The sequence below is a fragment of the Salvelinus namaycush genome, chromosome 8 (genome assembly GCF_016432855.1).
Source record: "Salvelinus namaycush isolate Seneca chromosome 8, SaNama_1.0, whole genome shotgun sequence".
NCBI lineage: Eukaryota > Metazoa > Chordata > Actinopteri > Salmoniformes > Salmonidae > Salvelinus > Salvelinus namaycush.
Window position 1 is genome coordinate 47,752,772 of NC_052314.1, and position 72,089 is coordinate 47,824,860.

Genomic DNA, 72,089 nt, shown 5'->3' on the forward strand with positions numbered 1-72,089 from the left:
AACTAGTCTTAAATACATCAAATACTAAAATAATTTTATTTGCTTCAAAACAGTAAGACCTAAACCTCAACTGGAGTTGTGCTTCTTCAACCTGAGTAGGTTGAAGAAGCGTGCTCCTAGGTATAACATTGGATGGTCAATTATTAAGTCATATTGACAAAGTTGTGAAGATGGGGAAATGGTGTATGTTATAAAAAAAATGTTTATACAAAAATCAACTGTACAAGTTGTTAAGGCTTGTCCCACCTTGATTACTGTCCGTCCGGTAATATGGTGAAGTGCGGCAAAGAAAGACCTAGCAAAGCTGCAGCTGGCTCAAAACAGAGCAGCACATACATAAGATGCACGCCAGTCTATCCTGGTTGAGGGTTCATGATAGATGAACTTCTTCTCTTCTAGTTTGAGAAATATTACTGCAAATGAAAATTCCAGGATTGTATGCATTATCAATAACATTCAGCTTAGACACCAATACATATCCCACAAGACATGCCACCAGGGGTCTCTTCACAGTCCCGAAGTCCAAAACGAATTCACAGCAACGCACATTATACAGAGCCATGATTGCATGGAACACCCAATTACAATTACTCAAGCAAATATCAAAATGACCTTTAGGAAATGGATTAAAGATCTCATGGAACAGAGGGGACTATGAGGCGACAACATTTTTTAGATGTATTGTTTGTATATACAGTGGGGAGAAGAAGTATTTGATACACTGCCGATTTTCCTACTTACAAAGCATGTAGAGGTCTGTAAATGTTTTACCATAGGTACACTTCAACTGTGAGAGACGGAATCTAAAACAAAAATCCAGAAAATCACATTGTATGATTTTTAAGTAATTAATTTGCATTTTATTGCATGACATAAGTATTTGATCACCTACCAACCAGTAAGAATTCCAGCTCTCACAGACCTGTTAGTTTTTCTTTAAGAAGCCCTCCTGTTCTCCACTCATTACCTGTATTAACTGCACCTGTTTGAACTCGTTACCTGTATAAAAGACACCTGTCCACACACTCAAACAGACTCCAACCTCTCCACAATGGCCAAGACCAGAGAGCTGTGTAAGGACATCAGGGGTAAAATTGTAGACCTGCACAAGGCTGGGATGAGCTACAGGACAATAGGCAAGCAGCTTGGTGAGAAGGCAACAACTGTTGGCACAATTATTAGAAAATGGAAGAAGTTCACGATGATGGTCAATCACCCTCGGTCTGGGGCTCCATGCAAGATCTCACCTCGTGGGGCATCAATGATCATGAGGAAGGTGAGGGATCAGCCCAGAACTACACGGCAGGACCTGGTCAATGACCTGAAGAGAGCTGGGACCACAGTCTCAAAGAAAACCATTAGTAACACACTACGCTGTCATGGATTAAAATACTGCAGCGCACGCAAGGTCCCCCTGCTCAAGCCAGCCCATGTCCAGGCCCATCTGAAGTTTGCCAATGACCATCTGGATGATCCAGACGAGGAATGGGAGGTCATGTGGTCTGATGAGACAAAAATAGAGCTTTTTGGTGTTTGGAGGAAGAAGAAGGATGAGTACAACCCCAAGAACACCATCCCAACCGTGAAGCATGGAGGGGGAAACATCATTCTTTGGGGATGCTTTTCTGCAAAGGGGACAGGACGACTGCACCGTATTGAGGGGAGGATGGATGGGGCCATTTATCGCGAGATCTTGGCCAACAACCTCCTTCCCTCAGTAAGAGCATTGAAGATGGGTCGTGGCTGGATCTTCCAGCATGACAACGACCCTAAACACACAGCCAGTGCAACTAAGGAGTGGCTCCGTAAGAAGCATCTCAAGGTCCTGGAGTGGCCTAGCCAGTCTCCAGACCTGAACCCAATAGAAAATCTTTGGAGGGAGCTGAAAGTCCGTATTGCCCAGCGACAGCCCCGAAACCTGAAGGATCTGGAGAAGGTCTGTATGGAGGAGTGGGCCAAAATCCCTGCTGCAGTGTGAGCAAACCTGGTCAAGAACTACAGGAAACGTATTATCTCTGTAATTGCAAACAAAAGTTTCTGTACTAAATATTAAGTTCTGCTTTTCTGATGTATCAAATACTTATGTCATGCAATAAAATGCAAATTAATTACTTTTTAAAAAATCATACAATGTGATTTTCTGGATTTTTGTTTTAGATTCCGTCTCTCACAGTTGAAGTGTACCTATGATAAAAATTACAGACCTCTACATGCTTTGTAAGTAGGAAAACCTGCAGAATCGGCAGTGTCTCAAATACTTCTCCCCACTGTATATATTTATATTTTTTGTGACTGTCCTTTATCAGTGCTTTGTTACTTGTCATGTTGTGTTTTTTGTGGACCCCAGGAAGAGTAGCAGATGCTTCTGAAAAAAGCTAATGGGAATCTAAATAAACCAATAATGAATAAAGTTTAAAGTTTTTTGTGATGACTGAAATCAGTTTCATCATAGTGTACAGCTCAAAGAATGTCTGTATACAACAAAAAAAGTACAATGAAGCAAAGAGCTACAGTAGGACAAACAGGTTTATTTGGTACAGTGGAGTAAATGAAAGGTATGAATTTTACTCCTGTACAAAACACATTGAAACCGAACACTGTCGATTTAAGGAGAGCTCAAGTTCCTAGTATTGGCCATCTGTGATGGTGTCTCGAAACATCAAGCAGATAAACCCAATCATGTACAGAACAATGTTAACAAACAGGTCAATGTGCATCATGAGTACTTAATTCATTGTTAAATAACCTGAATTCATAAAGGACCCTTTTTTTCTTTGTTAGATCTCAAAGTAGACTGAAATGTCTATAATGTGGTTCCTTATATAGAGGTAAATGATGGTTAGGCCTAACACAAATAAGTCACTATTTTTGTCCAAAAAAAGCAAACTCAAGGGGCCAGCGAGCCATGGCTTGGTACTGGCCAGCTTACCCTGGAGAATGATCAGGTTATCTTTCATTAGGCATCAAATGGGAGAAAACATCTTCAAAACAGATGGTGAACGTGCATTCCAATTGGACAAAAGTCAGTTTCGCCACCTCCTTTTGAACATTTAAAAAAAGCATTGGATTTGTGTAAGCATGGGCTATCTAGAAAGACCTTGCACCATTTTACACCCAATTATTTATTTTACATCCATGGGGGGGGGGGGGAAAGCGCACATTTCAGTGAGAGAATTGGAAAGCTAGGCTCCTGATTGTTGCCTGCTGAATATGACCCAGGTATCCCTTGGCCGACAGGACTATGTTTTCTATGGATAGGACAGGTCCCAGCGTGTGCATTTTGGCACATTGAGGCCACTAGTTTTAAAAGGACACTTGCGCAATAAATGTTTCTGTGTGAGAGCAGAGACATTGGTGGCACTTTAGGTTGTGTGTTTTCGTTCTGGTATTGCACATGCAGTCTTTTATCCCTGCTGTGTGGGAGGCTTATTTCCTTTGCCAGGCTTTTGTGCCAATCATAAGATAACACCTTTCTGAATGGACATTTTCCTACTTGTCTTGTGCTAAAATAGTTATGGAAGGTTCATAAAGGTTTAGACAAGGCCTTCTGACAGTACAACATTGAAAAACAAGGAAATGCAGCAAAAAGAAAACTGTATCAACCGTGACCCATTGAAGTCCGTGACTTTTTTCTACAGATACACTATTTACAGTAACATTCATCAATTATATTAAATATCAACTTAAATTAAAAGAAACAAACATTAGACTTCTATAAATAGCTACTGTATTTCTCAAGACAGTACTAATATGTTGCGTATGGTGATTTGTCTCATTTCAGTTGTTGAAAGACTGTCTGCATGGGTGTGGTCTTGAAACATAAAAAAGCAGATATACAAACAAAAAGAGAATAAAACTAAAGTTTGTCAGAACTTAGATGATTAGTAAAAACTGGTTAATTGAAACTGACAATTGAGGGATTACCGACTGAGATAGTCGAGAAACTCCTAACAGGCGACTCGAAATGAAATGGCTGACAGGAATAGTTAACAGAGAGTCACATGGACAATAAGGCATGAACCTCTCCCCCTTTCACTATGGCCTAGATATAAACAAATGTAGATAAACGACCTGTGCACTGCAATCTACTTCTAAAAGTGATTGCGCTGACATGCGCTGCGTTTATGGCAAACGTGATCTCTGGGAAATCACCTTTAAAAAAAGTCTAATCACAGTGCATGGGTCTACCTACGTTTGTTTGAATCCCGGTCTCTAACATAACAGACTCACTCTCTCACACACTCCATCTCTTCTACAGCGCAAGGGGACCAAAGACACTGTCACAGTAGACAAGAGAGGGCCACAACCGTCACCGCCGATGAGAATTACAGTCAAGGGGAGCGGGCTATGGTTTCCAGATTGTCACCCTCTGCTTCCCTTTCCCCTCTACCTGGGGTTCACATCTTGATCTTGGCATAGAGCAGGTCAATCTGCTCTCGGAAGTGGCTACGGAGGTCGGTCCTCTTGGCCTTTAGCGTGGGCGTCAGGAGGCCGTTCTGGACGGAGAACATCTCCGCGTGCAGCGAGATATCTCTCACCTGCACGAGACAGAATGTTATTCATTGTTCAGCTTATTATGTGTTTAGCTTTTATTTAACAAGCCGAGTCCCATTGAGATGCAAATGTTGTTTCGTTTTTTTCTCCAAGAGTACTCTGGGCTAGAGGCAGCATTATAATCATGCACAATTTGGAACCAACATCACTTGTGAGTGTTATCGTGTCTAAATGGTGCCTAAGGAATGTGTGGAGCGTTAGGAAGGATTCCTCACCTGCTCAAAAGACTTCAGCCCCCCTTCTTTCCCCAGCCTCAGAATGTCCTCCAGAATGGCATTTTTCAACTCCTGGAAAGATAGGCACTTCAGACAAGGCAGTGTAGACAATACATCTTAATGGCTGTACTTAAAAAGGGATAGTTCACTCAAACTATCTTTCAGTATTTTGTTCATTAGTCTAATGTCTATCAGAAGTCACATTTTCTATATGGAGCACTTTCAGTACAAACAAAAACTGTGATGAGTGTTTGAGATGAGATTGGCTCTGTTCCGATATCCACACTAGCATGCCCAATACATTGCTTCATTCTAAGGCTTTACACGCAAATCTTATTTGTCACATGCGCCAAATACAACAGGTGCAGACCTTACTGTGAAATGCTTACATACAAGCTCTTAACCAACAACGCAGTTCAATAAATAGAGTTAAGAAAATATTTACTAAATAAACTGAAGAAATAAAATAAAAATAAAAAGTAACAATAACAAGGCTATATACAGGGGATATTGGTACCGCGTCAATCTGCAGGGGTACATGTTAGTCAAGGTAATTTGTTCATGTAGGTAGGCGTAAAGTGACTATGCATAGATAAGAAGAGAGTAACAGCAGTGTAAAAACAAGGGGGGGGGTGGCCATTTGATTAATTGGTCAGCAGACTTATGGCTTGGGGGTAGAAGCTGTTAAGGAGCCTTTTGGACCTAGACAACAGTCTTTGACTTGGGTGACTGGAGTCTGACAATTCATTTTTTGGGCGTTCCTCTGACACAGTCTAGTATATACAGTAGGTCCTGGATGGCAGGAAGCTTGGCCCCAGTGATGTACTGGGCCATACGCACTACCCTCTGTAAGGCCTTATGGTCGGATACCGAAAAGTTGCCATACCAAGTGGTGATGCAACCGGTCAGAATGCTCTTAATGGTGCAGCTGTAGAACTTTCAGAATCTGGGGACCCATGCCATATTTTTTCAGTCTCCTGAGGGGGAAAAGGCGTCGTCATGCCCTCTTCACGACTGTCTTGTTGTGTTTGGACCATGAGTTACTGTAGAGGCTCTGCAAGCTTCAGTGACATTTTGCTGAGGAAAACACTTGTTGAAGTGTAAGAGGTATGCTAGCATGGACTGTGGAAATCAGCCACTGAATACACTGTCAGGTAAATCTGCCATACCATTGAAGCTAGCTAACCTTGCTTGCACACATCTCCAAATAAGAACCCTCGATGCCCTTCTTCTTTGCCCATCCTGGTAAGAAGTCTGGATCAGGCACCACAATGCCCACCAGGCATGCCTGTGTCAAACAAGACATTTTTAAAACATTATTTAGCTTTTTACAATTCCATAAGCATTTATACTAATTTACAAATGTATCAACATTTACAAGCAGTGGCTTATATATGAAAGTCATAAGTGTCACCCAAACAAGTTTCAATTAGATGGTGCACATATCCACAACCAACATTATGCATGTACATACCCAACCACAAACAAAGTGCTTCAATAGAAACACGCACAGCAGAAGACTTGGCACACATGCGGGCGCGCACACACACGATTTGGTTTGTCACAAACCTGCAAGCTATCGCCATGGACAAAGATCTGGGCCACCGGGTCGCTCCGGATGTAGATGTTCTCGACCTTCTCCGGGGCAATGTACTCTCCTTGAGCCAGCTTGAAGATGTGCTTCTTCCTGTCCACGATCTTCAGAATGCCATTCTGAAAGTAGAGTAAACAAACTTAATCACTACTTAGTTAACTACATCAGATTTTGCCCCATTACTTCTTTCCCACTCTTAAGTCAGTCATAGATTGAGGCCCATGTCTGCTGATCTCTTTTGCCTGGTACTTATTTCATCATAATCATCATCAGTTAAGCAGGGTCGGTCCTGGTTGCTCCCTGGATGGGATACCAGATGATGCTGGCAGTGGTGTTGGAGGGCTAAGGAGATCCCAATGCCCCAGGGCAGTGAAGGGGACATTGCCCTGCGTAGTGTGCCATCTTTTGGATGGGACAATAAACGGGTGTCCTCACCCTCTGTGGTCATTAAAAATCCCATTGCAATTATCATAAGAGTAGGGGTGTTAGCCCCATTGTCATGGCTAAACTCCCAACCTGGCCCCATTTCATCATGGCCACCTAATCATCCCCCTTATTCCTAACTGACATATTTCACTCCTCACCTCTCCACCCGATGTGTGGTGAGTATTCTTGGGCATTCTGGGGCGGCAGGTAGCCTAGTGGTTAGAGTGTTGGACTAGTAACCGAAAGGTTGCATGATCAAATCCCTGAGCTGACGAGGTAAAAAATCTGTCATTCTGCCCCTGAAAAAGGCAGTTAACCCACTGTTCCTAGGCCGTCATTGAAAATAACAATTTGTTCTTAACTGACTTGCCTAGTTAAACAAAAATAAATACAAATTCTGGCACAAAAATGGTCACCGTGCAAGCCCCACCAGCGGACAATTTTCCATCCCCGCCTTATAGGCTAGCTCAATGTTTCCCAAACTTGGTCCTGGGGACCCAAAGGGGTGCACATTTTTGTTTTTGCCATAGCACTAACAGTTGATTCAACTAATCAAGTCATCATCATGCCAAAAGAAGGTGGAACCCTTTGGGTCTCCAGGATCAGAATTGGGAAACACAGAGCTAGCTGAATGTAGAGTTGACAGTACTTACAGGCAGCCACTTCCCAATGTCTCCGGTGTGGAGCCAGCCATCCTGATCCAAGGCCTCCTTTGTCTTCTCCGGGTCATTCAGGTAGCCCTTGAATACGTTTGGTCCTTTCACACACACCTGCGAAGAAGCAGAATTATATATACACATCAAATACAAACATGGGACCAGGATAAACACCCACCTCCTCAAAGGCTAATGAGTCAATTGTGAAGTATCAAAGCAAGCTGGGAAAACCCCCACCCCAGTCGGTCCCAATACACGCGGTAAAGAGATCAATGGAAGGGAGACCAAGGACACAGTCATTGGCGCCCATTCAAAAAATCTTATCTAACAACGTGGATATTCGTCGAATCGGTCATGATTTCTATGTTCTAGCAGGCCCATAATGTGGTTACTAAAATCTGATTTGTCTGTTTTCGCTGCATAATGTTTAGAAGTTGTCTCTTTAGGGTTTAGAAAATCCACTACATGACCAAAAGTATATGGACACCTGCTAGTCAAACATCTCATTCCAAAATCATGTGCATTAATATGGAGTTGATCCCCATTTGCTGCTATAACAGCCTTCAATCTTCTGGGAAGGCTTTCCACTAGATGTTGGAACATTGCTGCGGAGTATTGCTTCCATTCAGCCACAAGAGCATTCGTGAGGTCGGGCACTGATGTTGAGCGATTAGGCCTGGTTGCAGTGGGCCTTCCAATTCATCCCAAACGTGTTTGATGGGGTTGAGGTCAGGGCTCTGTGCAGGCCAGTCAAGTTTCCACACCGATCACGACAAACCATTTCTGTATGGACCTTGCTTTGTGCACGGGGGCATTGTCATGCTGAAACAGGAAAAGGCCTTCCCCAAACTGTTGATACAAAGTTGGAAGCACAGCATCATCTAGAATGTCATTGTATGCTGTAGCATTAAGATTTTCCTTCACTGGAACTAAGGGGCTTAGCCCAAACCTTAACAAACAGCCCCATTATTCCTCCTCCACCAAATGCATTGGGGCAGGTAGCGTTCTCCTGGCATCCGCCAAACCCAGATACATCCGTCGGACTGCTAGATGGTGAATCGTGATTCATCACTCCAGAGAATGAGTTTCCACTGCTCCAGAGTCTAATGGCAGTGAGCTTTACACCACTCCAGCCGACGCTTGGCATTGAGCATGGTTACCCTAGTCATATGTGCGGCTGCTCGGCCATAGGGAAACCCATTTCAAGAAGCTCCCGACGAACAGTTCTTGTGCTGATGTTGCTTCCGGAGGCATCTTGGAACTCGGTAGTGAGTGTTGCAACCAACAGACAATTTTACACACTGCATGCTTCGGCACTCCCAATATGTGAGCTTGTGTGGCCTACCACTTCGCGGCTGAGCCGTTGTTGCTCCTAGACGTTTCCATTTCACAATAACAGCACTTACAGTTGACTGGGGCAGCTTTAGCAGAGCAGAAGCTTTACAAACTGACTTGTTGGAAAGGTGGCATCCTATCACGGTGCCATGTTGAAAGTCACGGAGCCCTTCAGTAAGGCCATTGTCCTGCCAATGTTTGGCTGTGGAGATTGCATGGCTGTGTGCTCGATTTTATACACCCGTCAGCAACAGGTGTGACTGAAATAGCTGAATCCACTAATTTGAAGGCGTGTCCACATACTATATATACAAAAGTGTCTGTCTGCTAAATGAAAACTCCTGTTCAGATAAGCTGGTAGCATAGTTAGCCATATAGAGATCGATGGTGGTATATGAAGTCGTTTTTAAGTGTAATGCAGTTGATTGGTGACGATGACATGAACATGTATTGGAGTTGACAGGCTAATTTTGATGGGTGTTAATGAGGAGATTCTGCTCTATCAACAACACGGGGGCCCCATGTGTGGAATTTCCATGGTGTTTACATTGTTTTGTCAAACAGCAAACATCTCTTTACCGCATGTATTAAAACCCTACCACTGGGCTTGGCCCTTATTCTTCAATGTTTGCAGATCCGTATGGTGGAAGCTTTACCACTGTAGTGCTTATACCTATCCAGACCCTTCAGATATGCTAACATCGACTAGTTAGGGCCAAGGGGGAGGGACAGTGAGCAATTTGAAACCGAGGTGGGACTTCCATTGGTCTAAAGACCTCACCTCTCCTTCCCCATTGGCAGCAAAGTAGTTCATCTCAGTCACGTCCACCAGCTTTACATAGTTGCAGGGCAGTGGAGCCCCCACATGACCTGGGCAAAAAGAGATGAGTTGTCACATTCCAGTAACACTTTATATGGCTGTTCTTTCATAATGCCAACATGGTCTCATAAGGTTTCATGAAGGTTCCAGTGAGCCACACAAGACACAGAAGTAAAACTGTTCTTGTTCATTGTAGAATCAGTGTAGAGCCATTTGTGTGACTTGTTTGTTGGATTAAACATGTGGTGGTATGCATTGTGGTAGCAATTGAATGCGTCGGTAACGATTGAATGTGTGTATTACCTGCTGTCCAGTCCCCAGGCATGGACATGGTGCACCCGGCTGTGCACTCAGTCTGACCATAGCCTTCATAAAACTGTCAAGTAGAAGCAGCAGACATTTATTTGAAAGCGTTGTAATTAAGTAACTTGTGTTTCTCATGCTAGTATCACCTATCTTTCGGCACCACAGCAGCCTGGTTGGGTGTGAGGTTGATTCTCAAGCATGAAGTGATTGTTTTGACTGATAGAAAGAGAACATTATTGCCAATCTTTAATGCAAATCCTGTTGAACAAACAGGAAAGGTCAAAGAGGGACCTGCTTCTCTAGGGTATGAGATGGGCTATACTCCGATTCTCTACCTATGAGACGGGCTAGATTCCAATTCTCTACCTATGAGACGGGCTAGATTCCAATTCTCTACCTGTAAACTCCCCCTGAAAGATTTAAAAAGAAAGTTGTGATGAATATGGGGGAAACTCCTTCCAGCCATGCTTGCACCAATCCAAACAATGCTTTTAAAGGCATGAGGGAGTGAATGAGTGCACATACCTCTTTAGAAGGTTAGAGAATTGGAACGCAACCAGGCTCTGCATCCAAATTCTCTGAGAAAGGTTGCATTTGTGCACTCTTCCCCACGCATTTATAAGCATTGGATTGGTAGAAGCATGGATTAGAGGGAGTTGATCCTTTCTTGCACCTGTCGTTTAATTTGTGAATTCATGAAGGGAAGTCTCACCTGGCAGCCAAGAGCGGCCCGAATGAAGGTCAGGACGGTTGGAGACACCGGGGCCGCTCCTGTGATCATCAGCCTCACACGACCCCCGAGACTGTTCTGGAGAACACAAAGGAGGAAAGGCGTTATTGACATCCATGGTTGTACCTCACACAATAGAACAGCGATTCTCAAATTTGGGTCGCACGTGTCTGAGTAATTATATTTATTTTGGGGGGGTGATTAATGGAGAGAAAAAAATACTCCAGTCTGAACTTAAACCAGGTGTAGAAATAATGAAATTACAATTTTAAATAATTTAATCTCTGAACAATTTTTTCAATAACAATTTAATATAGAGCTATAAGCAGTGCCATTTTTGGTTGATTTTCTGGTCTCAAACCAGTGAGTTTATTAACCTTCAACGACAGTGACGACCAGTTTTGAAGCCTACCAGTTATTTTATTGTTGCCTGTATTACATGTTATTTTGGCATTAATGTGTGTCAGCATTACTTCCATGCTCGCGATAAGGCAAGTAACACTGAAACATGCATGAGAACATCAGATGTTCCGGACGACTGTGTGATCACACTCTCCGCAGCCGATGTAAGACTTTTAAACAGGTCGACATTCACAAGGCCGCAGGGCCAGACGGATTACCAGAACGTGTAGTCAGAGCATGCGCTGACCAACTGGCAAGTGCTTTCACTGACATTTTCAACCAGTCCCTGATTGAATCTGTAATACCAACATGTTTCAAGCAGACCACCGTAGTCCTTGTGCCAAAGAACACTAAGGTAACCTGCCTAAATGACTACCAACCTGTAGCACTCACATCTGTAGCATGAAGTGCTTTGAAATGCTGGTACATGGCTCACATCAAAACCATTATCCCAGAAACCATCCCTAGTTTTGGGGTGGCAGGTAGCCGTGGTTAGACATTTGGCCAGTAACCGAAAGGTTGCTGGATCGAATCCCCAGGCTGACAAGATAAAAATCTGTCGTTCTGCCCCTGAACAAGGCAGTTAACCCACTGTTCCCCGGTAGGCTGTCATTGTAAATAAGAATTTGTTAAGTGTTAAAACATTTTTTTTAAACTTTAATACCTCTACCTACATGTACAGTCGTGGACAAAAGTTGAGAATGACACAAATATTAATTTCCACAAGGTTTGCTGCTTTCATGTCTTTAGATATTTTTGTCAGATGTTCCTATGGAATACTGAAGTATAATTACAAGCATTTCATAAGTGTCAAAGGCTTTTATTGACAATTACATGGAGTTGAGTCAATATTTGCAGTTTTGACCCTTCTTTTTCAAGACCTCTGCAATCCGCCCTGGCATGCTGTCAATTAACTTCTGGGCCACATCTTGACTGATGGCAGCCCATTCTTGCATAATCAATGCTTGGAGTGTCAGAATTTGTGGGTTTTTGTTTGTCCACCAGCCTCTTGAGGATTGACCACAAGTTCTCAATGGGATTAAGGTCTGGGGAGTTTCCTGGCCATGGAACCAAAATATGTTCCCAGAGCCACTTAGTTATCACTTTTGCCTTATGGCAAGGTGCTCCATCATGCTGGAAAAGGCATTGTTCGTCACCAAACTGTTCCTGGATGGTTGGGAGAATGTGTTGGTACCATTCTTTATTCATGGCTGTGTTCTTAGGCAAAATTGTGAGTGAGCCCACTCCATTGGCTGAGAAGCAACACCACACATGAATGGTCTCAGGATGCTTTACTGTTGGCATGACACAGGACTGATGGTAGCGCTCACCTTGTCTTCTCCGGACAAGATTTTTTCCAGATGCCCCAAACAATCGGAAAGGGGATTCAGAGAAAATGACTTTACCTCAGTCCTCAGCAGTCCAATCCCTGTACCTTTTGCAGAATATCAGTCTGTCCCTGATGTTTTTCCTGGAGAGAAGTGGCTTCTTTGCTGCCCTTCTTGACACCAGGCCATCCTCCAAAAGTCTTCGCCTCACTGTGCGTGCAGATGCACTCACACCTGCCTGCTGCCATTCCTGAGCAAGCTCTGTACTGGTGGTGCCCTGATCCCGCAGCTGAATCAACTTTAGGAGACGGTCCTGGCGCTTGCTGGACTTTCTTGGGCGCCCTGAAGCCTTCTTCACAACAATTGAACCGCTCTCCTTGAAGTTCTTGATGATCTGATAAATGGTTGATTTAGGTGCAATCTTACTGGCAGCAATATCCTTGCCGGTGAAGCCCTTTTTGTGCAAAGCAATGATGACGGCACGTGTTTCCTTGCAGGTAACCATGGCTGACAGGAAGAACAATGATTCCAAGCACCACCCTTCCTTTTGAAGCTTCCAGTCTGTTATTCGAACTCAATCAGCGTGAGTTATCTCCAGCCCTGTCCTCGTCAACACTCACACCTGTGTTAACGAGAGAATCACTGACATGTCAGCTGGTCCTTTTGTGGCAGGGCTGAAATGCAGTGGAAATGTTTTTTGGGATTCAGTTCATTTGCATGGCAAAGAGGGACTTTGAAATTAATTGCAATTCAGTGTATATGCAGTATATGTATGCAGTATATGCAAATTGCCATCATACAAACTGAGGCAGCAGACTGAAAATGAATATTTGTGTCATTCTCAAAACTTTTGGCCACAACTGTACATATTACCTCAATTAACCGGTGCCCCCGCACATTGACTCCGTACCGGTACCCCCTGTATATAGCATCGCTATTGTTATTTTACTGCTGCGCTTTAATTATTTGTTACTTTTATATTCACATCTTATTTTGTATTTTGGTATTTTTCTTAACTGTATTGTTGGTTAAGGGCTTGTAAGTAAGCATTTCACTGTAAGGTCTACACCTGTTGTATTCGGCACATGCGACAAATAACATTTGATATGTCAGCAAATAACATTAAAAAAATATATATATTAAAAAAATCATTGAGTTAATAAAGCCGCATAGAAACATGGTCTCTTTTTTGCTATCTGTGGTGGTGTGGCAGCCAGCGGAAAATACTGAGTGTAGGGGTTGGTAATGTTCTCTAGTTGCCACGTGATTGGCTTAGTGTTCTGTCACTCATAGGGACACTACATCACCGCAAAATCTAAGGGGAGTGCTCGAAAATTCAAGCCCCTTGGGTGCTGCCATAGTTATATTACAAGTGTCCATCCAATAAGGCAAAAGGTCATTGGCCACAGATATATTTACGTCAAATCACGTTATATCTACTGTAGCTATGATTGGACTGATCATCATGAATGAATCAAGTCGACAATCTACTGGCAAATCCTTTTCAACCTTGTCATATGAAGAGAAATGATTGATAAAGCGAATTGGTGCTCATCGGCCACAAACATTACACAACAAGTTGAATATCGCAAATTCAACAATGAGTGGTTAGGAAGGAATTAGTGGCTAAATGCAAGCATCTGCTAAGCAGTCACTAGCCTGCTATTCAGTGGAGTTGGTGTGTGGGCCAAGTCTGGGTTTAAGAGTCTCTTTTCCAAGCTTAAAAGGATAAACATTCAACATTGGCCATACTGTCAATCCAGCATGACTTCTGCTGCATTCAAAACAACTGGAAACTTGGAAATTTCAGACTTCAGTGAGTTCAAGACAACCTTACCACTGCTACTACACCTGGCTTTGGGACTGCTGTTGGGACAGCTTTGTGTAGGCCCTAACAGTTTGTGGGCACTGTTTTTCACCATTATAGTGCAATTAATGTATTGTTTAGTGCTGTGTTGTGTTGTGTAGCGGCTTTGCTGCCAAGCATTCAATTGTGGGGAGTCTGCCCCACCAAGATTTACATGCTAAAATCGTCACTGATCAAGAATATGGGCAAAAAGTAATTACTAACAATGAAAGTGGTGGGAATGTTGTCCCCATGTCATGACATTTCTACATTTAATATCAATACAGCATTTAAAACAGACAGAAAAAAATATATAAAAACATAACATGTAAAGTGTTGGTCCCATGTTTCATGAGCGGAGATAAAAGAACCCAGAAATGTTCCATACACACATTAAGCTTCTCTCTCTCAAGTTGAGAGCATTTCCCCTTTGCCAAGATAATCCATCCACCTGACAGGTGTGGCTTATCAAGAAGCTGATTAAAACAGCATGATCATTACACAGGTCCACCTTGTGCTGAGGACAATAAAAGGCCACTAAAATATGTAGTTGAGGGTGCATGCAATTGACATGCTGACTGGAGAAATGTCCAATTAATGTTAATTCTCTACCATAAGCCGCATCCAACGTTGTTTTAGAGGATTTGGCAGTACGTCCAACCAGACTCACAACCGCAGACCACTTGTAACACCAGCCCAGAACCGCCACATCTGACTTCTTCACCTGCGGGTTCATCTGAGTGGCTGCGTCGGTCTATAATAATGCCCTTTTGTAGAGAGAAAATAATTCTGATTGGCTGGGCCTATGCCTTATCAGGCCGAACCATGGCTGTGCCCTTGCCCAGTCATGTGAAATCCATAGATTAGGGCATAATTTATTTATTTAAATTAACTGATTTCTTTATCTGAACTGTAACTCAGTAAAATCAATGACATTTTGCGTCTATATTTTTTTTCAGTATAGTTTTAATGCAAATAATGGGTCGCGACAGACAACCTGGTGCAATATGGGTCCGGAGGCAAAACCAATCGAGAACCACTGCAATAGACACAACCTTAAGATAAAAGTATATTTCGATTTTGGGGTCTGTGGGGGTATTCAATCGGGGACGATGTTGGAAACAATCAAACTTCTTCGGGATCGGTGTCCCTTCCACGGGACGGTTGAGCTAACATAGGCGAATGCCATTATCATGAAGTAACAAGAACATTTCTCAGTACATAGACATATCTGATATTGGCAGACAGATTCAATTCTTGTTAATCTAACTGCACTATCCAATTTATAGTAGCTATTTCAGTGAAAGAATACCATGCTATTGTTTGAGGAGAGTGCACAATTTTGAACATGAAAAGTTATTAATAAACAAATTAGGCACATTGTGCAGTCTTGATACAACATTTTTAACACAAATGCAATGGTTCATTGGATCAGTCTAAAGCTTTTGCCATACACTGATGTTATCTAGTGGCCAAAATCTAAATTGCACCTGGGCTGGAATAATACATTATGGCCTTTCTTGCATTTCAAAGATGGTACAAAAAAAATTAAAAATATGTTTTTCTTTGTATTATCTTTTACCAGACCTAATGTGTTATTCTCTTACATTCCCTTCACATTTCCATAAACTTCAAGGTGTTTCCTTTCAAATGGTACCAAGAACATGCATATCCTTGCTTCAGGCAGTTAGATTTGGGTATGTCATTTCAGGCAAAAAATGTTTTAAAAAGGGGCTAATCCTTTTAAGGGTGGCATTATAATGCTTCATACAAATTTGCCATGATGAAAAATGCTAATGTGTGGCACTTAACACCAATTGTTTTTACCATTAACCCTCATCTTTATGATACCCACAATCCATTTTTTTATTTAACCTTTATTTGACAGATTTTTACCTTGTCAGCTCGGGGATTCGATCCAGCAACCTTTCGGCTACTGGCCCAACATTCTAACCACTAGGGTACCTGCCGTTCCTAACCTTAACCCTCACCCAGAACCCAAAACCTAAACTTGGCTCATATAAGTTGCAACATTAAAGTAAACATCATCCTTTCTAGCACGACCATCAGGTGCCTATCCATGGGTACCTGGACTTTTTGGAAGATGAGCTTGTCCCACAAGCTGTCCTTCCTGACTATGCCATTCATCATCTCCGCATGCTTCCTCCTGGAGGCGAAAACCAGCAGCCATCTTTTCAGTGGCGTGTTGGCCTGTCCGAAGATCTTTGAAGGAGAGACGGAAAATAATCTTATTTATCTTGCAAAGGATATTGGTCTTATGCCCAGCTCCCAACCTTGTGCCTTCATCAAGGGCAAAACTGGAGTGGATGGATAGCAACCCAGCCCAGGATTTGAACCAGTGCCTGTCCAGCTACTGGTCCACCTGTCTGACCTCTGGGCTACCTACCACCCCTTCTCCAAAGAAGAAAGAGTATTCAACAACATATCAAACCGCAAAGCAATCTAGGCCACTGAGCCATTTGAAACCTTTGTGGTCAAATTCAGTCCAACCCACCTTTGCAATGTTTATGAAGCGTCTTGGTTTTCATACCATTGCCCACACCCACGCTTTAAATAAGGTTTCAATACACATGTACAACTATTTTAAGACATTTTTGAATTCGTCTTTTATGCATGTCCCATTAAAATAAATCCAGCTACTGGTACTAAATGATATGGTCATATTATTGTTGAAAACATCCCTCAGGGTCTACAGTATATCTGACCTTGTCAAACATGCGGTTGAGCAGGCGGGGCACGACAGGGAAGACTGTTGGCTGCAGGGTCTTCAGGTCATCCATCAGGAGCCGAATGTCCCCCTGAAAGTAGCCAATCCGAGCACCGTGCACCAGGATCACTCCCTGGAGAAGGGTGGAGGTGTGAGAAGGAGGCAGACGAAAAATGAAGTGCCCGTTAACTGTCAAGTACACGTGTCAAATATGTTCCAATACATTTTAGGTGATCTAGCTTTGAATTTGCACTTTCGTGACTATTCCATTGGCTCCATGATAGCAGGCAAACTAAATCAAGCTAAGCTCAATTATTTGACATTAACTGTATTAAAAAAAGGGGCAATCTGCAATTACTACATCCATTTTTGGCCTTTTAAATGAATTATATTTATCTATACACACACAAACACACACAATGATTCTTGAAGAATGTAACTTATGCCTGATGAGCTTAGTCCAACTGTCATACCCCATCAGAATCCAAAATATAAACAAAGAAAATGTAAACAAAACACTATATAGCCACAAAACAAGGTTAAAACTCAAATGTGGATATCATGGATGGTCAATCCTTGCAGTCAGTGTTAAGGGTGAAAGGAAACGAGGGGTTCCTGCTTCTCGTCATTCTGTCAGTTTCAGTACGTACCTCCACTACCCTCTCAAACATGTGTGCTAGAGGTAAGTAGGACATGTGAATGTCGTGGAGGTTCAGCATGCAGTGCACCTGCGGAAGACACACACCCACCCGCGTCAGGCACTGCATTACCTCAAAAACCCTCTCAAACATGTGGGCCAATGGCAGGAAGGAGATGAGCACATCCTTAGTGCTGGGCTTGAGTACGCTCTGAGTAGACAGCGCGGAAAAAGATATGGAAGGGAAAAAAGGAAGAAAAAAAAGGGAACGGATAGGAGAGGACAGACAGGAAAGTCAAAGTCAACATGAAGATTGAGGAACAAGAGCGAGAAAAAAAAATAACTGACTGGATTTTAAAGGGCATTTAGCAGGGGGGTGGGTAAGGAAGTGCAAAGAAGGCTTGGAAAATAGCAGCTTTCCACACATTGTGGAATACAACAGTACATATTAACATGACACTAAGCATAATAAGTGCCCATTTTGTTTTACTTGCCCATCTAAGCAGAGGAAAATGTTAAGATAAAAATTGCTGTTTTTAAGCCAGGTTTGTTATTGCAAATAAGAACTTGTTTTCTATTGTTACCAGGTTGAATAAATTCTACTTACTGTTATAAGAAAACACTTCTGATAGTTTCACGATACCTATATTTCCAATGCTTACACTTCCTTTGATAAGCCATTCAAGGAACAAATTAATCAAAAGGGTGGTTAGTTTACCTCTGTTATCTTGATGAAAGCAGCACAATTGGCAATAACATTTCCATGTGTAAGCATTCCACCCTTTGGGTTTCCTGGGAGTAAAAGAAAACAAGTGACCATTCTTGAAGGTTAGATGCTTCATGTTTTCAGTACACAATATCACTAATAAAAAGAGTCAGTAATTCATGTGTGTGGGAGAGTCTCCATTCATGGAAACAATGGATTAGTAGTTTATCAACAGGATCATTCTTGTCACGAGGGTCCAAGTGTAACACATCCTCCTGATCATGCATGCACACAGTATGTCAGAGAGTGTTCCTTCACACTTGACTATCATACTATTTGTATTACATTATACATGTCAGCGTACTGGCCTATTTTTCTACTGTGTTGCTTTTGAAATGTCTACTCTCCCTACTTTGAATCCCTGACTACGAAAAGCCTGACCTTAGAGTCTTGAAGTGTTTGAACACTCTATAGCATTTTTTGGTTATTCTCTGACCCTGCTGGTCCCCTATGAACCTTTTAACATATCAGGCCTTAATGGTACTCTTAAATCTCTACCCGGTACAGCGAGAAGAGGACTGGTCACCCCTCTAGGTTTCTTCCTGTTCCTGCCTTCCAATGAGTTTTTCCAGTCCAGTTCTTCTACCTCTGCATTGCTTATTCTATGGGGTTTTAGGATGGGTATCTCAAATCAATTCATATTTTATTTGTCACATGCGCCGAATATAACCTTACCGTGAAATGCTTACTTACAAGCCCTTAACCAACAATGCAGTTCAAGAAATAGAATTAAGAAAATATTTACTAAATAAAATAAAAAGTAATAACGAGGCTATATACAGGGGGTACCGGTAACGAGTCAATGGGCAGGGGTACAGGTTAGTCGAGGTAATTTGCAGTGGTGTAGTATTTTTACTTGGTCGTATCTGTACTTCACTGTTTATATTTGACAACTTTTTCTTCACTAAATTCCTAAACAAAATGATGTACTTTTTACTCCTTACATTTTCCCTGACCACCAAAAGCACTTGTTACATTTTGAATGCTTAGCAGGACATGAAAATGGTCCAATTCACAATCTTATAATTTATTTGTAAATTATGTCTAAGCGTTGGAGCGTGCCCCTGGCTATCTGAAAATCATTTAAAAAAAAACAAGAACATGGTTCTGTCTGGTTTGCTTACTATAAGGAATTTGAAATTATGAATAGTTTTGATACTTAAGTATATTTGATCAATTACATGTATTTTTGATACTTAAGTATATTGAAAACCAAATACTTTTAGACTTTTACTCAAGTAGGATTGGGATTTTTTCCCCACCATGTAGAATGTAGGTATGTACATGTAGGGGGGGGGTGGGGGTCATAGCAAATAGTCCGGGTGGCCATTTAATTAATTGTTCAGCAGTCTTATGCCCTGGGGGTAGAAGCTGTAAAGCAATTTGTGACAACTACCGATGTAAAAAAAAAAAAAGAAGCTTTATAAAATACATTTGATTGTTTAATGTGGGATATGCAAATTCTGAAATACAGAGTAATGACATGAAAGCAGAATTAATGCACACACACCTGTGGTTCCACTAGTGAAGCAGATGAGTGCCAGGTCCTCTGGTGTTGGGGGCTATAGCAGACCACAAAGAGATTTAAGAGAGAACTAGTAGCACGTTATTTTAACAGTACAGACATACCAGATATTCAAACAAATAACATAGTAAAAAGACAGAGTAATAACCTACTACTTATATTATTTGTTTCTTTGGGATTCATTAAAATCACCACTGTTTGAATGAACCGCAATATGGATTTGTACATTCCTACTCACCAATGGCTGGTGGTGGTGGGCCTTGCCAACAGCCTGAGGGTGACAAAGAAACAGTAAAGAAAACATGACACAAAATTCAGTTACATTTTTCCCGCATTGAAACATTAGCTCTCTAACATAAGAAAACATATATCTGGGATATGCATAACCAAACAAAACTAGAGAACAGATCAAAATGAGGACCCTGCTCGAACAAGCTGGTTTTCTCAATGAGCCTCTGGATAAGAGCCTTGGCTAAACGTGAATACTGTAAACATAGAAGTACATTACATTTTAGAACTTACCTCCACATCCTTCAGGCTAAGGATCTCGATGCCGCTCTGCTGCCCGCGGGCCACCAGCTCCTCATCAAAGGCCTCCATGAGCACGATGGTCTTCAATGTGTGCTCCTTGCCGCTCACGCAGTCCAGGATGAGCCGCGCTTTCTCCGCCAAGTCGCAGATCACCGTAGAGACGGCAGCTGAAAACATGGGATGGCACTGGGTTATTTATTGCCAACTTATTTTTTTATGTTCCGTGACAGTCGTAAGGGTGCGAGATATTGTCCTGTCTTTTGTCCTGAGAAATGAATTTAGTTACACATTAATTGAATGTTCTTGTATAATGCCTACAGTAGTGAAATAACCATGACTTGTCATCTAATGACAGTTTATGCAGATTACATCTCTTTTACGTTTTCAGTGTTATTGTGAGATTTCAGTGCATCATAATGCTTCATAAGTTTATATGACAAACTAAAGTAATGTTTGAAATAATAACTTCTATATCATAAACAAATATTTGAGGGCCGCCGTGTCTGCTGGTTGATACTAGTTCATTCTACAGCTGGTGAGGAAGCCAAGACAGACACGTTTTCCAGTGTGGAATGTAGCTACTGTAGCCCCTTAGCACATGTAGATCTGGAAGGATTCAATAGGTGTAAGGACTATGGTAATAGCCCCACCTTGCTTTCTGAATTGGAACTTACCATATTACTTGAATCCATCTAACCCATTCAGCTCTAAATAACTGCCGTAATATAGAATATTGTGTGTGTGGTACCCATGAGTAAAATTGCCATAGACTAAGGGGCTTTTCCTGTTCTAGCAATTCTATTTCTAAGGAAAAGTCTAGGGGTGGATTTTGGATATCAGGCCGCACTTTTGTGACCTTGTTCCAAATGGTGTTTGTGGTTGCCCTGTGACATACCTTGGTCGATGATGTATTCAATGGCCTCGAGGCCTAGCGTGTCATACAGTGGTACACACACCAGGGAGTATGTGTAACAGGCCAGCTCTGAAATGGTCCACTGTAGGAGAGGACATGGATAACATTAGTACAGGGGTAAAATGTTATCAAGGTTTGACGCCAGGTCCGAAATCGTTCTTGCTAAAAGTATATACTAAAAATCAGCAAAAAAAGAAACGTCCTCGCTGTCAACTGCATTTATTGTCAGCAAACTTAACATATCTAAGTATTTGTATGAACATAAGATTCAACAGACAAACTAAACAGCTTCCACAGACATGTGACAAACAGAAATGGAATAATGTGTCCCTGAACAAAGGGGGGGGGGGGCACGACAGGGTCAAAATCAAAAGTAACAGTCAATGCAGCTGGTGGCCACACCAAATACTGCAGTGCATCTCCTCATGGACTGCACCAGATTTGCCCGTTCTTGCTATGAGATGTTTTGTTTGGTTATGCATATCCCACTCTTCCACCAAGGCACCTGCAAGTTCCCAGACAGTTCTGGGGGGGGAATGACCCTAGCCCTCACCCTTCGATCCAACAGGTCCCAGACGTGCTCAATGGGATTTAGATCCAGGCTCCTCACTGGCCATGGCAGAACACCTCCTGTTTTGCAGGAAATGCTGCTCGTTCTGTGCGTGGTGGCATTGTCATGCTGGAGGGTCCTGTCAGGATGAGCCTGCAGGAAGGCTACCACATGAGGGAGGAGGATGTCTCCCCTGTAACGCACAACGTTGATTGCCTGCAATGACAACAAGCTCAGTCCGATGATGCTGTGACACACCGCCCCAGACCATGACACAGACCCTCCACCTCGATCCCGCTCCAGAGTATAGGCCTCGGTGTAACGCTCATTCCTTCGACGATAAACGCGAATTCGACCATCACCCCTGGTGAGACAAAACCACGACTCGTCAGTGAAGAGCACTTTTTGCTAGTCCTGTCTGGTCCAGCGACGGTGGGTTTGTGCCCATAGGCGACGTTGTTGCCAGTGATGTCTGGTGAGGACCTGCCTTACAACAAGCCTATATGTAAAAGGGGATGTGCGCACAAGTGAAAGCAAGAGTGTGCAAGAAAGAGGGAGAGAAAGAATTGTTGCTGCTCATTCCTCTTACCTCTGGCCTGTTCTGGGAAAAGATGCCGATATGCTTGTCTCCAGTCTGGGAGTGCCCCCTGTGGAGGAGAGCCGAGCCAATGCACTCGGCTTTGTCTGCAACCTTCACAAAACAAATAGCAAAGACGCTCTTACTTTTCCCCATTTGAACAATCATATAATCCATACCGGTTTGAGGGAATTTATTGTTATGAATTACAAAGATAAAAAAGTAAAACATCTATATAAAGATGGGCACTAGGCAAATCTCTCATTTGTTAATGGCGTATATATATACACTATTCAGTTAATTGTTAAAACTGACTGAAGAACGAACTAATTAAGCAAATTAGCTGTAAAATGTCTAAAGTCCGTTGCGCAAAGAGAAATCAACTGGAACTACGTTTTCCATCTAAAAAAATAAATGGCAGTATAGCTCACCTCTCGGTATGACAGCCACTCGTAAGGCTGGTTGGGTTTTCGTGATCCTAGACAGGGCCCATCATCTGGAAAGTAAAAGACAGTGCCCTTGTGACGACAACAAACTCACTGCGGTTCTCTATATGCTTACTGATGGAAAACCATGGTCCTTATACGATATTCTTCTCACAACTTAATACAAAAGTTGTAGAATTTTGTTTGCATTGCTCATTATTACTCCAGTGTTGTCCCTCGGAACAAAAGCATTTTGCTGCACCTGCGATAACGTGCAAATCTGTGTACGCGACCAATACAAGTTGATTTTATGATAAGCCACAAGTCAGTTAGAACCAGACCAGGGTAAAAACACTATTCAAACTTATTTTTGTCGGTGCTTGATTGAGCTTGCCTGGCACAATGGAACCAATAGAATGCACACGTGCAAATCCTTCCATCTGGCGCTCCAGGCAGACAAAAGCTAAGGCTAAAAGTATTTGAAAGATTTCAAATAGTATTTGAACCTAGGTCTGGTTACAACCATACGTCGGCAGGATTGCACCATTCTTGCAGAGAATAATGCACACATCCCAATAGTGTGCTGCTGAAAATAATAGCATGATGCAGACACAGTTTTAGTAGAACAACTTTAACGAAAAAGTTAAGAAACCCTAAATTCTGACTATGATAACTGTATAATATGGAATATGGTGATTTCAATTGAATTAGGTACATTACCATCACCAAATCATTGTGTTGTGGTTTACCTTGCCATGTTTTTGCAATATATACACAGACTATTTTCATCAGCGTAACATACATCTCCCTCAACTGTATATTACTCAAATGAACTCTCAAAATATTGATTTACTAATAAGGTTGCTTACTATTAAGACTGACTTGTCTGTTGCTGCATGCCTGTTGTCCTTTGAGTCTACACCTCAACTAAATAAAGAAAATATAAAAATATACCCACCCCCACAAAAAAAGAAAACGTTGTGTTTGTTGAAGAGTACTCACTGGACACCCGCATGCCTCGGAGAAATACTTCGTACATGGTCCGCGCGTCACTGTAGTAGTGTGTCATGTGCTCATCGTCGTTATTCAGAATGGACCGCCTGACGTAACCGTCACCCTGTGAGGAGAGAGACATAGTTAAGTTGGGTCTTAACATTTTGAAATGCAAAAAAACATTTTGCTACAGTGTGCCCTACTAAAACAGGACCCAGGTGTACAGTATGTGCCAGTGAAATAACTGATCACTTAGAACTGGGGTTGACAGGACAGTCTTACACTGTGAGGGCTGGTGTGAGAACAGAATTCTCTACAAGCCAAGCAGCAACACACCTAATTCAAATAACCAAATTCTTAATTGAAGATTGTGGTTATGTGATTAGTAGAATAGTAACTGCTTGGCTGGAACAAAGGCATGCATCCACACCAGTCCTTGCAGGGGGAAGATTCATTGCCCATCACTCAATTAGAGCAGTTTTATTCAATCTTGGTCCTGGGGCCCACAGGATGTGCCGGCTTTTGTTCAACACCGTATGAACACACCCTGATTCAATGAATCAAGGGCTGGATCGATTGAAATTAAAGTGTTACTGCTGGGCAGGAAGAAAATGCTTGCTTACTGTGTGTATCCCAAAAACAATGGTTATAAAAAAATAAAGAAATGTTAGTCTGAAAAAAAGGCAAGAAATATTTACCAAGATTTTGAATACACATTTCATAATTCCACTTAACCTCCTGCATTCAAACCAACCATGAACAAATGTCTCATGTCTTAACTGAAATAGAGAGTAAATAGTGTCATGCTCTGTGTGTAAACCTTGTGTTAAAATTTTGCAAGTGGCCTAGCTGCTACACTCAGGAATCGCTTTTATGTAGCTTGTTGAAATAAGCCAAACATACAAAGGCATTCCCCAGATCCTATTTCGGTCACAATGAGACAATTCAGGCTGACTTGAGACAGACACACACACAGAGAGACAGAAACTTGATCATCGTGGTTGTGTGTCATATTTATAAATGGCAGTTCGGTCACACACACACACAACCTTTCTTATGGATACGTAAAAAGTATTCTATGGAGCAAGAGAATCAGAACAGCTTTCAGGTTATTTACTTGGCTACAGCTTTAGTGCAAAACAACAGGTATGTTAGGACCCATGTTAGCATGGGTTCACATTTTATTAGTCTGGGAAATGTATGGGAACCCATGTTCCCATCATCTAACGAAATGCTTACTTGCAGGTGCCTTCAACAAGTCAACAATAACAAAAGATAAGAATATGAACAGAAAGTATAATACAGGAAGGCACATTTTAGTCCAATATTTACACGTGTATTGGAGAAGGATGGGGCAAGTATATAAATTGATCAGTATAAATAGAGCCTGGTAGCAGTAGTTGTGATCTGTGAGTGTAGCATGAATATAAACAGCATGAATGGAGCATACAAAAACATTAAGAACACCTGCTCTTTCCATAACAGACTGACCAGGTAAACGCTATGATCCCTTACTTATTAAATTCACTTCAAATCAGTGTAGATGAAGGGGAGGAGACAGGTTAAAAGAAGGATTTTTAAGCCTTGAGACAACAGAGACATGGATTGTGCATGTGTGCCATTTAGAGGTTGAATTGCCAGGACAAAATATTTAAGTGCCTTTGAACAGGGTGCCAGGCGTATCGATTTGTGTCAAGAACTGCAATGCTGCTGGGTTTTTCCACACTCAACAGTTTCCCGTGTGTATCAAGAATGGTCCGCCACCCAAAGGACATCCACCCAACTTGAGACAACTGTGGGAAGTATTGGAGTCAACATGAGCCAGCAGTCCTGTGGAACGCTTTCCACACCTTGTAGTCCCTGCCCCAACAAACTGAGGCTGTTGAGGGCAAAAGGGGGGGGGGGGGACTCGTGTGTTTGTGGACACGAGTGAGCGCATGTGTGATAAGTTGCGAATAATCAGAGCAGATGGTCAGTCCAGTTCAAGTGTTCAGCAGTCTGATGGCTTGTAGAGCTTCTGAGCCTGTTGGGACCAGACCTCATGCTCCGATACAGTCTACCCGACAGTAAGCTTGTGGGGTCCTTGATGCGAGTGCCTTCCTCATGCACCGTTTTGAGTAGATGTCCTGGATGAGTGGGAGCACGGTCCCAGTGATGTACTGGGCCGTCTTCACCACCCTCTGGAGGGCCTTGCACTCGTGGACGGAGCAATTCCTGTACCAGGCCATGGTGCAACCTGTCAGTATGTTAAAATGGTGCCGCGGTAGTATTTGGAGGACCCAGGGCGGCATGCCAAATTTCTTCAGCTGCCTTAGGAAGGAGAGACGCTGTTGCGCCCTCTCGCATAGAGTGATGGTGTTATTGGTCCATGGCAAGTTTTCGGTGATGTGGACGCCGAGGAACTTAAAAACATATGACTCTACTGCAGTCCCGTTGATGTGGATTGGGGCATGTTTCCTCCTCTGCTTCCTGAAGTCAAGAATAAACTCCTTTGTTTTGCTGACGTTGAGGGAGAGGTTGGTGTCATGACACCACAATGCCAGCTCACCTCCTCCCTATAGGCTGATTTGTTGTTGGTTCAGGCCTACAACCATGGTGTCGTCAGCAAACTTGATGATGGAATTGGTGTCGTGCAAACCCACGCAGTTGAGGGTGAACAGCAGAGGACTGAGAACACACCCCTGGTGGGCCGCTGCTTCAAGAGTCAGCGTGAAGGAGGTATTGTTGCCGATCCTCACAGCTTGTGGTCTGCCTGCCGGTCAGGAAGTCCAGGATCCAGTTGCAGAGGGTCGTGTCCAGACCCAGGGTTCTGAGATTGGTGGGAACAATAGTGTTGAATGCTGAACTGTAGTCAATGAACTACATTCTCACATAGGAGTTCATCTTGCCCAGATGTGTTATGGTCGTGTAAATAGCGATGAAAAAGGCATCTTCTGTGGATCTGTTGGAGTGGTAGGCAAATTGGAGTGTGCCTGGCATTCTGGCCTTGATGTGGGCCATGACCAGCCACTCGAAGCACTTCATGACGACCGAGGTGAGTGCAACGGGGCGAGAGTCTTGGGCATGTCACCTTGTTTTTCTTTGGGCACCGGGAAAATGGTTGCCTCCTTAAAGTTGGTGGGCACTACAGCCTGGGACAGGTTGAAGATGTCCGAGAAGCTGGTCAGCACACACTGGCCAGGGATGCCATCTGGGCAGACGACTGAGTATTTATTCATTCATTAATTCGAGAGTTTCTCACGTCAGCCTCGGTGAACAAAAGCACCTGGACATCCGGAGCAGTGAGAGTCTTCCTGGATGGCTCGGTATTTTCTGCCTTAAATCGACCATAGACTGTGTTAAGCTTGTCTGGGAGGGAGGCTTCTATGGGAACCGCACAGATGGATTTGCTTTTGTAGTCTGTAGTCCTTACCACATGCAACAAGAGTTAGCTGTCGAACATATGTGTTGTCTTTTTGCATCCCTAATAGATTTACAGAGCTCTTAACTGCTTGCCTTGTACGAGTCACGTGCCACCGAGTCATTGGGGTTCGTTCTGCTGACATTGACCCTTGCAGAACGAGCTCTCAGCATTGTACAGATATCTTCATTTATTCAGGGATTTTGGTTGGGGTATGATGTCCGGATTGTTATTGTGGGTATAACCAACACATTTCCTAATGAAGCCTGTGACTTATTCCTCAATGTTGATGGATAAGTCCTGGGTGGATGAATCTTTGAACATACATTATACAGTGCATTCGGAAAGTATTCAGACCCCTCGACTTTTCACATTTTCTTACGCCTTATTCTAAAAAAATAAAATTAAAATGAATTCCCCCATAAATCTACACACAATACCCATAATGACAAAGCAAAAAAGTGTAAATTTATAACAAATAAAAAAAATGGAAATATTACTATTCAGACCCTTTACGCCAGGGGTGTCAAACTCATTCCACGGAGGGCCTAGTGTCTGCAGGTTTTTGGTTTTTCCTTTCAATAAAGCCCTAGACAACCAGGTGTGGGGAGTTCCTAACTAATTAGTGATGTTAATTCATCAATCAAGTACAAGGGAGGAGCGAAAACCCGCAGACACTCGGCCCTCCATGGAATGAGTTTGACACCTGTGCTTTACGCAGTACTTTGGTGAAGCACCTTTGGCAGCAACTACAGCCTTGAGTCTTCTTGGATATGACGCTACAAGCTTGGCACACCTGTATTTGGGAAGTTTGTCCCATTCTTTTCTGCAGAGCCTCTCAAGCTGTGTCAGGTTGGATGGGGAGCGTCGCTGCACAGCTATTTTCAGGTTTCTACAGAGAGGTTCAAGACCAGGCTCAGGCTGGGCAAATCAAGGAGATTGAGACTTGTCCCAAAGCCACTCCTGCGTTGTCTTGGTTGTGTGCTTAGGGTAATTGTCCTGTTGGAAGGTGAACCTTCGCCCCAGTCTGTTCCTGAGCAGGTTTTCATCAAGGATCTCTGTACTTTGCTCTGTTCAGCTGTCCCTTGATCCTGACTAGTCTCCCAATCTTGGTTTCATCAGAACAGAACATTTTGTTTCTCATGGTCTGAAAGTCTTGAGGTGCCTTCTGGCAAACTCCAAGCAGGCTGTCATGTGCTTTTTATTGAGGAGTGTCTTCGTCTGGCCACTCTACCATAAAGGCCTGATTGGTGGAGCGCTGCAGACGAACTCTAGTGCTCTGTCAGAGTGATCTCCCTGACCAAGGCCCTTCACCCCCGATTGCTCAGTTTGGCTGGGCGGCCAGCTCTAGGAAGAGTCTTGGTGGTTCCAAACTTCTTCCATTTAAGAATGATGAGGCCACTGTGTTCTTGGGGCCTTCAATGCTGCAGACATTTTTTGGTACCCATCCCCAGATCTGTGTCTCGAGACAACCCTGTCTCGTAGCTCTACGGACAATTCCTTCGACATCATGGCTTGGTTTTTGCGCTGACATGCACTGTCAACTATGGGACCTTATATAGACAGGTGTGTGCCTTTCCAAATCATGTCCAAGCAATTGAATTTACCACAGGTGGACTCCAATCAAGTTGTAGAAACATCAAGGATGATCAATGGAAACAGGATCCACCGGATATCAAATTGCAAGTCCCATAGAAAAGGGTCTGAATACTCTGAATACTAATATTATTTAGCAACAATTTATAAAAACCTATTCTCAATGTCATTATGAGTTATTGTGTAGATTGCTGGGATTTTTTTATAATCCATATTAAAATAAGGCTGTAACGAAACAAGATGTGGAAAAAGTCAAGGGGTCTGAATATTTTCCGAAGGCACTATACGCACACACGTATGTGGACACCCCTTCAAAATTGTGGATTTGGCCATTTCAGCCACACCCATTGCTGATATGTGAATAAAAAAATCAAGCACACAGCCATGCAATATCCATAGCCAAACATTGGCAGTACAATGGCCTTACTGAAGAGCTCAGTGACATTCAACTTGGCACTGTCCTAGGGTGCCACCTTTCCAACAAGTCAGTTACATTACTGTCCTACTAGAGCTGGCCCTGCCAACTAAGTGCTGTTATTGTCAAGTGGAAATTTCTAGGTTCAACAACGGCTCAGCCGCAAAATGGAAGGTCACAAGCTCGCAGAACGGGACCGGCGAATGCTGAAGTGCAAAAACATTGTCTGTCCTCGGTTGCAACACTCACTACCAAGTTCCAAACTGCTTCTGGAAGCAACACCAGCACAAGAACTGTTTGTCGGTAGCTTCATGAAATGGGTTTCCATGGCCGAGCAGTCGCACACAAGCCTAAGATCACCATGCGCAATACCAAGCGTCGGCTGGAGTGGTGTAAGCTCACCGCCATTTGACTCTGGAGCAGTGGAAACGCGTTCTCTGGAGTGATGAATCACTCATCATCTGGCAGTCTGAAGGACAAATCTGGTTTCGGCGTATGCCAGGAGACCGCTACTTGCCCGAATGCAGAGTGCCAACTGTAAAGTTTTGGTGGAGGAGGAATAATGGTCTGGGGTTGCTTTTCATGGTTTGGGCCTGGCCCCTTAGTTCCAGTGAAGGGAAATGTTAATGCTACAGCATACAATGACATTCTAGACGATTCTGTGCTTCCAACTTTGTGGCAACAGTTGGGGAAGACCCTTTCCTGTTTCAGCATGACAATGCCCCAGTGCACAAAGCGTGCTCCATACTGAAATGGTTTGTCGAGATCGGTGTGGAAGAACTTGATTGGCCTGCACAGAGCCCTGACCTCAACCCCATCAAACACCTTCGAGATTAATTGGAATGCCGACTGCGAGTCAGGCCTAATCTCCCAACATCAGTGCCCAACCTCACTAATGCTCATGGCTGAATGGAAGCAAGTCCCCGCAGCAATGTTCCAAGATTTAGTGGAAATTCTTCCCAGAAGAATGGAGACTAAGGGGGAACCAACTCCATATTTATGCCCATGATTTTGCAATGAAATGTTCAACAAGGTGTCCACATACTTTTGGTTACGTAGTGCATTTCAAAAATCAGTATACTCTTTAATTTCTTCTTTAAATGTTTTATTTAGTTAAATAAAAGGTTAAGGAACAGAACAAGTATTTGTTTTGATTAATGAGGGTGGGGCAACTGTACAGTGTGTACATCAAAAACTCCTCTCTCTCTCTCCTCTCTATCAATACCTGCTCCTCAATCATTTCCCTCCAAGGACCCAAAATTTGCCCAGATACTTTGGCCCATATTTTTTGTATTTCTTCTTTGGGCCCCCATTATTAACCAAATTAGCATAGTTCTATGCAAAATATATATTTACAAATGTCCACGGGTTTAAGATGGACCAGTCCATCTGGCATTTGTCTTAACTGCCCTATGGCCAATCCGTTTCTGCAGCCGTCAACCACAGAGCAAAAACAAATACTCTACTAAACTGCCATGTGCTCTGTGAAGTTGGCCACAGATGCACTAGACAAAACACCAAGCCTGCTTTTCATTGCAGAAAGTTGTTTCCTACCCTAGCTCACTCTCCCTTTGATGATCTGAAATGACTAAATAAAGCTAGGGTAAAGCTAGTGTAACCTAGGCTACCTGGGGTGGCTGAGTTTAGAGAAACTGGTCACCTTCCACTCACAGTGAATGAGTGAGAGTGAAGGGGGGCAGAGAAGAGGCATGTTGTAGCTGGGTGAAGTGAACAAGGACAGAGGGGGGGTGAGTGAGGAGGGGTGGCTAATTCTCTGGAATGGAACACAGCCTAGATGGTTGTCATGGTGACAAAGGGGCCCATGCTGACAGGCCCAGTTACATTATTGTGGTCTCTCTGATTCTCCGCTCTGGGTGAAGTTTCCTCAAGGTACAGATCTAGGATCACCCAATCCCAACCTTAAACATTTGTAGGGAAAATGCTAAACTGACCCAAGATCAGTGTCTAGAGTGTAACTCCACCCTACTCTGGTCCTCCTGTGACCAGCTTTGAGAACTGTATATCATTAGGGTTTGTGTATGTGTGTTCAAACCACTGCTACATCTTCTCAAACAAGACAAAGACAGACTTTTTACCTTTTCAAACTTCACTTAGAAAAACAGGCAGCAGATGCTAGAAGAGAAGACTGCCTCCACCCCAGTATTTACCATTAGTAATGAATCATGATATGATTATGTGTCTGCATAATGACTTTGTATTGTACGTTGAATAGAGGGCTGGCTGAGAAAACGAAGATACAAGTGTTTTCCATTACACCACACAATGCAATTCTATTACACATTTTCATTCTCTTCGACACACACACAAAATAACAGATGAGGACTGTAGGAATGCAGTGCTGGCACAGCAAAGAACTTCGTGTTTACGTAGGCCAGAGCAGGAACAGCTTTCTCAAGTCCTCCCACTGCCAACACCGGGGTGTGTGCGCTCACTCACACACACCCATTAATCTCACTTCTTAAGCAAGATAAATACAGGGACTTACTTGGTATCCAATTGAATCGGGGGAGTCCCTTAAGATGCTTCAATCTGTACTAGTGCACACACACAATCAGTGACTCACTCAAATGTAAATAGTCTTGGACTACATGCTCAGACAAGCACACTTGTTGTCTGGCCTCCTACTCTGTTACTGGGATATAATATTTTGAAAGTAGGAAGAGAAAGATCTGGTCCAACACTTCAAAGTGTTGTTAATAAAATAAACCTGTATATTAACCTGTGCAGACAGAGACCAAAGGCTACAGTACTAAAAATACATGGGACACATTGTCCAAAGCACCCATATTAACTGTCTGAACCGCCTTAAACCAAGTTAACATTACAACACTCTTCAGAAATGTACACAAGAATAACTTACTGTGGACAAGTACAATGCCATACAGTAATGAAGACTGATGCATCTATAGACAGTTGTCTTTTGTCACATGTAACTTTTTTTGTTGACAAATCCAGCCATTATTTCCTCATCACTTCCTCCTATGCTGTTACACAAGTTGTCTCAGAAACGAAGGAAACCTATGCTCTTTGGACTTGTGCTGGAACATTAAAGGGGCAAACTGGGATTTGAACATAAAGAAATAAAAGTAACGAAAACTTTCCCTTACCACCATGGCCACTGACTGCATGTTGAGGTCGCAGGGCGGCTTGAGGGCCTTGGGCCGCGTGGCATACCAGTAGGTGGTGAGGGCGGCAAGGGCACCCACACCCATCAGCATGTTGGTGGGCAGGCTGTGCATGTACTGGCGCACATCCTCCATCTCTGGGATCCGCAGCTGTCTCAGGAGCTCCTGGGCCTGCATCTTCTCTCTGTTGTAGAGAGAGAGAGGAGAACAAACATTTAGTGTAACACATATCAGTAGTCTTTGAAAAGTTACATTTCCATCTCCCCTAGCACCTAACTACCTCCTCAATATGTAAAGACATGAAAGAACTGCATAGGGGAAAGCAATAATAGCCAAAGGAGGACTAGTGCCCGGTTTCATTCGCCAACCCCGCACACTGAGGACATTTGAGGTAACATGTTTTACTGCAAGGAGCTTTGGTTGAGGGTGGAGCTACATTTATTACCAACATTGTTTGTACCCATCTTATCCCCTTGGTTCTAGAAACATTATAGTAGGTACTACTGAAATTGGTTGGTCCCATTACTCTCAAAATGGCTTCCTTTCCTTGGTGGTAGCCAATTGGTAGTTACAATCTTGTCCCGTCGCTGAAACTCCCGTATGACTCGGGAGAGGCGAAGGTCGAGAGCCGTGGGTCCTCCGAAACACAACCCAGCCAAGCCGCACTGCTTCTTGACACAATGCCCACTTTTATCCCGGAAGCCAGCCCCACCAATGTGTTGGAAACACCGTACACCTGGCGACAATGTCAGCCACAGGAGTCGCTGGTGTGCAATGGGACAAGAACTTCCCTGCCGGCCAAACCCTCCCCTAACCCGGATGACGCTGGGCCAAATTGTGTGCCGCCCCATGGGTCTCCCGGTCACAGCCGGCTGTGACAGAGCCTGGACTTGAAGCAGGATCTCTAGTGGCACAGCTACAGTAGCACTGCAGTGCCTTAGACAACTTTGTCACTTGGGAGGCCTCATAGCTCCTTGTATTATATTATTTTCCCCATCACCATACACTTGACTTGCAAACATAATGAACGCCTTAGGGGAGTCAAACTGACACTCAAAACATTCCACAAACCAATCCTGAACACAGGTTTCCGTCATGATATCAGGACACCCGCACATGGCACATCTCATTTTAGTGAGGAAGTAAGACGTGGTGACATTTCCTGTTCGGAGTGCTTTGATAGTGAGCTCACTGGAATCCCCTCTTCCCTGCACACCAGGCCAGAGCCCTGTATAAACACTTCCTTGAAGTCAGCATTAATCTCATGATCCAGCACGGTTTAATTGATCCAAGCAAAGGGGGTGGATTGATAGTCCAGGGTATAAGGCAACATGTGACAACTGTGTGGGTACTTTCTACAGCAGGGATTGTCAACAATAATCAGCCGCGGGCCGATTGTTTCTTGAGCGGCTGGTCGGGGTGCCGGAGCATAAAACCAAAATTATTTGTAGACTGCAAATTGACCACAAGAAGCACAAACAGATATATTTCACTAAAACATTTCAAACATCTATAACGCATGGGAATAATTGGGAACATATTTCCTAAATTAAAATTGATTTCCTGGTGTTGTTAGCAGTCTTATGTCCAACAATGAAAATACAAAAAAATATAATTTTTTGAACAGTATTACCTTAAGGAAGAAGGAAGCAGTTTATAGTACAAGGCCCTGAGGCTCTAGTCACTCACTCTCCACATGGAGACCAGTGTGACCGTCATAGGTCACAGTCTGTGAAGGACAGTCACCTCACAACATGTTCAATGTCAACAGCTCTGTCAATACAACAACATTCAGCCAAACTGAAAGTTGCATTACTTTTCTATTTTACTTTACCATTAAGTTGACTGAGAACACATTCTCATTTACAGCATCGACCTGGGGAATAGCTACAGGGGAGAGGGATAAATGAGCCAATTGTAAGCTGTGGATGATTAGGTGGCCATGATGGTATGAAGGCCAGATTGGAAATTTAGCCAGGACACCGGGGTTAACACCCCTACTCTTACGATAAGTGTCATGGGATCTTTAGTGACCACAGAGAGTCAGGACATCCGTTTAACAACCCATCTGAAAGACAGCACCCTACACAGGGCAATGTCCCCAATCACTGTCCTGGGGGATTGGGATATTTTTTTAGACCAGAGGAAAGGGTGCCTCCTACTGGCCCTCCAACACCAATTCCAGCAGCATCTGGTCTCCCGTCCAGGGCCTGACCAGGACCAACCATGCTTAGCTTCAGAAGCAATCCATTTTGATCCTATACAACACCATAAACCAACACCTTTTAGCATTAAAACCGTGAAGGGTCTTTAAAACTAAAGACGACTACACTTCTACTCTCATTTCCCTTCAATTGTGACAGAATATTTTTGATGATCCTGCTTGTTCTTAAAAAGCACTTCTTTGCAGGACAGAGGTTTGTTACCATTGGGAAACTGCACTACAGTCTCAAAGGTGCTTCATCCTGTCTTGGCACAATTACAGAGATCAGAGTGCGAGGTAGAGAGAAACAGGAAAGAGTGAATAGGTCACCCTATGCTCTTTGCCCCTAGACTGCCTGCCACTATTGATGACTGAGAATGGTTAGTTAGACAGGGAGATGGCTCAATTTTGACTTCCAAGAACGGTGGCAGTCACATTTTAGCCTAAGAACATATTCAAAATATGATTTTGGCTTTGTTCACATTTCTGTCAGAGAAAAAAAATAATAAAATGATATTCACATTGTGACAATCATTGAAAAATAGCCACAAAAAAGGGAGATTACTGATGCAGAGCAGTTAGTCTGAGGTACCTTTACCTTGTATCCCTGAAGTAGTAGCAATTGCTCCCAGAGGGGACTGAGCTACAGTAGACCTCTTAGTTCTCACAACTATGAATAACAGTTTCCAGGCTAAAGTAACCCCCCCTTTCAAAACAGCAGGCGCATGAGGCGCTGACCCTCTTCTGAGCCACTCATTGGCGTTCCGCTCAAGGAGGCAGTCATTGAAAAGCGTGTGCCGGTCTGTGTTAGGACCACGAATAGGGCTGTGACTGCCATGGAAGTTTTGAAGTGACCATCGTTATAAAAAATATATTTTTTAAATGAAATACATTCTCCTCTCCTTCAATCCTGACTGCATGTGCTGCTGCTTCAGGGGCGGGGTATTGACTAAGCAACCAACTTACTTTTTTGGAGAAATGTCCTCTGGTCTGATGAAACAAAAATAGAACTGTTTGGCAATAACGACCATCGTTATGTTTGGAGGGAAAAGCCCTGATCTCAATCCTATAGAAAATTTGTGGGCAGAACTGAAAAAGCGTGTGCGAGCAAGGATACCTACAAACATGACTCCGTTACACCAGCTCTGTCATGAGGAATGGGCCAAAATTCACCCAACTTATTGTGGGAAGCTTGTGGAAGGCTACCCGAAACGTTTGACCCAAGTTAAACAATTTAAAGGCAATGCTATCAAAGACTAATTGAGTGTACTTAAACTTCTGACCCATAGGGAATGTGACGAAAGAAATAAAAGCTAAAATAAATCACTATTATTCTGACATTTCACATTCTTAAAATAAAAGTGGTGATCCTAACAGACCTAAAACAGGGAATTTTTACTAGGATTAAATGTCAGAAATTGGGAAAAACTGAGTTGAAATGTATTTGGCTACGGTGTATGTAAACTTCGACTAATATAAATTCTAAAATGAATGTATTAAAATATTTTTATTTTCATGATGTCTTCATCCATTATCGTCAGTTACACGATTATAGAATTACCGTGCCAGCCCTAACCACAAAAGCCTCAATAGATCCCAATCATAGTAATTGAAGATGTAGTCCAGGATGCGAATGTTGCTAATGGCAGAGCCATCACATCTGAAACATGTTAATGAAGAAAAATCTAATCTCACGTAAACAGGCCCCGGGGTAGACCGTTCGCGGGAATAGCTGGTAGCATGACGCACACACACTGCCAGGGACATTAGAGATTATAACAAGGAAGAGGTACAGAGGGTAAATGTTGCTGTTTTTACTGAACAACCTCCAGATATGGAAAACTGCTTAGGTCAAACAAAATGGTGGAATTATTAAGACTAGGGTAACTACCACAGCCGAATGCTCGCTATACTTAAAACCATTGCCATTTCCCTCTCAGCCCCCCTCTTAACTTTGTTTCCATACCAACCTGCCCACTCTAAGTGTGTGGTATGTGCATACAAGCGTCTGTGTATGCATGTATACCACACACACACGTAAGACGCATGTGTGCGCGCCTCAGTCAGCTGGCCGGGGAGAGCAGGGAAAAGGGACATGCCACAGGCATCACATGGCTTGGCTGTGACTCGTTTCCAGGCTAAAGGTAACCCTCCACTGCTTCTCCCCCTCCAGCCAGCCCCTCCATAATTGGCCTGGGAGGATGATGGGCCAATGGCAGCGCTCACCCACCAGTCACCCCACTCAGACAGAAAACTGAAGACATTGGAAAAAACTGAGGGGGGGGGGGGGGTCACAATCCAGCTGGTCTGTTTGACCGCAGAACGCACAGAATACAGTGCTGTCAACAGCTAGAAAATGGTATGTGGTTCAGTCATTTCAAGTCAAGTGCATGAGTCAGACGATCTAGGTTTATACAGAAACATTCTTGCAGATCTCCTGGATATGATGTGTGATGTTAATAAAATATGGAGTATAACTTACTAGCTACTTTTACTTATGAAAACGAACATAGAAGAGTGGTTAACCTGAGCCATGTTCAAAGTATAAAATTGTAAAATTCAGGTTGTTAAATGGTAGGCTACTTGTTGGTGCCCTGCACAAGTTTTGAATACAATGCAACAAAGTATTCATACAGGATAACTGTAGGGGATTGACAAGAGAAGGATCAACTATACTGAACAAAAATATAAAACACAACATGTAAAGTGTTAGTCCCATGTTTAATGAGCTGAATTAAAAGATCCCAGAATTGTTCCATGCGCAAAGCTTTAATTTCTCTCAAATTTTGCACACAAATTTAAATCCCTGTTACTGAGCAGCCTTTGCTAAGATAATCCATCCATCTCGCAGGTGCGGAATATCAAGATGCTGATTAAACAGCATAATCATTACACAGCACCTTGTGCTGGGGACAATAAGATGTGCAGTTTTGTCACAACACAATGCCACAGATGTCTCAAATTGAGGGAGCGTGCAATTGGCATGCTGACTGCAGGAATGTTCACCAGAGCTGTTGCCAGAGAATTCAATGTTCATTTCTCTACCATAAGCCGCCTCCGTAATTTTTTTACCCCCTTTTTCGTCATAGCCAATTGGTAGTTACACTCTTGTCCGTATGGGAGTTGCAGCGATGGGACTCTGGAAAGGTGAAGGTCGAGAGCTGTGCGTTCTCCGAAACACAACCCCGCCAAGCCGCACTGCTTCTTGACGCTTAACCCGGAAGCCAGCCACACCAATGTGTCGGAGGAAATACCGTACACCTTGCAACCGTGTCAGCGTGCATGCGCCCGGCCCGCCACAGGAGTCGCTAGAGCACGATGTGACAAGGACATCCCGGCCGGCCAAACCCTCCCTAACCCGGACGACACTGGAGCAATTACACGTCGCCTCATGGTTCTCCCAATCACGGCTGGCTGCGACACAGCCCCGCCTCAAAAACCGCAAACCACGTGTAACCAGGCCAGCCACACCACATCTGGCTTCTTCACCTGCGGGATCATCTGAGACCAGCCACTCGGACAGCTGACAAACTGGGTTTTTACAAAATAATTTCTACACAAAATGTCAGAAACCGTCTCAGGGAAGCTCATGTGAGTGCTCATCGTCCTCACCAGGGTCTCGACCTGACTTACGACGCCGAAGAACAGACTTCGATGGCCACTGGCATGCTGGAGAAGTGTGCTCTTCACAGTTTAATACCGGTTTCAACTGTACCTGGCAGATAGCATGTATGGCGTCAAGTGGGCAAGCAGTTTGCTGATGTCAACGTTGTGAACAGAGTGTCCCATGGTGTTGGTATGGGCAGGCATAAGCTACGAGATCCTGAGGCCCATTGTTGTGCCATTCATTCGCCACCATCACCTCATGTTTCAACATAATGCATGGCCCCATGTTGCAAGAATCTGTACACAAATCCAGGAAGCTGAAAATGTCCTGTACGACAGCATGTTCCAGTCAATTTATTTTTTACCTTTTTCTCCCTGATTTTGTGATAGCAAATTGGTAGTTACAGTCTTGTCCCGTCGCTGCAACTCCCCTATGGACTCGGGGAAGGCCGATAGCCATGAGTCCTCCGAAACAACCCTGCCAAGCCGCACTGCTTCTTGACACACTGCTCGCTTAACCTGGATGCCAGCCGCACCAATGTGACGGAGGAAACATTGCAGACAGTCAGCTTGCAGGCACCCGACCCTCCACAAGGAGTCACTAGAGCGCGAGGGGACAAGGAAATCCTGGCCGGCCAAACCCTCCCCTAAACCGGACGACACTGGGCCAATTGTGTCCCGCCTCATGAACCTCCAGGTCACGGGCGGCAGTGACACAGCCTGGGATCAAACTCAGGTCTGTAGTGACGCCTTAGACAGCTGCGCTACAGCGCCTTAGACAGCTGCGCTACAGCGCCTTAGACAGCTGCGCTACAGCGCCTTAGACAGCTGCGCTACAGCGCCTTAGACAGCTGCGCTACAGCGCCTTAGACAGCTGCGCTACAGCGCCTTAGACAGCTGCGCTACAGCGCCTTAGACAGCTGCGCTACAGCGCCTTAGACAGCTAAGGCGCTGTAGCGCAGCTGTCTAAGGCGCTGTAGCGCAGCTGTCTAAGGCGCTGTAGCGCAGCTGTCTAAGGCGCTGTAGCGCAGCTGTCTAAGGCGCTGTAGCGCAGCTGTCTAAGGGAGGCCCCAATATCCAGCAACTTCGCACAGCCATTGAAGGAGTGGGACAACATTCCACAGGCCACAATAAACAGCCTGATCAACTCTATGCGAAGGAGAGGTGTCACACTGCATGAGGCAAATGGTGGTCACACCAGATACTGACTGGTTTTCTGATTATTATTATATTTTTTATGTATCTGTGACAAACAGCATATCTGTATTCCCAGTGATGTGAAATCCATAGATCAGGGCCTAATGAATTTATTTCAATTGACTGATTTCCTTATACAAAATTTAACTCTGACATCTTTGAAATTGTTGCATTTATATTTTTGTTCAGTGTAGCTTAGTTTGGCTGTAGACAATGGCTTCCCCTTGTCATAAAAGCTATGAGTTTGCTATAACGTACACAATTCAGAGAAAGCTCTTTCTAGAAACTCTAGAAAAACACGGGGCAGTGAAGCCAGATGACGTCACCAATGAGACCAGGACTAAGATGATAGATCGATAAGTAAATATGCTTGATGATCTGTATATATAAAAAGAAAAAAAGAAAGCGTGACTTCCCATATCTGAAAAGGAGATTGAAGACTTGAAATGGTAACACTTCCTATGAAGCAACAATGAGCGCCTATATCATGCAGTGTATAAGACAAAAATGCTTATAATGCATTAAAGAGATGGAAATGTACAGTATGTCTTACTAAAAATGAGAATAAAAATATTGAACAGTTTACCTCGTGTTTCCATCTCACACCCAGTCACAAACAAAGACACAAATAGCATTTAAAGGAAAGTCTCCATTGAACATGATTAGGTCCAGGAATGAGCTTATTCTGAACCAAGTCAACTCCCCTACCCCTGAGACAGACCAATAGACAGGTACCACACCGGGGTTCAAATATATTAACAATTTTGAGCATTTGATTGAGTCTACCTGGAGTGCCAGATGGGGCGGGATTTGAAGTTTTGGGACTTTTCTACTGGTTTATCGAACCAGACAGGCTCAAACCGGCACAGAAATTATGTTTAATGTATTTGAAACCCAGGTCTGAAAAGGCACGCAAACAAGACACTCCAGTCTATTCAGGTTAAGAGTGTTAGACTTCAAGGAAGTGAAAGTCCCAGAGATTGTCAGCTTGACGACTGGGATCTGTATTAAGCACACTATCCCAAGTACTGAAGCCAGGCTTTTAAACCTTTCCCACTCCTAAGCCTGTTCCAGATACAACCGATAGCCCCTACCCACTCTTAGGCCTGCTTCAGATACAATGCCTAGCCCATTCCAAGGCCTGGTCCAGAAACACATCCTCTAAAGCTAAGGGAATTCTTTAGAAGACTAGGGATTTAAACTGCTATAGGTGTATGAAAGCAGCGTGCTAGCTCAGTTTCAATTGTTTACAGTTAGAAATGCCCAGAGGGCTTACACTGTCACAATACCAGCAACTCCACTTCTAGATGTACAGTGTATTCATTGAAGTGGGACTTTCTGAACCTGGCAATTGCAGACATAAATCTAATTCAAATAGAGCTCACTTTGAGATAGAACATCCAGGAACATTCAGGAAGATGCAATTCTGTAACGTTGCACCTTCCTGAAAAGCCCCTCTTGAATCCACCTTGAATTCTCAGGACCAAAGTCAACAGGCTTCCAGTCTCAGTGATGTGAAAATTCCCATAAATTGGAGAAAATCAGCAGCACCATCCCTGTAGCATATTGATTCTCTCCTGAATTAGCACAGTATGGATACTCTAGCCTAGTGCAACAACCTTTGGCATACAGAAAAACCCCTCAAAACCGCCATGCACTATTCAGTTATTGAATAGGCTGTGTGTGCGTGCGTGTTGTGATTTGTTAAGCGCTGATGCCTCATTGATAATTCAACAGCATTAGCTACAAATAGCTCTGGAGGATGTTGTAGTAAAGGGGCAGGGGGATCGTTATTCTATACATACAAAGTTGTTAACATACGAGACACACACACACACGTTGGGGGAAGCATAATAGATTTATTTCACTGCAAGGGAGCAGGGAGGTCAATCTAGACTAGTGTGACTGAGGTGGCTAGTTGTGGAATGAGTGTAGGGGGTGGGGAGGTGGAGGTAACTGCAAAGTGATCCATCCTTCTATAATTAGCCCTGCACGGACACAGCCTCACCTTTCACCCTCAATCCCCACTCCGCTTTGGACACAAAAGTGACTTTGATGGGGAGAGCAGCATTCATGAGGACAGCAGGTGACCCGAGAGGAAATCAAATGTGCTGGGTCACGACCACACTGTACAGGGTCATAGAGAGAGATGGGACATTGGGGAGGGGTGAATGTGAGGGAAGGTTGTCCGCACTGCAGGCATGGCTCGGTGACTGCAGCCTCCCGGTCAACAGGACCGAAAGACAGTAGTCTGCTAAAATGGCTTCAAAACTAGCCATAGCCCGGTCCCAGATCTGTTTGTGCCATCTTGCCAACTCCTATGGTCATTCTCACACCTAACTGTAGCCATATAGCACAAACAGATGTGGGACCAGGCTTTCCTAACCTGCCAAGTTTCCATGAGGCTCCCACCAACACACTGCAGATTCAACCACAGATAGTAGAATCCCTTTATTTGCCAAGACCCATCACGCCCATTTACAAACAAAACCAGGGTCAGCACTTTTAATTGGAAATTACATTTACAGATTGCACCTAAGAATCTGAGTCTGGGCTATGAATCCTAAAAACATGGTAGAGGACAATTTCAAAGTCATACTTTATAAAATCAGACCCAAACCTAGTTCAATTTCAAACTGCATGTGCGTTTGTCAAAAAGCCATTCATAACCATGATCCATAAGAGAATAGCTCTGTACGCATCTCTCTACATGTAGCATCAAACACAAAGCGCCAAACCTGCTGTCTTAACATTCAAATAAAATGTAGGGGTGCAAAGGTTTAGTAAATCCATGCGTCACGGTTCGGTTCATACCTCGGTTCAAAAAGACTTCGTGTTACAGGATAAATTGTCATCCAGTGGTGAAGAACCATTAGGCCTCAACCCCAAATGTTATATTTATAAAGCACATTCATACATATTTTTATATCAACAGTTCGTTACAGCACTCCGATCCCACTGTGGCTATACATTATCATCTTCTTTTTTTTTTAGGGACTATTGATTTTCTTCGCAAACAATTTAAAATCACCACGCTTTCACACCGAAATGCTACAAACTCAAAACAATTTGGACTAATATCCATTTAGCATCTAACTATCAATGGAAAGCATTAAACACCCTTAATCTCCTCAGCTTTAGCCCATTTAGCCGTTTACAGAGACAGAGGTAAGCAGGTAAGCTCTAAAATTCCACTCAACGGAATAGGGTTCTCGCCAATGACGCGCTAATACCTTACAGCTCACCCCTGCCCGAGTGCCGATTTCCTGTTTGACCAGGCCGTGGTCAGAGCCTTGGTAGAAGTGTTGTGTAAATAAAGGCTCAATGACTTGCTGTGGCCTGAGGGCTTTGGCCGTTAGTAACCCCCGCCAAAGACGAGCGGAGCAGGCGGGTCGCGGTGGAGAGGCAGTGCACCCTTGGCCCTGTTCCACAGAGTGGTGTGAGAAGGGAGGGAGAGAGAACAGGAGAGAGAGAGCTCTGTAATCTGAAGTGGAAAATGCTAGATTCTCATGTGAGAGATGCCGAACATTCGAGACGAAAGAGAGAGGACCAAGAGTTTTTTTCTCCACACCACAAGCCTCCATTTCCAGATTAACTTGAATGCTGTCATTGTACTTCAAAGCTGACAGGACAAGAATCCTCCACATGATAATCACAATCACAAGTTTGTAAACTAGAGCAATTGGTCTGTGTGCATCGCAGCAAATTAAATCAAATGTTATTTGTCACATGCGCCGAATACAACAGATGTAGACCTTACAGTGAAAGGCTTACTTACAAGCCCTTACCCAACAACGCCGTTCAAGAAAACACCTAAAAATAAGACATAAGAATAACTAATTATTAAAGAGCAGCAGTAAATAACAATAGCGGTGCTATATACAGGGGGAACCGGTACAGAGTCAATGTGCGGGGGCACCGGTGTCAAGGTAATATGTGCATGAAGGCAGGGCAATATGGCCAAAATCTCATATCACGATATAGGTAATTTCATATCCCGATAACGATACATATTACGATATTGCACATTCTGTAAATTCAATGAATAAATAGTTTATATAAAATTACCACATGTAAAGGCCTACTTCTTACTACCTTTTGAATTATACTCAACATGTAAAAAGGTACTTTCTCATATTTGATTCTTTCTCCTTTTATTTAGAACCTTGGTGCAAATTTTCAATTAAGCATGGAACAGAATACGAATGTATAAAAATCTGCAAATAAAATATATATATATATATATACACACTTTTGTTAGGGGGGGGGGGGGGGGCTTGCCTGTTTTGTGTGTTATTTTGGCATTAATGTGTCACATATCAATTTGCATTTGGTACATTGGGTCGGGTGTTAGCGCCAATTCACGAAACCCCCGTTTCTCGACCGTGTAAATTGGGGCCATGACTTTGCAGATGTAAGTTGTAACGGCAGCTGTTCTCATTCCATCTTCGTGATTCTTTGCCATAGGGTGTGCCGTGGGCAAAAGCCTCCTGCAACAGAGTTGGGGGGTTTGTGTTGAGCACTCGACTGTACTTTTGTGGGTCTCATCCGTAGACTCTCTCCGTACTGTTTCACATGAATCTTGCGTAGGTGGTAAAAGATGTTAGCGGTGTTTGAGCCCGTTGTCGGTACCGGCATGAGGAATATTTTGCAGAGGACGGTTTTCTGGTCCGTGTCAGACTTCACACCCAAACCACGTCCATCTGACCAAAGTAGCCGCTCTTTTAGGTACGAGCTCTGTGTCGCCGTACTCTGTGTCACATTCACTCTCCTCCATGTTTTTTTGTGAAAGAATGCAAAGGGTAGTCCAATTGACAAAAAAATATTGCTGTAAAGAGTGTGATTTACAACAACGAAATAAACGATAGAGCATAATATGATACCATAGACATTTTATCGTCACACGATAAATATATATATTATATAGTCATATCGCACAGCCCTACATGTAGATATTAACTTTAAGACTATGCATAGATAATAACAGCGATAATAATAGCAGCAGCATTCCAGAGGTGGGGGGGATGCAAATAGTCTGGCTGGCCATTTGATTAGTTGTTCAGGAGTCTTACGGCTTGGGGGTAGAAGCTATTTATGAGCCTCTTGAACCTGGCGCTCCATTACCGCTTCCCATGCAGTAGCAGAGAGAACAGTTAATGACTAGGGTGGCTGGAGTCTTTGACAATTTTTAGGGCCTTCCTCTGACACAGCCTGGTACAGAGGTCCTGGATGGCAGGAAGCTTGGCCCCGGTGATGTACTGGTCCTACGCACTACCCTCTGGAGTGCCTTGCAGTCGGAGGCCGAGCAGTTGCCATACCAGGCAGTGATGCAACCAGTCAGGATGCTCTAGAACCTTTTGAGGATCTGAGGAATCATGCCAAATCTTTTCAGTCTCCTGATGTGGATTAGGTTTTGTCGTGCCCTCTTCACAACTGTCTTTGTGTGCTTGGACCATGTTAGTTTGTTGGTGACGTGGATGCCAAGGAACTTGAAGCGCTCAATCTGCTCCACTACAGCCCCATCGATGAGAATGGGGGCGGGCTCGGTCCTCCTTTTCCTGTAGTCCACAATCATCTCCTTTGTCTTGATCACGTTGAGGGAGAGGTTGTTGCCCTTGCACCACATGGTCAGGTCTCTGACCTCCTCCCTATAGGCTGTCTCATCGTTGTCGGCGATCAGGCCTACCACTGTTGTCATCAGAAAACGTAATGATAGTGTTGGAGTTGTGCCTGGCCGTGCAGTCATGAGTGAACAGGGAGTACAGGAGGGGACTGAGCACGCACCCCTGAAGGGCCCCCGTGCTGAGGATCAGCTTGGCGGATGTGTTGTTACCTACCCTTACCACCTTGGGGCAGCCTGTCAGGAAGTCCAGGATCCAGTTGCAGAGGGAGGTGTTTAGTCCTGAGGTCCTTAGTTAGTGATGAGCTTTGAGGGCACTATGGTGTTGAACGCTGCGATGTAGTCAATGAATTAGCATTCTCACATAAGTGTTCCTTTTGTCCAGGTGTGAAACGGCAGTGTGGAGTGCAATACAGACTGCATCATCTGTGGATCTGCTGGTGCGGTATGCAAATTGGAGTGGTTCTAGGGTTTCTGGAATAATGATGTTGATTTGAGCCATGACCAGCCATTCAAAGCATTTCATAGCTACCGACGTGAGTGCTATGATTTGGTAGTCATTTAGGCAGGTTACCTTAGTGTTCTTGGGCACTGGGACTATGGTGGTCTGCTTGAAGTTAGTATTACAGACTCAGACAGGGAGAGGTTGAAAATGTCAGTGAAGACACTTGCCAGGTTGGTCAGTGCATGCTCAGAGTACACGTCCTGGTAATCTGTCTGACCCTGCGGCCTTGTGAATGTTGACTTGTTTAAAAGGTCTTACTCACATCGGCTGTGGAGAGCGTGATCACACAGTCGTCCGGAACAGCTGATGCTCTCATGCATGTTTCCGTGTTACTTGCCTCGAAGCGAGCATATTTAACTCATCTGGTAGACTCGTGTCACTGGGCAGCTCTCGGCTGCGTTTCCTTTTGTAGTCTGTAATAGTTTGCAGGCCCTGCCACATCCGACGAGTGCAGGCAGCTCTACCCTTTAGCTCAGTGCGAATGTTGCCTGTAATCCATGGCTTCTGGTTGGGGTACGTACGGTCACTGTGGGGACAACGTCATCGATGTAATTATTGATAAAGCCAGTGACTGATGTGGTGTACTCCTCAATGCCATCAGAAGAATCGAGGGAGAGCTTGGAACACGTCTCTGTGTTTACATAAATGCATAGGCCCCTGCCCAGTGTCTTACCAGAGGCTGCTGTTCTGTCGAGAGTGTGTATAACCCGCCAGCTGTATGTTCTTAATGTCGTCGTTCAGCCACGACTCGATGAAACATAAGATATTACCGTTTTTTTATGACCCGTTGGTAGGATAAACATGCTTTCAGCTTGTCCCATTTATTTTCCAGCAATTGAACGTTAGCTAGCAGGATGGAAGGCAAAGGCAGATTAGCCACTCGTCGCCTGATCCGCACAAGGCACCCTGATCTCTTTCCGTGAAATCTGCGTTTCCTTCTCCAGCGAATAACGGGGATCTGGGCCTGGTGTCTGTATTATATCCTTCCCCTCCGACTCATTGAAGAAGAACTCTTGGTTCAGTTTGAGGTGAGCCATCGCAGTTCTGATTTCCAGAAGCTCTTTTCAGTCATAAGAGACGGTAGCAGCAACACTGTACAAAACAAGATACGAACAATGCAAAAAAACTAACAAAATAGCATGGTTGGTTAAGAGCCAATAAGACCCGTGTTACTGACAGGCAATTCCACGGTAACGGCATTGCAACACTTAAAATCTATGGCAAAAAAAAAAAAATTTTTTAAGTAACGAACCATACAACTCTATGCACAAGGACTACTTAACAATTTTCAGACCTATTTACAAAAACACATTTTTTGGAAGTACTGTGCAGGTACAACGTTTGGTAACAGAATTTCAGTAAAATCCCCTTTAGGTGACCACGTTTTCCATAAACTCTTAAATATCTGCTCTGAATTAAGAATAAAAAATGTCTGCAGAAAGAATGAGGTGTCAGCTATGACATGACACCTGGAGTTAAAAAAAATATACGTCCACCCGGTGTCGGTCAGTGCTCTTTGGGTGAGGATGCTGGTTAAATGGAAAGAGGGTCATGAAACTGTCGGTCTCAAAGTAACTGACCGTTAATTAACAAACACGTTTAGCATCTCCTGGCTTCCACAGAGTCTTCAAACCACTGATGCAGACCGTAGGAACATCTATATTTTAAAAAGTCTAATATATCCATTTTATATAGCCTACATCACAATAAATCCATTATTTATTTTAGACAGTTCTAAAGAAACATGACAGAAAATGTAGCCCATTTCAGAAGAACAGAATATTCTGAGTTTACCTTATGTTAGGCCCTGATCTGGCTATTCCATATGGCTGTGGGCTACACTAGTTAATTTAGCAGACAAAGTTTGCTTAGAATTATGTGGCATTATTTTACAGTATGAGGAATACAAATGAACAGACTGATATTTTCTCCAAAGATTTCCAATGGAGTGTTGAGCAATTAACAATGAAACAGTTCCTCCTTCTGTATCAAATACTGAAAGGGATTTTGGGCTCCACAGCCACATAGTGGGAGTGGCAATCTGTTTCATTTAGAGTCATTTAGAGTTATTTATGACACTTCACTTGTGATACAAGCATTAGGCTATATGTTTAGATATGTAATACTTTCTAAAGCCTGCATGATGCAACTAAGGAGGATTTGGGGAAAAAAGTAATGAAAGGCATGAGCTCTGCTTCTTGCGCAGGCTGCACACACTTCAGTCTCTCATTCACAATTTGACAAGCACTTGATAATTCTCACCGATCAGACTATTCTTAATTTAATCTGGTCTTTACATATAGCCTATGGATGGAACCATTTATTTTATTTAGAATGGCCTACAACAACAACAAAAGTTATCCATAGCCTGTACTCAAATAGCGAATGAGGTCGTTATTAATATGCAAGCATAGGCAGTGCATCCATAAGGCTAGGGGAAGCTTTTGCTGAAGTACATTGAATTAAAATTGCCAAAAATATATAGCCTACTCTCGTCTATACAAAAGTTCAAAAAAATAATCATTCAAAATAGGCTACTAAAGCATGATTTGGCCACAGAAAATCATTTGATTGTAAATCGTATTGCATAGTCGGAAGGAAATGCAGCAGACGTAATTTGGGAAGGTTATTGTTAAATTGCGACTGTCTGAAAAGTAGAGAGGCCAAGCCAGGCATATCGCAATATTTCATAATACAAATTGCAGGAAAACATGGTTTGGAAAGTAAATGCTGTAAAGAGAAGACAATGAGGCGACTCATCTGTCTTTTAGTTATCAAAATTCTCAATTTAACCGAGCGAACAACAGTATAGCCCATCTTATTGGCACCAGCGGAGAGCATCGGCAATATCCCAGGTGAGTGCGCACATTCACTATTTATCATCATTGTTGGGTCAGTGCTACTTACTATTTTTTTTTTTTAATTATCTCCTCCTATTTAGAGGGACATCATATACTTTGTCTCTCCCTTTCTTGTAGGCCTATTATATGGACAACATAGTTCTTATTGGAGCCATTTGTCTGTGTCAGCAGAGTAGGCTACCCTGTAATTTGTCATTTAAAAAAGATTCTGCTAGTGTCTCCAGTCATATAAAGTGTAGTAGAATTGCATGAAATGTCTTTTTATAAAGAAAAGCCATATTTTTCCCGATGCAAAGAAATAAGCCATGCAAAAAAAGCCAGGCTTCCCCCAAAAAATGTTTGGAATTTGGCTTCACTACCATCACGTTGAGAGAAATATTTAATTGACAGAAACAACTTGGAATTGTTGCATCTCGTTGAATTGTCTTCTGGTGGCTGGCTAGCTAAAATTGTCCCATTCCTAAATTAACCATGGATGGAGATAGGGATTTGGACTTGTGGTTTTACTTTATTCTCCGTAATAGCCAATGATTAAAAAAACAGTGACTCTGATCAAACCATAAATTCATACATTGTGTCCCTGGACTGAGAGGATGGAAGTTCAAAATGTAGCTAGATGTAGAAGGCTAATGTTAGCTAGTTAACGTTGCCCATGAAAGGAAATTAGGCTAGCGAGCAAGTATTTTAGATAGGTAGCCTAGGACAACAAAATATAAAGGCATGTCCTGTATGACAGTCATAGACCATTTTGTCAACATGAAAGAGGATGGCATTGGCATTTCTCTACAAGTAGAGTGAGTCAACATGTTTTTTCTACTTGCACAAAAATCTGAACCATGAGCAGCCACATATTTAGCTTAAGTAGATTGGACAAATTGTTTTTGGTATCATTTAGTTGTCATTGTAATGGCTCAGTTTTCACATGTGTTTGTGCAGTGACTGGGCTTAGAAGAACACGTTTCACTAGGCTCTGTAGGCTGTGATCTCTAACGGTGTTCCAGGGGACCTAGGACTATAGGCTACGTTTGGAGCTATTTGTCCCGTTTAGTTAGATACCAACCTTATCAAAACATATAGGCCTATGGGCTAGGCTACATGATGTGTGTGACTATGATTTGAAAAAGTTGCCTAACTACACATGCTGGGCATCATTCACAAGTGAAAAGAATGGAAATGAGATAAGAAAAAGATGCGTCCCTTTTTCAAGAACCCTGTCTTTCAAAGAATTCGTAAAAATCCAAATAACGTCACAGATCTTCATTGTAAAGGTGTAAAGGGTTTAAACACTGTTTCCCATGCATGTTCAATGAACCATAAACAATTAATGAACATGCACCTGTGGAACGGTCATTTACAGTTTACAGACGGTAGACAATTAAGGTCACAGTTATGAAAACTTAGGGCACTAAAGAGGCCTTTCTACTGACTCTGAAAAACACCAAAAGAAAGATGCCCAGGGTTCCTGCTCATCTGCGTGAACGTGCATTAGGCATGCTGCAAGGAGGCATGAGGACTGCAGATGTGGCTAGGGCAATAAATTGCAATGTCCGTACTGTGAAATGCCTAAGACTGCGCTACAGGGAGACAGGACGGACAGCTGATCGTCCTCGCAGTGGCAGACCCGGTGTAACAACACCTGCAGAGGATCAGTACATCCGAACATCACACCTACGGGACAGGTACAGAATGGCAAAAACTGCCCGAGTTACACCAGGAACGCACAATCCCTCCATCAGTGCTCAGACTGTCCGCAATAGGCTGAGAGAGGCTGGACTGAGGGATTGTAGGCCTGTTGTAAGGCAGGTCCTCACCAGACATCACAGGCAACAATGTCGCCTATGGGCACAAACCCGTCACTGGACCAGACAGGACTGGCAAAAAGTGCTCTTCACTGACGAGTCGCGGTTTTGTCTCACCAGGGGTGATGGTCGGATTCGCGTTTATCATCAAAGGAATGAGCGTTACACCGAGGCCTGTACTCTGGAGCTGGATCGATTTGGAGGTGGAGGGTCCGTCATGGTCTGGGGCGGTGTTTCACAGCATCATCGGACTGAGCTTGTTGTCATTACAGGCAATCTCAACGCTGTGCGTTACAGGGAAGACAGCCTCCTCCCTCATGTGGTACCCTTACTGCAGGCTCATCCTGACAGGACCCACCAGCATGACAATGCCACCAGCCATACTGCTCGTTCTGTGCGTGATTTCCTGCAAGACAGGAATGTCAGTGTTCTGCAATGGCCAGCGAATAGCTCGGATCTCAATCCCATTTAGCACGTCTGGGACCTGTTGGATCGGAGGGTGAGGGCTAGGGCCATTCCCCCCCAGAAATGTCTGGGAACTTACAGGTGCCTTGGTGGAAGAGTGGGGTAACATCTCACAGCAAGAACTAGCAAATCTGGTGCAGCCCATGAGTAGGATATGCACTGCAGTACTTAACTTCTTCTGGCTGCAGGGGCAGTATTGAGTAGCTCTGATAAAAGGTGCCCATTTCAAACGGCCTCGTACTCAATTCTTGCTCGTACAATATGCATATTATTATTACTATTGGATAGAAAACACTCTCTAGTTTCTAAAACCGTTTGAATTATATCTGTGAGTAAAACAGAACTCATTTGGCACAAACTTCCTGACCAGGAAGTGGAAAGTCTGAAAACTATGCTCTGTTCTAGGTCCTGCCTATAAATGGGCATGATACGTATTAGTATACATGCACGTCATACACCTTCCCCTAGATGTCAAGAGGCAGTGAGAGAAGAAAATGGAGTGTTTATCTTGGTCTGAGGTGGAATAAATCCTCTTGGAATGACGTGTCACCCATTTCCTGTTTTCAGGAAGGCGCGAGAAGGAACCGGGGATTGCCTTCTGAAAGCTGTCGTTATAGGCGACTACTATCTCCGGCTTTGATTTTATTTGATACATGTGACAATATCATCGTAAAGTATGTTTTTTCAATATAGTTTTATTAGATTATTGAAATTTATTCGGGACGTTAGGCGTGTTGCGTTGTGTGCCTTTGTTCAGGAAGGAGAGCTTCGCGCCACTTGGCTAGTGCGCTTGCTAATTCAAGAGGGAAAAAGGACGTTCTAAATCCAAACAACGATTGTTCTTGACAAAGGACCTCTTGTACAACATTCTGATGGAAGCTCATCAAAAGTAGGACCCATTTTATGATGCTATTTCATATATCTGTCGAACTGTGTACTATTAGTTTGCGCCCAGGTTTTGGGCACTCGCTCGCCATAACGTAAGCCTTATGTCGTAATGAAGTTATTTTTTAGAATTCTAACACTGCGATTGCATTAAGAACTAGTGTATCTATCATTTCCTATACAACATGTATTTTTTAGTAATGTTTATGAATAGTTATTTGGTCAGAATATGTGAGAGTCAGAAAAATATCCGGACGTTCTGGGAAAAAGATGCTACCTTAGCACAATGTGTAACCACTGATTTCAGCTCTAAATATGCACATTTTCGAACAAAACATAGATTTATTGTATAACATGTTATAAGACTGTCATCTGATGAAGTTGTTTCTTGGTTAGTTTGGTTGGTTCTTGGTTAGTTAGGTTGGCTTTGTGCATGCTACCTGTGCTGTGAAAAATGTCTGTCCTTTTTTGTATTTGGTGGTGAGCTAACATAAATATACGTGGTGTTTTCGCTGTAAAACATTTTAAAAATCGGACATGTTGGCTGGATTCACAAGATGTTTATCTTTCAAATGCTGTATTGGACTTGTTAATGTGTGAAAGTTAAATATTTTAAAAATATATATTTTGAATTTCGCGCCCTGCACTTGAGCTGGCTGTTGTCATAAGTGTACCGACGTCGGGCTTGCAGCCAGAAGAAGTTAATGCAGCTGGTGGCCACACCAGATATTGACTGTTACTTTTGATTCACGCACCCTTTGTTCAGGGACACATTACTCCATTTCTGTTAGTCAAACATCTGTGGAACTTGTTCAGTTTGTGTCTCAGTTGTTGAATCTTGTTATGATCATACAAATATTTACACTTGTTAAGTGAATGAGTAGGAAAGTGTATCCATAGGCTTGCGTTGTTGTTATTATTACATCTCAATTTAAGTCCACAAATGGATGTAGCAATTGTAGATTTAAAATCTGTCAAGTCTAACTTTAGACCGCTAACTGCAGTTAGATTGAAGATTAAGCAACAAGAAGGCCTAAACTTCCTGAGGATTTCCACCTTTGATAATAAAAAATAAATAAATTGACACAGTGTGGTCTATCTTGTAGTCCATCTCCTACTTCATGCATACGGTCATAAAAAAATATGTTTCCGGATCTCTTTTGTGGCACATTTGGAGAGATGTAACATCTGTAACATACAAATACGAACCAGAATCCCTTTGTAATATATCGTAAAAGGCGTGAGAAGATCTTCTGTAGAAGTTGCCACATGGTTGTCAGTCAACACATCACTTCATATCTGAATTCAAAGAGCCATGAATTCATGCTACTACTGGCAACTTTTTTTTATTATGCGGACTACTCCAGATTTTCGGGAACACACTGCCCCTGGGGGTTGTAGTCAACTATCAATAAGAGACATTCACCTTTCACCTATAAAAAAAACAAAAACAGCAGTACTGTAATACACTGAGAAAATACTATCTCCTTTGTAGTATATGAACAATGCTACGCCATATAAGCACATGGCCGACCAATCCAGTGAAAAAAAAGGGTTCGCATCTCAAGAATATTGTCAACAGGAGAGCTGGTTAAAAGCAGCGCACTCAGACAGTGAGTCAATGTCAAAAACAGACTCCAGGCAACATTCCACACAATTCCTCTAATGCGGTTGTCTGCTGTACCACAATGAGCCAGGTATAGGCCTAGCTTATGACGTCAAATGTTCAGTTGTTCTACCAAACCAAGTTTAAATGGCACCTGTCATTATTTGAACTTGGGCCTAATAAGTAGGCTACAACCATTGGTAGCAAGTGTATGTCTTTGAAATAGCTGTGAACTTGAAGCCACCCTGGACTGGCCTGGGCAGGGTTAAGAAAGTGTGCATTACAGCTTTCTGGCAAAGAACATTGAAGACTTAGTAACACCAACAGGTCTAAACCTTGCCACCTGTACTAAGCTTAATAATGCTTAGGAATTAACTGTTTAGCGAAAGAAAAAAAGAAACCTTCATTTGAGAGGGTCACTAAGACAAACCCTGAGTAGGCCTAATGCAGCATTAATAGGCTTTGAGCTACTCTTTGAAAATAAATTGCTACATTGCAAGATCACTTAAATGGGTATCCCAATTTCCCTTTAAAATGAAACATGATAAAGAAAGTTACTGTTAATTCCAAAATAATCAAAAGTATTTGAATTGTTTTCTCTATGCATCGGAGTAGCCTATCGCTTTTGTTTTACTAATGGAAATATTGTATTTTATATTGCTTGTTTAAATAAAAGTTTTAAAAAGTATACCAATTAACCTATGAATATTTTTCGAGAATCACTGATAGTAACTCAGCAAACTGTCTCGAGGCAAATGACAAGGCGGGGATGCCACAACACGAGTTTGACAATGGATACATTGTCTCCTTTTAAACTTCTATTACAATATTAGCGAATTAACTAACAATGGCGTCATTCGGGCTCCTTTCACAAGTCCTAAAAGCGCGCATCACGATAATAAACGTTTCTAAACAAAGTTGAGTGTCTCACAAACGTAGTATCTCCTTTCAGTTTACAACCCATACGACCTTTTTATTCAATCTCTTCCACTAGACTGCCTTAGAAATTTCGTCTTTACAGTTTGCGGTCGCAAGAAGTTGATATATAGTTAACAGGAAGAAAAATTTATACAGCAGATAGCTATTTTTATGACTACGTGTTGATTCACCGAGCATGCTACGAAATAGGGAACGCCTGTAAAATATAAATATTGTTTTTGTATAGGCCTACGTCTTAAAATGCGTAGTCTATCCAGCCAGCTATGTGCACGTAATCTGTATTGATAATATGATGAATATTATCTACATTTAAAACGAGTTAATCTACCATCAGACATCTAACGTACGCCTTTTGAAAACTGAGCGACTGTTGTTTTTTTAATGACCCAGTTATTGCGCAAACAAACACACAATCATGTATTTCTTATTTTTACATAGTTATTGAGCACAAACTTGGAATAATATAATTGAACAGGCAAAGCATAAAGTTAAACATCTAACAAACCTGTGTCAGGCAGCCTCCTAGGCGTGAACCATTCACAATCTTTAAAGAGGATGTAGCGATCAACAGTGGATCTCACTTGTAAAGCAGCTGCTTGGCCAATCAGTGATGCTGTCTAATATTTTCCCCATGCATTTTCAAAGGCGTGTTTTCATTGGACAATTTTTATTGAACGTTACGTACGAGTCCATTTTTTGCACATTCCATCACACTTTATTTACGTCACATTATTCAATAAATATTTAATCACCGAAAGAGTTGCAGATCAAATTTGCTCAAACAACTTCTATTTGTTTATTAAAGATGCTTCGGATGCAAGTTTGTTCAGACAAGTTCAATTTTGTTCCAAATTCAATTTCAATACAATCTTTAACAGAGCAATTCATGTAGCCTAGGATTTTATTACATTTTTTGTTGTTTTTGACAACACAGTTTTGCCACATTATCAGACATCCATTAATTTTCTCATACGGACAAACTATGATATTCCACCAGGGTAAAGGACATTATAGCCTACAGTATGTAAAGGACATTGTATGAAACCAACTGCTCAATTTCTTATGCTGTCTAGCCTAACTTAACTTCATCCAACCAACTAATATTAAGATTGTCAGTCAGCAGTCAAGTTACTCACACACTGTCCTCTGTGATCTGATGGTGACAACTAACATTTAGAGGATTAATTTATGCTTTAATGTCGCTTTAAAATCCTTTTTAAAAATCCCTTTAGCCTTGTGCCCTAAACCTGTGCTTCTATTGTCCCAAAAAGCTCCCTGAAAAGAATCCAAAGTTTGATCACATATTGACAAACCAACATATACATCATCAAACACATTCAATCCCATTTGATAAATGGCATAAAGGAACACAAACTTGTTCTTGTTCTTGACCGGCCATCAGTGTCCAGATCTCCAATTCAATAGAGCAATTGTGGCGTGTCGACTCATGGAAGCAAGCATTCAACAAAAGAGCACAGAGAAATCTGAGGGAGCTGGTGACATTCCCTAGGATTGGTCAACAACATCCCTAGCAGGTGCCTCAACCAAGCCAGTGGCTGATCCCAATGATGGGGAATGAATGTAAAGTAAAAAACGTACTATTGTCCAAATATGTACATTAAAGGCCGATTAAAAAGCTTTAACTTTTTTGTTTAAAAAAATGGGTGTACAATCTGTGTACAACACTGTTTGTCTGAGAAAAGGATGTTCCATGTCCGCCTGTTTTATGAAATAATATAATAATAATATATGCCATTTAGCAGTTTTACAGTAATGCGTGCATACAATTTTTACGTATGGGAGAACCCAGGAATTAAACCCACTATCCTGGTGTTGCAAAAGCCATGCTCTACCAACTACCAGCTGCAGAGGACCGAACGTAAAGTACAGTACATGAATAGCAAATAAAAGTTTTGAGAAAGAATACGTGTATGTGTGTAGATGTGTAGTCATAGTGTAGATGAAGACAGTTTCATAATTGTTATTTGTTTTTGGGGTTTTATCCATTACTGAAAGAAACATGTGCCAATATGGCATCTAGTGCAAACTTGGGTAAATCTGGCCAATAGTTCTGTGCAGAACCCAGTCTGCAGCCACAACCGCAAAGTCATAAAGCAACCCACCACTACATCCCATCTCTCACGTTTTCCCACTTTGGAAAAACAGTAGGTTGAATGGACTTGCCATAGAGCAGTTCAGGTTAATATTACAAGGGGGAAAAATGGGCTGATGTGGGGGCCATCCCTGACAGTAGGTCTACATGTTCCACCCCTTTAAGCTGATGACAAACAATAATTATGAACATAATGGATTGGATTTCTATAGTGCTTTTCCACGAGGTGCTCAATGCACTTTGAACTGAATGGGTGTCAACTCAACTCATCCACCACCAAGGTCTGCCTTCAAATCAAATCAAATCAAATGTTATTGGTCACATACACATGGTTAGCAGATGTTAATGCGAGTGTAGCGAAATGCTTCTGCTTCTAGTTCCGACTGTACAGTAATATCTAACGAGTAATATAACAATTTCACAACAACTACCTTATACACACAAGTGTAAAGGAATGAATAAGAATATGTACATATAAATATATTGATGAGCGATGGCCGTGTGGCATAGGCAAGATGCAGTAGATGGTATAGAGTACAGTACATACATATGCGATGAGTAATGTAGGGTATGTAAACATTATATAAAGTGACATTGTTTAAAGTGACTAGTGATACATTTATTACATCCAATTTTTTATTATTAAAGCGGCTAGAGATTTGAGTCAGTATGTTGGCAGCAGTCACTCGATGTTAGTAATGGCTGTTTAACAGTCTGATGGCCTTGAGATAGAAGCTGTTTTTCAGTCTCTCGGTCCCAGCCTTGATGCACCTGTACTGACCTCGTCTTCTGGATGATAGCAGGGTGAACAGGCAGTGGCTCGGGTGGTTGTTGTCCTTGATGATCTTTTTGGCCTTCCTGTGACATCGGGTGGTGTAGGTCCTGGAGGGCAGATCGCTTTCCCCCGGTGATGCGTTGTGCAGACCTCACTACCCTCTGGAGAGCTTTACGGTTGTGGGTGGAGCAGTTTCCGTACCAGGCGGTGATACAGCCCGACAGGATGCTCTCGATTGTGCATCTGTAAAAGTTTGTGAGTGTTTTCGGTGAGTATGAGGTTATTTTCCTGACACCACACTCCGAGGGCCCTCACCTCCTCCCTGTAGGCCGTCTCATCTTTGTTGGTAATCAAGCCTACCACTGTAGTGTCGTCTGCAAACTTGATGATTGAGTTGGAGGCGTGCATGGCCACACAGATGACAGAGTAAAATGTCTACAATGTATGTATGCTTCCTATTGTGGTCATAACTGGAATCTGTTCATACTGTAATAACAATATTTCATATCCAAGAATAACCCTAACAGCATTTGCTTCTTTCATACAGGTACATCATCAATAGTACAAAGTGTTTTATCAATCAACTTTTTTAAGTTCAATTACAGGCTTTTAATTTTACATAATTGGAAAGCTTTGCCTTTCTTTCGAACCATAAATGTTTGATTATGGAAAACTGTTATTTGATAAAATGATGAACCCCATTATATGTTTTGCTCATTATTTAATGTGACCAGACCAATGGCGCACTCTAGAGTAAGACCCATCAAAGTGAGACTCAGCAAATCATTGATGTCAGACTATCAGTTATGTTTATTCAATGAAATGTCAAAGACAAAAGGTTCTAATCTAAAGCTTAAACTATAGAGGATCATTTAGTCATTATTTCATTGTCAATTTGAAGAGTATCTATTTGAATGGCTGACTTCATATTACTTTATTTGGTATTGCAATAAAATGCATAACATTCATAAATATGTGAATGCTAGAATTGTTTTAAACCATAGACCCATAGGTACGGTAGTGCAAACATAATTTCTAATTGGCCCCTGTTGGCGATTCTAAATATTCAATATTCATTCAAATCCCCCTGCAGCAGGATTGTTTTCCTCCTGCGACAAAATGGGTCATATTAAGATCTGACATCTGTAGGCTACAAAATAGGCATTTTTTTCTGATAAAAAATGTATCAACACTTTGGTGCAAGTATGATGTACATTTTAACTCTAAGCAAAAAAATCTAAGTAGATTCTCAAAATGGCTTATGTTTCAAAACTATAAGCACATTTTGACTGAGTAAAACAAATACATTTACAAAGTCACTTGTTCATTGCACAAAATCACTCTTTCAATTTGGATAGTCTACATATTCAATCAAAGTATCTGCCTTTCAAAATGCAATATTCACTTTACTTTTAATATTATTTTCTTGTCATTTGTTAACAATACAATTATCACCTAATCAAACTGCTCAAAATGGAAAACTACTCAACTCAAATGAAATAGTGCTTAGTTAACGTATAGTAGATAACTGCTGAACACTGTACATTTCTATATGTTGACCTCATAAATGTATCAATTTGACATGAATATATGAATGTGGCTGTAAGTACTACATCATTATTCTCCATCCACCAGTGTGCTTCAATAGGACAAAGTGGAAAGATTCACTCTACACTCTAAAAAGAAAAGGTTCCTGGAGTATCCTTTAGGGGTTCTTCAAATTGAAACTGTGGGAATAACCCCTATAAGTTATTCAAAGAACCCTTTAAATGGATCCTCGAAAAACATTTAGAAGAACCTTTTGGGGTTCGTTTTTGAACTATCCCCCCTGCCCTATTAGTATTATTATTAATATGCATAGCAGTAATACAATATTTCAGTTGTCAGTGTTAATAATGATTTTAGTGACATGTTAATGTGTTGATGTTCTCCATATCCATAGCCAGAATGAGTTTGCATTGTATGGTGATGAACAAGTTTCCTGTTATGTTGTCACGCCCTCGGGGTTCTCTATGGTGTTTTAGGTCAGGGCGTGACTAAGGGGGTTTCTAGGTATTATATTTCTATGTTGGTGTGTGTGTATGGTTCCCAATTGGAGGCAGCTGATGATCGTTACCTCTAATTGGGGATCATACTTAGTGTGTCCTTTTTTCCCACCTGCGATGTGGGATATTGTTTTGTATGAGTGCCTATGTGCGATATGTATTTCACGATTGTTATATCTTTGTTGTTTTGGAAATTTCACTATCATTAAAATGTGAAACTCTACTCACGCTGCGCCTTGGTCCAATTATTCATACGACGGTCGTGACATATATCCATCAGAGGTGTAGGGAGGGTGAAGTCTGTGAATCCCCAAAAAATAGTACAGATGTTTAATTAACAAAACATGCACACGACAGAATATGCACACGACGATACCTTGGTTTTTGTAGTGAATGAAAAAAACTGTTTTGATAATGGTTTTCATGCACATACCTTGTCCGTAATGTAGAGGCCTATGGGATTTTCATTGAAGAGGTAAGGGAGAAGGATGGTACATACCAATACCAATTGACATACCTTTGTATGCCTCCTCTGTATACCTGCAGACAGACACAAACGTGAGCAGTTCAGTCACCTCTACCCAATACAGCTAGCCTTCAACATATTCTTATAGCATACATATTCTTACCTCTGTTGATTGATATCCATTGAAATTTGTCAATTTTTTGTTTTACAAAGATTTGCACAAATATGAAAAGATGGTATCATCATAAAACAATATCAATTTAGATCATATAAGGGACAAACCTTACCTTAAATTGAGGAGATCTTTACATTTTTCAGTTAAGTGTCTGGGCCTGCTCTCCTTTCATATTCAAATCCAAATGTTTCAGTTGGGTGGTTGGGTTCCTGTAAGAACCCCCACCAACTAAGGAGGTTCCTCAATGAACCCCACCTCCTATGGGGTTCTTGAAGAACCTTTTAGGGGTAATTTTCAGTGCCAAGAACCCTAAGGTCTCTCAAACTTTGATGATCTTGGACGAACCCTTGTAGAACACCACATTTTTAAGAGTGTTGTTGCTACCATTATGAATTATAGTGTTGTGTTTGTACAATGCACAACGGAAATACCTGGGTTGTATTTAATAATATATCCCACTCATTATCTAAATGTCAATGATACACTGTAAGCTGATTCATTTCAAGCAGGGGATACAGCATCAGTTTACAAGTCATGTGGAAAAAGTGATCTAGCACAATGTTGCATGCGGCAGAAATGGAATACATAACTGTCCTAAGTTTTCATAGTAGCCAATACCCCTATTTCTGATGATTTGTCCTACATATGTACTGTATAAGGATAATGAAACTGTAAGACACATATTTCTCAACTTGCTCACAACCTGCCATTACAATCAATCAAATCAATCAAATGTATTTATAAAGCACTTCTTACATAAGCTGATGTCACAAAGTGCTGTACAGAAACCCAGCCTAAAACCCCAAACAGCAAGCAATGCAGGTGTAGAATCACAGTGGCTAGGAAAAACTCCCTAGAAAGGCCAGAACCTAGGAAGAAACCTAGAGAGGACCAGGCTATAAGGATTGGCCAGTCCTCTTCTGGCTGTGCCAGGTGGAGATTATAACAGAACATGGCCAAGATGTTAAAATGTTCATAGATGACCAGCAGGGTCAAATAATAATAATCACAGTGGTTGTCGAGGGTGCAACAGGTCAGCACCTCAGGAGTAAATGTTAGTTGGCTTTTCATAGCCGATCATTCAGAGTATCTCTACTGCTCCTGCTGTCTCTAGAGAGTTGAAAACAGTAGATCTGGGACAGGTAGTACGTCCGGTGAACAGGTCAGGGTTCCATAGCCCCAGACAGAACATTTGAAACTGGAGCAGCAGCCCAGCCAGGGGGACTGGGGACAGCAAGGAGTCATCAGGTCAGGTAATCCTGAGGCATGGTCCTAGGGCTCAGGTCCTCCGAGAGAGAGAAAGAAAAAAAGAAAGAAAGAGAGAAAGAGAGAGAGAATTAGAGAGAACATACTTAAATTCACACAGGACACCGGATAAGACAGGAGAAATACTCCAGATATAACAGACTGCCCCTAGCCCCTGACACATAAACTACTGCAGCATAAATACTGGAGGCTGAGACAGGAGGGGTCGGGAGACACTGTGGCCTCGTCCGACAATACCCCCGGACAGGGCCAAACAGGCAGGATATAACCCCACCCACTTTGCCAAGCACAGCCCCCACACCACTAGAGGGATATCTTCAACCACCAACTTATCATCCTGAGACAAGGCCAAGTATAGCCCACAAAGATCTCCGCCACTGCACAACCCAAGGGGGTTACAGGCAGCAGTAGCCTCGTGGTTAGAACATTGGGCCAGTAACTGAAAAGTTGCTGGTTTGAATACCGGAGGCGACAATGTGAAAAATCTGTCGATGTGTCCTTATGTTTCAAAACTATAAGCACATTTTGATTATGATGATAACTATTAGGATTTTACTTCACAGTAAGTAAAATATTTATATATATTTACAAATCAGAGATGTAGTCTACTGTATAGTATGTAACAAATGCATCCCCTATACCAAGGGGTACTCAACTACTATTTGAGAAGATACCTTTGCCACAAATTTCCTAGGTGGCAAAGGTATGGATATTGTAATTTATCGGTTTAGTTACCAAGCCCCACCTTGCGACCCATGCAATCCCAAACTGCATTAAATTGAAAGCCCGACTGAGTTCCTAAAAAATAAATACAATTGTTAAAGTTGGGAAACCCGCAGTCCGCATTTACCCCATTCTGGGTTCGGATCTGGACCGCGTTCTGCCTGTAGAATATGGCTGCCCTAAAAATAAATCCAACCCTCCGGTGTTGCTAATCCTCAAGACAGGCTTGTCAGGCTTAAATTTGTTTCATTTGATTACAGTACTCCTATGTTGTCATTATATTTGAACAATACATTTATTTTGTTGCATCACTGATTGTGAATGATGTCTTCAGTGATCACACCTTTGATCACACATGGCTTAGAAATTATGGAAATTAGATTTTCAGGAAATGTTTATGGTAGTGCAATTGTGTAATGTGAAAACAGTGTAATGTACTGTAATTTACAGTACTGTAGCATATTATATTCAAAGGGCAATTTTTAAACACACATTTTTTGCTATTGGATTAAATGGTTGTTAAAAGGACTCAATTGAGAAGATATCCTTATGTTGTGTTTTGGTGATTAAATCAAGGTTCTCATGGTATTTCACAGTAAACTTATATTTTGGATCAAAGGTTGTGTGGTGAAAGATGTCTCCAAACAATATGAATACACAATAACATGTTTTGAATACAAGGCTTGCTGTTTTACAAGGGTTACCAGTTTGGAGTTTTGAAAATTCCCCACATAGGCATACTTCTGAAAATAGCACCAAAGCCATTGAAAAAAAATGTAAATTGTAGCCTAGTTAAAATGACTAAATGGTGAGCCTATCATTCATTATCTGATGGATTGGTGACTAAACAAAATGTTCTCATGGTATTTCACAGAATACCTTGATTTTGCATGAATGACTCAGGGGGAAAACTGTGAAAACGCAAAGAATGCGCAATCAAAAGATATGGGCATTACAATTGTTATCAGTTTAGAGTTTTGTACTTAGTTTTTTTAATATAGTACCACATACATCTAAAAAATGTGCCAAAGTGATTGAAAAAAAACAGTAATATGATAACATTGATGATTTGCATCAACCATCATTATTTTCACCATGTATTATTTATTTTTGTATTCTTTATTTATTTGATTTTCACACACAATGGTGAGCGTGTGAACTGAGGCAGATCAGACTCAGGGTGGCGCGAGAAGCTAAAGGATTGGTGTCTGGGACTCACGATAGGTCATTGCGGGTCACAGCGCAGCGCATGACAACACAGCGTCCAGTGGTTGACACTTCATTACCATAAGGACTGGATTTTTTTTTGTTTTGTAAGAATCATTCTTATACCTACAACTAATAATTTCAGAAATAGGTTGAAAACATATTGACTACCTCATATGCCTACGTATAACCTATATAAGTAGAATATTATTGTAATGAAAGAAAATAAAAATGGTTTAGTACATTTGTTTGATTAGTATGTTAAATTGTACTTAGTGAGAAACATTGGTTGATTCTCATTTTACGTGATGGTACTTGCTGGAATATTCAATAATAACGTTATGCAGGGGGATTATGATACAGTGCCTTAAACATTTATGAAAAATAAAACACTAATATATCTTCATTAGATAAGTATTCAACGCCCTGAGTCAATACATGTTAGAATCACCTTGGGCAGCTATTACAGGTGTGAGTCTTTCTGGGTAAATCTCTAAGCACTATTCACAACTGAATTGTGCAACATTTGCCCATTATTCTTTTCAAAATTCTTCAAGCTCCATTGCTCGACAACCATTCTCAGGTCTTGGCATACATTTTCAATCAGATTTAAGTCAAAACTGTAACTCTGCTGCTTAGGAATATTCACTGTTCTTAGTAAGCAACTTCAGTGTGTATTTGGCCTTGTGTTTTAGGTTATTGTCCTGCTGAAAGGTGAATCATCTCCCAGTGTCTGCTGGAAAGCAGACTGAACCAGGTTTTCCTCTAGGATAAGCCATTCCGTTTGTTCAGTCCGTAACAATTACATTTATGAAAAATATGCTTGAGAATATGGAGTGTGGTAACGATTACATTTATGAAAAATATGCTTGAGAATATGGAGCGTGGTAATCAGTAATGTGTTGCATTGGATTTGCCCAAAACATAACACTGTATTCAGGAAAAAAATAATTGCTTTACCACATTTTTTGAAGTATTACTTTAGTGCCTTGTTGCAAACAGGATGCATGTTTTGGAATATTTGTATTATGTACAGACTTCTTCCTTTTTACTCTTTCAATTAGGTTAGTATTGTGGAGAAACTACAATGTTGTTGAGCCATCCTCAGTTTTCTTCTATCACAGCCATTAAACTCTACAACTGTTTGCCGGAGAGGAAGGAAATCCCTGAGCGGTTACCTTCTTCTCCGGCAACTGAGTTAGGAAGGACGCCTGTATCTTTGTAGTGACTCGGTGTATTGATACACCATCCAAAGTCTAATTAATTAATTTAACCATGGTTAAAGGGATATATATATATTTTTAAATCCTTATTTTTTTAACCTTTTTACCAATAGGTACCCTTCTTTATGACACATTGGAACACCTCCCCTGGTCCTTGTGGTTGTATCTGTGTTTGGAAATCATTGCTCAACTGAAGGACCTTAAAGATAATTGTATGTGTGGGTTACAGAGATGAGGTAGTCATTAAAAAATCATGTTAAACACTGTTATTGCACACATAGTTAGTCTATGCAATTTATTATGGGATTTATGGGATTTTTTTTCACCCAACTTTTAACCTAAATCCAATGACAGTATGACATTTTTTGCTGAATTCACGTTAGTTAACAACAACCAAATTTAAATCAAAACTGGACGTTCAACTGACATCTGTGCCCAGTGGGATGCAACCGCTGCCAATATGATTTTGTTTTACATGGATTCAGGCTGTTAGGTAGCCTAGATCTTTTCTTCCTTTCACCCACTCTAACCTGCCATTGCACCTAAACTGTTTAAGCTTGGATCAACCCTACTCATGTTAACCTTCAGTGAACATTTGGATAACCATGATAGCTTTGCCCTTATGTGGGTGCTAGCAAGTATACTAGGTAGTGTTAGGTATCAACAGTTAATCCAGTAGGGGTTTAACCTAACGTAGCAGGCGTAAGAGAAACGCCTGAGCAGAGTTTCTACATTCAGAGGAAAAGGAAGCTAGGTTTAAAATGGCAACTCCACTTAGGCTAGTAGGGGCTGGAAGCTATAGTGAGCTTTGATTGGTCAATAGCACAACTATGTCTCTGATTATTTGCATAAAGTTCAGTTTTCTCCAACTTTGGTTCCGCCAGCTTCACTCCCTCTCGCCCATGCTTGCATCGCCCAATGGTCCCCCGCCCACTTCGCTTCCCTTGATTGAAAATTAATATGACTCAACTCCTAATGAATAACTGTGCATTTTCTTAAGAAAATACTATGTGTTTGCTGTCGGTGGTATTATGTTGCTCAGATAATAATCTATTGTCATATTTTACCAGCCTGGTCTCACAGACTAGACGTAACATAGTGAATGTAAATCTGGGACCCTCAAATTAGTATGATATGTTAAGTTTTGAATGGTTACATAAGACAGATGGTTACTTAACGCAAAAACAAAAGTAGGATGGTTGGTCAGGGTGGATGGGTGAGCATGTAATGTGAACATCAAGCAACCCAAAGGTTGCGAGTTTGAATCTCATCACAGACAACTTTAGCATGTTAGCAACTTTTTGACTACTTACTACTTTTTAGCTACTTTCAAACTACTTAGCATGTTAGCTAACCCTTCCCCTAACCTTAACCCTTTTAGCTAACCCTTCCCCTAACCCTAACCTTAGCTAACACTTCCCCTAACCCTAACCATAACCCTTTTAGCTAACACTTTCCCTAACCCTTTAACCAAACTCCTAAACTAACCCTAACCTTAACCTTAACCCTAACCCCTAGCCTAGCTAACATTATTGTTAGCCACCTAGCCAAATTTGAAACATATTGTACGTTTTGCAAATTCTAAACATATACCTTTTTCTAATTTGTAACATATAATATGAATTGTAATTCATAACATATCATATGAACTGGGTAATGGACATCCAAAAATGAATACATCCCATACAAAACGTAACATATCATACTAAATCGTGTGTCACTGATTTACATACAGAATATAATGAAATGCTCTGAGACCAGGTAGATTTTACATGACCTATATAAGGCATTTGGTGCTTAAATTTTCTTTTATTTATTGCAAAATAAATACATATTAGAGTTTGTCATGGACTTGATCTGCTCTTATGCACTTATTATTTTTGTTTAATGCAGAACCTAATATATAATCTGAGCTCCCCTTAAATTATTGTATTTTATGGTATTAATAAATAATTAGGCTTCATACATCAGATGACTGAATATGACAGTTGTTTTATTGTGGTTAGAATACTGAAAAAATAACGCCATATGAAAACATATTTATCATTATTTTAAACATCCCACTTGATCTGAACATTTAAAATGTATATAGTATGGAGCATTATGGTATATGGAGTATACAGCATGGAGACGCAGTAGTCCTAGTGCCCAAACATCCACCAGCGCACCATATCTATGTAAATCGTACAAATGACAATAACAAATCATTTAGCAAACTCATAACTCGATTTTTACCACAGTGATTAGAAAACATGTAATTTAACGTTTGAAAAAATAAAATATAGTTATAAAACGTGTCAATGATCGGTAAGAAAACTCTATGACGCATCGTCTTTAACCAACGTTTATAGTTCCTAAAGTCTCGTTTTAGACTTTCGACAGAAAATAATCACACTATAAAACTTCATAAAAAGTCATAAAAACGTTGTTGTTCTTATTTCAAAGACCACATGTATAAAGACGTGTTAAAAAATCCACAATATAAGTAATGGGATTTAATGCCCCAGTCCTGTTCAACGGCGCCTTTCTCTAGTGGTGCTATAAAAGTCTCCAACACTTTAGAAGTCCTGGGATCCTTTATATTTTATTTAATCTCCATTTCTTTTATTTCTTTTTTTCTCTCCAAAGTTGCACACCGGATCAATTATATGAAACACGGCGAAACTTTCAAGATTAAAACGTACTGATGAAAAAAAGCAGACGAGCAAACGGTTTTGGCGCATGAGACCCAAGGCTGAATCTGTGAGACGGAGCGTACACAATAAACCTGTTGTTAAACTTGCTGTGAAAATATGTTTGAAGAAAATAGACAATTGTTGTACGAAATGTATTCAAGTATAAAATAATGCCCTTTGTTGGGGAAAACTTGAGCAATGTGAGGGTACAAAAGTACCCTGTGGTATTTACTAGGCTCCTTTGTGAAGTTTGCGCTTTGGCGTCTCCACTTGGCGCATTACCCAGGCCCCTTTAAACGCGATTGTTTCTTTCTTTCTAATGACGTTTACCGGATCAAAACATGCTCTTAATTCGATCAGAAAGCTTCACCCTTCACAACAATACCAGAATAATTTCTCCCAAAGTTTGTTAAGTTGACCGAAATTAGGCAAATGAATAGGGGTCTCCAGGCTACCCCTGACGCAGGTGATGGGGATAATGCACGTTCACACCAGCTGCATTCTTCTTTATTTCTCCCTTTTCTTTCACAGCATTATTAAAATTTAGGCCAATGAAACTATTCACTCGACTCAATAGACATTTTCTTATAGGATAATAGGATACAAATTGAGCCTCTCCAAAGAGTCCTCGGTGGTGGGTAACCCTCGTGTGCCAAAGACTGCTGGAGACGCCGGCCGGTACGCAGGCGACGCTCGTGTGCCAGGCCCATCACACACCTGCCTAGGACTCCCACGAAATAAAGAATGTAAACAAAAAGCTTGCCATCTCTCATAAAAGATGGACGTGTCACCAAGTCGTGTGAGAAACGAGGAGAACAAACGGGGGACTCCGTCTCCAAAAGATCTCCCTTGAACTTGGCGGAACAGCCTATTAAAGGCTTACTTAATTACTCTAATGGCACTGGACAGGCCTTAAAACTCAGACAGGGCTTGGATGGAAGTTAAGTTCGCTTGCTGGGATTTGTAAACAGGCGATCGTGTGAGAAACGCGAGTTGGAAGAAAGAGGGGTCTTTTTTCGGCGGCTTTGTTTTCAGTGCGCGCACTGCGCCTGGTCGGATCAGGCGAACCCAACGCTCAATTCACATTTCCCGCCTGGGTTGTTACTATGCAAATAATATTCTAAAAGTAATCACGTGCATGTCTTTTGAACAGCCACGTGGATGAACAAAGCAAGTCTGCCCCCCTGCTAGCCGATGGCTTCAGACTTTTTACTTGTTCTTTAACTGATCCTAAATGCACACATTTACTAGAAGCTTGCTCTTTAATCCTACGGAATAATTTAGACCATGAATGCTGGAGTCCCTCGGATGATCGCTTTATAAGGGGCAGCTTCTCAGCTCACCTCTCAGTCTACCTAGTCTACAAGCTAAGGAACACATCCAAACTGCCTCACGGCATTACTATTTTGAATTAGAACTTTATCGGCACTTTGCTAAAGGATGGCATCCAAGATGAAGGATCGCAAGGTAGGCGCTCAACCTTCTGCGCTCTGGGTTGGAAACCTACTCGAAAACCGTGGCCTTTTCTAGTCGTTATTTTAAAATGTATTACAATAATTTACTTTGGTACTCATAATGTACCATCATTATGTCTATGTGTAGTCAAAGGCGAAATGTGGGTCCATGGAAATTGATGGGATAGCCTACTGTGCTTTTGCGCACTTTAGCGAAAACGTAACCAATATAGTACACATTTGAGTTAGCAAAAACGACAAAAATGTAAATAATGAATTTAAAGAAGAAAAGTGGCTGAAGTTGTCACTGCAATAGTATAATTGACGGTTCGAAGCACATGTGTGCCATACTCCATGGTTGTATTTGAGCCTTGGCACCTGCCTTGGTCCATGTGATGCTCGCTAGCGCTGTTGCGCTCTAGTGCACCAAAGCGCACCAAGGTGGCTAGGCAAGGCTATACGTCTCTTTGCCGTTTGGTTTCCAAGTAGTTTCGTCTTCATTCTAGTTTCAATCAGCTTTTTGTTCTAGGTTTCCAGAGCTATACACTTTAGACATGGCCTACTGTTGATTATGTTTGTTTGTCTAATCATTTGCGTTGTTATTTTTCAACAGAGAACTCCCATCTCCCATAAAGTGATAGAAAAAAGAAGACGAGATCGCATCAACCGCTGCCTAAACGAACTGGGGAAAACCGTGCCAATGGCGCGCGCGAAACAGGTAGCATACAGTACAGTTTTACAATTAAATAATCGTATTCACAATTCATAAACAATTGCCTAAATGATCTTATTCGACGTTTTATATTGGCTAAATATATGTCTTATTCAGCCTACTCATTGCATCAAATCCTTGCTATGCGTGACAAATAGCGTAGCCTACATAATGTCTGCCATCTGTTTGATTTTGTGTATTTAAACGACGTAATATTATTTTTCTAATATCTTTTTTTTTCTTTTTTCTGATGATAGAACTCTGGAAAGCTGGAGAAGGCCGAGATTCTGGAGATGACAGTTCAGTATCTACGAGCGCTGCACTCTGCAGACTTCCCCCGGGGCAGAGAAAAGGGTGCGTTTTCCTGTCCGCTCCAAAGCGCACAGACCCGGGGTTCTCACCCAGAGCGCATCCGTATCCTGTTCCACCTTCCTTGACTCCATTCCGGCTGTCTCGTTGACATATTTATCGTCGTAATATCAATCATCATCACTGTAGTCTATATCGTAAATATATCCTCACATTTGAATGTAATAGCCTAAAGAATATTGAAGTTTCTGTGTGTTTTCTAATCGTCCACTTCTTCGGATTCCTTTTAGGTGAGCTACTGGGGGAGTTCGCCAACTACTTCCACTACGGCTACCACGAGTGCATGAAGAACCTGGTGCACTACCTGACCACGGAGGAGAGAGTTGAGACCAAAGACATCAAGTACGCAAGGATCCTGGCCTTTCTTCAGTCCAAGTCCCGGGTCGCCACCGAGCCGGTGTTCGGCTCCATGGGCGCGTTGCCAGACCAGGCAGATTATCTGTGCCAGTTGCACTCCTCCCCGGAGTCACTCCAGAGCCACAGCCCCAACGACTCCGTGTTTCAGCAGAGCCCACCCGGACACTTCTCTTGGCACAGCACGGCGCGCAGTCCGACCATCTCGTACCCAACGGTGCCGCTTTCCGCGCCGACGCAACAGCACCATGGTGGCTACCTGTCACCAGTGCAAGGACTTGACCATCACTACTTCAACTTTTTCAACGGCCACCCGCACGCGAATGCGTTCAGTTTGCACAGTACGCAACACGCGTTGTAAATAGAATCCGGTTACCATTTTGTGTTGTCTTTATTTATATATGTGTTCATAATAAATACTTAAAGATTGTGGATATTGTATACTGTACAATAGATCTTTTTTTATAGAAAAGTAAATGTGTATTTCCCACAGTTTGTTGTTTTCTTGTGGTGTTATAACGCACATTGTTCATCAATTGGTGAAAACCTCCCTAAAAACCTGATGGTATAATAGCGTTGGTCTATTGATTATGAATAGGCCTAATTGTTCATTCTTCTAAATCATTTATTACAGGAGAGCTCTGTCCATTTCTACAAAAATATATATTTTTATTTCTTAAAGGGATAGGCTAGTTAACTTTTTTTCACAGCTTATTTTCAACTAACCAAGGGTGTGGTCCTTTTATTCAAACCGTTTTTAATCAAATGAAATCACATTTTATAGGTCACATGCACACAATTAGAAGATGTTTATTGCGGGTGTAGCGAAATGCTTGTGTTACAAGCTGCAACAGTGCAGTAGCATATAATAATTCACAACAATACATAGAAATCTAAAAGTAAAATAATGGAATTAAGAAATATATATAACGTCCTTTAACTGGTTATTTAGCAAGTTCCAGAATATCCTAGCATTTTTGGAGCGTATAGCAATGTTAGTGGACACGGATTGTGGCCTATTTAATTGCCAGTAAGATGCTAGTTGACAAGCAACCGTGGTCCACTTATCGTTAACCTCTACATTTAGCCTCTATAGGCTAGTAGTATCATGTGTCGATAGGACCTTAGGACACTTACAATTAAATAAACACTGAACTAACTCACTAAACTGGGACTTCTCTTCTTCTGTGAAGGACGAACTCTTGTTAACTCAAATATGAATTATATGTTGAGGTTGACAGTTAGGCTACTCTCCTCTTCCTCATCAGACAGTTTCTTTCCTCTTCCTCATCAGTTACTCCTCTTACTTATTAAAGCATATGTACCAGCATAAACATGCTGGAGATTGCGTTTCTATGAATTGAAGATTTTTAATGGCTATTGAAAAGTGAAAAAATTAAGAAAGTCACACACACCCAAATACATATTATTCATTATAACTCATTGCTGAACGAACGTTTTGGCACCCTTCTGGGTGAAGTACGACCTAAAACTGACCACCTTGTTGCAGGATTACAAACACTTGTAGTGTATTTGAGATTTAAAAACACTTCTGAAGTTTGTAATTTTCACTTTTAAATTTCAGACTGCGCCACACGGGAGGCCCCCGGGTTACACATTTTTAAGATGGAGTCAATAAGTTATTGTGCACTTCTTCTTGGTTAAACACAAATTAACAAGCTGATCATATTATCGATCAGAATAGGCGATTGGAATAAGTGTCATTTTATGCAATGGTGTGTTGAACTCCAACACCATGATTGACAGTAAGCTTCTTTCCTGGGTGATCCATTAATAATGGTGCACATTCACAGTGCACCACCCATCCATCCCTAGTTTTCTCCACCTATATTTAAATCAAATGCAAATAACAAAATATAGCTGCAAGCAGCAATGCCGGGTTTCAAGCTGTGGGCCCAATGTGCCACCATCAGGACAAATTAGACACACCACCCTAAAATGAGCTAAATCTGTGCTCCTTATCACACTTGCCAAATATCAGAATTCCAAATTAAACAGATCATGCAATATGCATATTTTGGACTATTTTTAATGATGTTGACTACTTTAAAAGTCTTCTTCTCCCAGAACCACTACACCAGTCAGCACCACATTTGGTATGTACAGTGCCTTCAGAAAGTATTCACACCCCTTTATTTTTTCCACATTTTGTTGTGTTACAAAGTGGGATTAAAATGGATTTAATTGTATTTTTTTGTCAACGATCACCATTGGCCTCATGGTGAAATCCCTGAGTGGTTTCCTTCCTCTCCGTCAACTGAGTTAGGAAGGACTCTTGTATTGACTCTTGTAGTGAATAATTGTTGATTCAAGACATTTCAGTTTTTAATTTGACTAAAAACATAATTCCACTTCGATATTATGTGGTATTGTGTGTAGATCAGTGGCATAAAAAAATCTATTTGAAATTCA

General features: G+C 42.0%; 2 protein-coding genes across 4 annotated transcripts; one reads left to right on the top strand and one right to left on the bottom strand.

Moving 5' to 3' along the window:
- Positions 1 to 2,508: 2,508 nt before the first annotated feature.
- On the bottom strand, positions 2,509 to 54,673 carry acsl1a (acyl-CoA synthetase long chain family member 1a). 3 transcript variants are annotated; one of them, XM_038999871.1, is made up of 21 exons: positions 54,606 to 54,673; positions 32,397 to 32,598; positions 23,867 to 23,981; positions 22,871 to 22,935; positions 22,452 to 22,553; positions 21,295 to 21,394; positions 20,391 to 20,566; positions 20,107 to 20,139; positions 19,854 to 19,905; positions 18,296 to 18,369; positions 17,591 to 17,668; positions 16,939 to 17,073; positions 16,301 to 16,435; positions 10,619 to 10,714; positions 9,904 to 9,976; positions 9,562 to 9,650; positions 7,443 to 7,559; positions 6,339 to 6,482; positions 5,956 to 6,057; positions 4,770 to 4,841; positions 2,509 to 4,538 (listed from the first exon to the last, which is right to left on the bottom strand). In XM_038999871.1, exons 2-21 carry the CDS (start codon positions 32,589 to 32,591, stop codon positions 4,398 to 4,400), a joined length of 2,094 nt encoding a protein of 697 aa, XP_038855799.1. In that variant the 5' UTR covers positions 32,592 to 32,598; positions 54,606 to 54,673; the 3' UTR covers positions 2,509 to 4,397. The 3 variants fall into 3 exon arrangements, with proteins under 3 accessions (XP_038855799.1, XP_038855801.1, XP_038855800.1); XM_038999873.1 differs by lacking the exon at positions 17,591 to 17,668 and adding an exon at positions 17,711 to 17,788; XM_038999872.1 differs by lacking the exon at positions 16,301 to 16,435.
- A 13,534-nt stretch (positions 54,674 to 68,207) lies between these two features.
- Positions 68,208 to 70,017, top strand: helt (helt bHLH transcription factor). The gene is made up of 4 exons (XM_038998996.1): positions 68,208 to 68,234; positions 68,835 to 68,939; positions 69,191 to 69,287; positions 69,533 to 70,017. Exons 1-4 carry the CDS (start codon positions 68,208 to 68,210, stop codon positions 70,015 to 70,017), a joined length of 714 nt encoding a protein of 237 aa, XP_038854924.1.
- The last annotated feature ends 2,072 nt before the right edge of the window (positions 70,018 to 72,089 follow it).

Bases quoted from the DNA above. Each gene is read 5' to 3' on its own strand.
- acsl1a (XM_038999871.1), bottom strand. From the start codon at position 32,591: ATGCAGGCCCAGGAGCTCCTGAGACAGCTGCGGATCCCAGAGATGGAG. The intron at 21,395-22,451 runs GTAAGAGGAATG...CCTCTCCTACAG, and splicing joins TTTCCCAGAACAGGCCAGAG to TGGACCATTTCAGAGCTGGC. The intron at 9,977-10,618 runs GTGAGACTTCCC...TCTACTTGACAG, and splicing joins GGGCCGCTCTTGGCTGCCAG to TTTTATGAAGGCTATGGTCA.
- helt (XM_038998996.1), top strand. From the start codon at position 68,208: ATGGCATCCAAGATGAAGGATCGCAAG. The intron at 68,235-68,834 runs GTAGGCGCTCAA...ATTTTTCAACAG, and splicing joins CCAAGATGAAGGATCGCAAG to AGAACTCCCATCTCCCATAA. The intron at 69,288-69,532 runs GTGCGTTTTCCT...GATTCCTTTTAG, and splicing joins CCCCCGGGGCAGAGAAAAGG to GTGAGCTACTGGGGGAGTTC.